This window comes from Urocitellus parryii, chromosome 4, assembly GCF_045843805.1.
Source record: "Urocitellus parryii isolate mUroPar1 chromosome 4, mUroPar1.hap1, whole genome shotgun sequence".
Lineage (NCBI taxonomy): Eukaryota > Metazoa > Chordata > Mammalia > Rodentia > Sciuridae > Urocitellus > Urocitellus parryii.
Window position 1 is genome coordinate 65,549,542 of NC_135534.1, and position 64,982 is coordinate 65,614,523.

The window sequence follows — 64,982 nt, forward strand, 5'->3', positions numbered from 1 at the left end:
GTTTTTTTAAAGACAGAGAGAGAGAGAGAATTTTTTAATATTTATTTTTTAGTTTTTCGGTCGACACGACATCTTTATTTTTATGTGGTGCTGAGGATGGAACCCAGCACCTTGTGCATGCCAGGCGAGCTAGCTACCTACCACTTGAGCCACATCCTCAGCTCCTAAAAGCCAGTTTTTTTAAAAAAAAAATTTAATTTTTTTAGTTGTAGGTCGACACAATGCCTTTATTTTTATTTATTTATTTTTATGTGGTGCTGAGGATCGAACCCAGTGCCTTACCCACACTAGATGAGCGCTCTACCACTGAGCCATAACCCCAGCCCCATAAGCCAGTTTTTCAAATGGCAGTTGGCCCTTTTATGCCAGATGCAACTTATAAAAGATAACACTTAATGGTTAAGCCTATATAAACTTTCACATTATAAACTTTTACAGAACATTTAGATAAGGCTCAGACAAACATATTTCATTTCAGATGTATATATATATATATATATGTTTAGGTTATTCATGAAAATCAAGCCTGGTCAAAATTTTCAGTTATCTGTTTCTCTGACAAAGAAAAATCCTAAAAGCAATGGATATCACACTTTAATAAATATTTTATAGCTCTACTACACAGAAGATATATGGCAAAGCTGACTCAATTCACATTTTAAATAACTGTCCAGAAGAGAATTAATGCCTTTTTCTTAATGTGCACCCACTCGCCCCAAGGGCAAGCTATTTCCTCTTAAAACAATCTTGGTTAAGATAACATCACTTTTCTCAAGGTCCCTTTGGCCTAAAAGGACTTTACTCACTTCTAGAAGGCTTCTGACAGAGCAGGTTCTGTTTTCTTTTCCTGAGAGGCACTTGCAAATGAAGTTGTTGCTTTTTGGGTGAGAACATTATCTATACATTTAATTTACCCAACAAATTTTATCCCAGAAGAGGGATCACAGTCTGGCATATAATAAAAACTGAGCCTTAATCTTTTTTTTCCTTTCATTTTGCACTCAAAGGGTTGGAGCATAGGGTATTGTTGTTTGGCCAGTCTCCCTTATCATCATCAACTTTAAGTGGGTCCCCCACTGTCAGTTGTACCCAAGGGCTCTCTCTTTAAATAAGTATGTATCTAGAGCCCTCTGTCCAATGAAGTTCACATTGACCATATAGAGATTATTAGAGACTTCTCTCTGCAGATATCAGCAGGGCCAAGACACAGGCATTTGCATATGTGTGGACTCTTGGAGGCCCCTGTCTTTTAGCTCTGTGTGCAACAGGCAGGGCTATACCCAGAAGTATCCCCTGTCTGAATGGGAAATCCTGTCAGGTCTTAAAAAGGGAGAGAATTATTTTTCCACTGGGTCGTAATTTAATAGTATTAGAACCCATTGACCTGTTCTTTGTGTCTGGCAGCTTTCATCTCCCACCTCCATTAAGATAACCTAGTTAGGGTTGGGTTGTGGTTCAATGGTAGAGCGCTTGCCTAGCATGTGTGAAGCATTGGGTTCGATTCTCAGCATCACATAAAAATAAATAAAGGTCCATCAACAACTATAAATAAATAAATAAATAAATAAATAAAGGCTATTAATCATCAGACAATGAGTGTGATGGGCCCAGATACATTTGTTTGTTTGTTTTTTCAAACGTAAAGGCAACTCTGTGAGGTTAAGCATTCCAGTTCACTCCTCTGTCCCAAAGTGGTGGGAAAATGGAAATGGGGATGAATCCAAATGGAAGTTACAAAAAATCAGACTTAAGGACTAAAAGCACACAGCCAAATAGAAAGTCATGAGCCAATACAATAGCTTTGGTACCTTCTCAACATTTGTACAGCATAGATTCCAACAATTAGCCCCCCATGTTTTTTCTTTGTACAAGATTTTATTAAATGTCTTTAAAGAGTGTGGGAGGCCATCCTCACATGTGATTTGAGTTACCTCCCTGGCTGGGTGAGAGGCGCTTAGGCACAGCTGTGTCAGAGCTTTCCCCACCTTTTTCAGGTCCGAGGGCTTGTCCGTGCAGAGGCGTGTCTGGCCACTGCCCCGAAGACCCAGTCGTCACCCCTGACCTTGGGATGCTGCCCCCCTTAATCTTCATTGGATGGGATTTTCCCCAGAATTTTTTTTTTCTCCAATAAAAGTCCACTCCCTGGTGTATTCTCTCTCACTCACGGGCCTCTTCAGTAAACCTCACTACTGTAATAGGTGGCTGGCAGCTGGAGCTAGGAGGAGCCGTCCTGGAGCTGGTTTAAAGGTAATTAGAATGTCTCTTTAATTCAAAACCCCTAGCGGTTTCTCACGTCTCGAACCTTCATTCATGAAGCCGAAGTGGTCGTGGGCTAAAAAAAGAGCAACATCCAAACTCCAGATACAGCTGCCAAGGAGACCCTCTTATGCTCTCATATCATGAACTGCAAAATGACCCTGAGGATAGTCAGAGAAGCTCTCAACACACATGGGCTTTCCTGGAACCATATTAACAATGACAGCATCACCATATTTCAAGAATTTAGGACCATCTTCTATCTTCTTACCAGAAGGGCAATCAATCTTTTCTTTCAGCTTAGCAAACTTGCAAGCAATGTGAGCTATGTGACAATCCAGTATGGGGGCATAACCAGCACTGGTTTGGCCTGGATGGTTCAGGATAATTACCTGAACAGTGAAACCAGATGTTTCCATTGATGGATTATTTTTGCTGTCACTAGCAACATTGCCACGGGAACATCTTTGACAGACACGCTCTTGACATTGAAGCCCACATTGTCTCCAGAAAGAGCTTCACTCAGAGCTTCATGGACCATTTCAATGAACCGTACTTCAGTTGTGACATTGACTAGAGCAAAGGTGACCACCATGTGGGGCTTGAAAACACCAGTCTCCAATCAGCCCACAGGGACAGTACCAATATAAACAATTTTGTAGACATCCTGGAGGCTTGTCAATTGGACCACTTGGTGGCAGGATGCAATCTAAAGCTTCAAGCTGTGTGGATCTACTGACACTACCATCTTTACGGGTGACTTTCCATCTCTTGAACCAAGGCATATTAGATCTTGGCTCCAACATGTTGTCACCATTCCAACCAGAAATTGGCACAAATGCTACTGTGTCAGGGTTATAGCCAATTTTCTTAATGTAGGTGCTAACTTCCTTAATGATTTCCTTGTATCTCTTCTGACAGTAGGATGGCTCGATGGAATCCATTTTGTTAACACCAACAATTAGTTGTTTCACACCTAGTGTGTAGGCCAGAAGGGCATGCTCACAGGTCTGCCCATTCTTGGAGATAGATACCAGGTCAAATTCATCAACACAAGTGGCAATAATCAGTACAGCACAGTCAGCCTGAGATGTGCCTCTAATCATGTATTTGATAAAGTCTCTGTGTCCTGGGGCATCAATGATAGTCACTTAATACTTGCTAGTTTCAAATTTCTATAGGGAGATGTCAATGGTGATACCACACTCACACTCAGACTTCAGTTTATCCAAGACCCCAGCATTCTTGAAGAAACCCTTTCCCATCTCAGCAGCTTCTGCCTGTGTTCTGGCAGCAAACCCATTGCAAAAAAAAAAAAAAAAAAAAGGCAGCCCCAACACTTTTAAATGTCTTTTTGCATGGACTATGATCAATGCCTTTATCCAGAAGCCTTAAGTGCCTACACTAGTATCCTCAAATGGAAAAGCTTTCTGGCAGTTTTCTTCTCCCATAATGGGGAGTTTCATCTTATTTTCTTCTCATTCAAATCAAATTTTATTTATTTTGTCCTTTGTTGTCACCTATGGATTTCATTCTTTGAACCCATGAGACAAAAACCCAGACAGAAAATCAGTGAGGCCTACAGCCCACAGAAATTTCATTTTGTCTCCAGAAGTGGCGAACTGAGCCCTGTTCTCAAACTTCAATTTTATTCTCATGGGCAGAGTGGCTGGAAAGCAGGGTACAGGCCAGATCCCCTAAAGCTTCTCTACAGACCAAGCAGTTTTCTTGGGATTTTGTTTTTCTTTTCCTTTATCCCAGGGCTGGTGTCTCTGACCCACAGCAGGATGATTTGCAGCTGCCTTGGGCCAGGCTGAGAAGCAATACTCAGTCAGCATTGGATTGAAATGATTAAAAAAATTTTTTTAAATCCTTTTTTGGTGAGGATTTTATACTTGCACATTAGAGGCAGCAACTTTTTGCATCCAATTTAGTGTTTGGCTGTTTAGACTCATAATGTAATTGCATACATGCCTGTACATGCAGAATCTTTCACTTATTTTATCTGACAGATCAACTCCAACTGCAAGATTGTACAACAATTCAGAAAGCCATTCAAAGACCAGATTGTTACAGTAAAACATCATCGTTTTCTTAGACGGGTTTATATCCATAGGTATCCCATTCTACCAGGATCTTCACCAAGAAACAATCTATAGGATCAACACAGAATTGCCCACATCTGTTGAGAGCCACAGCCAAAGGGGCCCCAGCAAACTTCCAGCTGCCGGCTGATGATTGGCTCACAGCGGCCCCAGCAACATCTAGCTGCCCTGCCCTTCAGACTGCCAGCTGATGATTGGCTCACAGCGGCCCCAGCAACATCTAGCTGATTGGCTCCTCCACGGAGCTGGTCATTGGGCTGTTTCCCTGTCCTTTCAGACCACGGAGCTGCTCATTGGGGGACTTCTTTGGCTCCGCCCACACTACCCAGCCAATCGGCCTCAAGAGCAGGAGGATTGTGGGAGGTGGTGAGGTTGGTGTGGGGGAGAGGCTTGTGGAAGCCGGTGGTGGCAGTTGGGCTCTGAGGGTTTCTTTTCCTGAGGAGCTGTTTTGCTTGGCGTTTGTAGTTCTAAAAATAAAGTTAGTTTCTTTTGACAAGTGGCTCCTGAATTGTGCCCAGCCAGACTGCTGCATTTGGTGGCTCGCACGGGGAGCGACTGAGGGTAAGTAAACTGCTCGCCCCTAAGGGCAGGGCGAGAGGATGGGTAGCCATTCTAAGATTCCTCTTTTGTTTTGCTTCATTTTTGTTTTAAGTTGCCTGTCCCTGGAGATGAGTGAGACGGAAGAAAAACCGCTCACAACTGAGGAAAAACTATTTGCGTGTGAGGAACAGATAGGGAGAAAGGACGGATGCACATGTCAGGAGGATAGAAAGGCTGATATAATGAATTATTGTTCCAAATTTATTTCATTCTGTCTCGGTTTGGTTTGGTGTTATCTTGCTGGGTTGTATTATAGTAGAAATACGGGATCAGCAATTAGTAAAAAACAAACCGAAAGAGTGTTAAGTAAATTGTTAGAGCAAGGAGGCTTCCCAATAAAATCAAGAGCAGTCAGGGCATACGTTGATATAATACAAAAATATAGCCCATGGCTTTTTAAGGAGGAGTTGTTAGATATATCACAATGGAACCATCATGGTGAGGATTTAAAAAGAATAGAAAAGAACAACCCAGGGACTCTGCCAGTTGGCACATTGCCATTGTGGACGAAAGTATCTGGTTTGCTTAGTCCAAAGCCTTCAGATCAGACAAAGGTAGAGGAAGGAGAAGACATATTGATTCAAGTAAAAGAGGTCTCTCAAGTTAGTCAGAAAGAGGAAAAGATTCAAGTACAAGAGAAGGTCTTTCGAGCTAGTGAGACAGAGGAAGGAAGTTTAGAGCAGAAAAAGCCATCAGGGGAAAAGTTACAACAGGAGACTGCTAATAACACCTTTCTATCAGAGAGCGAAAGTCTCCAACCAACAGCACCACCTCTACAGGAGACTGCTACTAACAGCATTCTATCACCAGAGGGCATAAGTGTCCAATCAACAGCACCACCTCCATATGCTAAGAGACTCCCAACCCCCGCAGTTGATAGTTGGGATCCTGAGACAGGATCTCAAGTATGCCCTGTATTGAGGTAGGAGGGCAGCGAATTTACCAGGGTTTAAATTTCAAAACAGTGAAGGAGCTAAAAGAGGCTGTAACAACTTATGGTCCTCAAGCACCCTTCACTGTAAGCTTGGTCGAATCCATTACCAACTTAAACATGACACCAGTAGATTGGGCTAATATTTGTAAAGCTGTGCTAAATGGAGGACAATACCTGTTATGGAAGGTTGCCAATGAGGAATTTTGCAAGGAGACGGCTAGGCGAAATGCAGCAGCTGGTTATCCTCAGAGAAATCTAGATATGTTGTTAGGAAAGGGACCTTATGAGGATCGGCAGCAACAACTTGCATATGATCCTGGCGTATACTCACAAATTGCTGTAGAGGCGATTAGGGCATGGAAGACTTTACAAGGACATGGAGGTTTACAAGGTCAATTATCTAAGATAATACAAGGAGCTAATGAACCTTATGCTGAATTTGTAGATAGGCTTATTCAAACAGCTACCAGAGTTTTTGGGAATACAGAACAAGCAATGCCATTAATAAAACAACTGGCTTATGACCAAGCGAATTGTTGGTGCAGAGATATCATTAGACCATGGAAACAGGAAGATTTAAACACATATATTAAATTATGTAGAGACATTAATGAACAAGAGCAAGTCATGGCAGCTGCAGTAAAACAGGCTTTAGATGCCAGAGACATTAATGAACAAGGGCAAATTGTGGCAGCTGCAGTAAAACAGGCTTTAGATGCCAGAGACATTAATGAACAAGGGCAAATTGTGGCAGCTGCAGTAAAACAGGCTTTAGATTCCAGGCCAAGAACATGCTACAATTGTGAACAAACAGGACATTTTAAAAGGAATTGCCCCATAGGAGGAGGGTTTAACAAAACTAGGTATCAAAGGAGTAGAATACCGGGTATTTGCCCACGATGCCGTAGAGGGAGACATTGGGCTAATGAATGCCGTTCTCAAACCACCATAGAGGGTACTCCATTATATTGGGCTAATGAATGCCGGTATCAAACCACCATAGAGGGTACTCCATTATCAAAAAACGAACAAGGACAAGATGTTTATCCACAATATCGTGGACAAAGGCATCGGGCTCCGTTGCCAAAAAATGGACAGGGGGCCCCAATGCTCCGGGGCCCCAAACCACAAATATACGGAGCACTGGAGGAAACCAGCAACCCCAGCAACCCCATCAGGGTAGTGCCCAGGACATCAGATCCCTCATCAGACAAACCAGAGGGAGCGCAGGGTTGGACATCTGCGCCTCCGCCAAATCAGTACTAACTCCAGAGATGGGAGTTCAAATCATTCCCACAGGGGTGAAAGGACCTCTTCCCAAAGGAACAGTAGGCTTATTATTGGGACGCAGCTCTTCTACTCTAAAAGGACTTTTGATAAGTCCTGGGGTAATTGATCCCGATTATGAAGGTGAAATAAAAATTATAGCCAGTTCTCCAAAGGGTATATCAGTAATTTCACCAGGAGATAGAATAGCACAGTTACTAATAATACCAAGCCTACATGATAAATTTTCCAGTCATGCTGTAGAAAGAGGTTCCAAGGGATTAGGCTCCACAGGTGTAGATTGGGCTATGCTTTCTTTAAATTTAGATTCTCACCCCATGCTAAAACTAAATATTCAAGGACATGAATTTAATGGGCTACTGGATACAGGTGCAGACCTTAGCATTATCTCTCGTCAAGAATGGCCAAAACATTGGCCATTACAACAAGCCACTCAAACGCTTCGAGGCCTAGGAGTGGCGAATAATCCCGATAAAAGTGCAATGGTATTAGATTGGAAGGATCCTGAAGGATGTGAAGGAACTATACAGCCATATGTATTGGATCATCTTCCTGTAAATTTATGGGGACGAGATGTCTTAGATCAATTAGGTTTGACATTAACAAATAATATCAATCAAAATGCACCCACTATTATGGCTATATAAGGTTTTAGGAAAGGAAAACGATTAGAAAAAAAAGAACAAGGTATAGCAGCACCAATACAAATAAATCAAGGAACAGACAGACATGGGTTGGATTTTCACAAAGGGCCACTGAGACAATAAAAATTACCTGGAAATCAGAAAGACCAGTATGGGTTCCTCAGTGGCCCTTGACTAAAGAAAAGATACAAGTAGCCCATGATCTGGTCAAACAACAATTAGCGGAAGGACATATACAACCTTCTGTATCTCCCCATAATATTCCCATTTTTGTCATCAAAAAGAAATCTGGTAAATGGAGATTATTGCAAGATTTAAGAGCCATTAATAATGAAATGGTCATTATGGGACCTGCTCAATCGGGGATTCCTCAATTGTCTGCTTTGCCAAAAACTTGGTATGTTTTAGTTATAGATATTAAAGATTGTTTTTTTTCAATTCCAATTCATCCTGAGGATAGTCCACATTTTGCATTTACTATCCCTGCACTAAATCATGAAGGTCCTGATCAGAGATATGAATGGAAAATACTCCCTCAAGGGATGGCTAACAGCCCAACTATGTGTCAAATTTATGTTAACAAAGTAATCCAGCCACTTAGAAATCAAAATTCTGAGCTACAAATATTTCACTATATGGATGATATATTATTAGCACACAAAGCTAAAAACACATTGCTAGAATGTTATGCCACACTTACAAACTTATTAAAAAATTATAATCTAGAGATAGCAATAGATAAAGTACAATTAAATTTTCCAATTAATTATTTGGGAGTTCTATTATCCTCAACCATGGTCCGTCCACCAAAAATTCAAATACGAGTAGATCAACTCAAATCACTTAATGACTTTCAAAAGTTATTAGGAGACATAAATTGGATAAGGACTTATCTAGGTATTCCAACAGGAGAATTGGGACCTTTATTTGATATCCTAAAAGGTTCATCAGATCCAAATTCACCCCGAATGTTAACGCCTGAAGCAAGAAAGGCATTAAAAATCATTGAAACATATATGGAAAATATGCATTTGGATAGAATTGATATAAGTTTGCCTTTATTATTTATTGTACTACCAACAAAAAATATTCCTACAGGAGTATTTTGGCAAGAAGGTCCATTATTATGGATACATTTATCTTATTCTCCTAACACTATTCTTACTAGGTATCCTGAGGCTGTAGGACAATTGATACTCAAAGGAATAAAAACAGCAAAGGCAGTGTTTGGAATTTCTCCTAATAAAATTATTACTCCATATACTATGAATCAAATTGATGAATTAGCTAATGAGTTAAATACTTGGGCAATAATCATGTGCAAATCTAATGTTTCATTTGATAACCACTTACCATCTAATCCTTTATTGTCTTTTTGGTCATTGCATCCTGTAATTTTTCCAAAAATGACAAGAAAAACACCTATCATGAATGCTCCAAATATATTCACTGATGGGTCAAATAATGGTACAGCAGCAATAGTTACACCTGATCGAACTTTTACATTTTTAGTACCCAAACAATCAGCTCAAAAGGTAGAGCTTAATGCAGTATTACAAACTTTTGTGATGTTTAAAGATTCTGTATTTAATTTATTTTCTGATAGTCAGTATATAGTTAATGCTATAGTATCCCTTGAAGATGCTGGTAGGATTTCCCCTTCTTCTACTGTTTTCTCTTTGTTTTCCACTATACAAAGTTTAATCTGGGACAGAAAAGATCCATTCTTTATAGGACATATCAGGGCACATACAGGATTGCCTGGAGCCCTTAGTTTGGGCAATGATGTAGCAGATAAAACTACACATGACATACATATTTTCTCTACACTAGAAGAAGCTATAAATTTTCATAAAAGGTTCCATGTCAATGCTAATACTTTACAAAAGCGTTTTAAAATAACTAAGGAACAAGCTAGACAAATAATAAAACAATGTCAAAATTGTGTGACCTTTTTACCACAAGTTAATCTTGGAGTCAATCCTAGAGGATTGATACCTAACCATATTTGGCAGATGGACGTCACACACTTGCCAGAATTTGGAAAATTAAAATATTTGCATGTTACAGTTGATACTTCTTCTGGATTTTTGATGGGCTCCCTTCATGCCGGAGAAAAAACTAAAGATGTTATAGCTCATTGCTTACAAAATTTTGCCACTGTGGGCATTCCAAAACAGTTAAAAACAGATAATGCCCCTGGTTTTTTACGTTTACTTCTTTTAAACAATTTTGCTCATCATTTGGCATTACTCATATAACAGGAATCCCATACAATCCACAGGGACAAGGCATAGTTGAAAGAGCTCATCAAACTATTAAAATGTACTTATTAAAGCAAAAAGATGGAATTGGGAAGGGGTATATATTCCCCAAAGATAAACTTAAAATAACCCTTTTTACTCTAAACTTTTTAAATTTGGATTCATTAGGACTTAGTGCTGCAGAAAGGCATATGTGTCCAAAAAATGTACATAAGCCCAAGGTACTTTGGAAAGATATTCTAACAGGACAATGGAAAGGTCCTGACCCAGTAATTGTCTGGAGTCGGGGGTCTGTTTGTGTGTTTCCACAGGAAGAACAGCAGCCGATTTGGATTCCAGAGAGATTAACCAAGGTCCTGACCCAGTGATTGTCTGGAGTCGGGGGCCTGTTTGTATGTTTCCACAGGAAGAACAGCAGCCGATTTGGATTCCGGAGAGATTAACTAAAATCCTGACCCAGTGATTGTCTGGAGTCGGGGGTCTGTTTGTGTGTTTTCACAGGGAGAACAGCAGCCAATTTGGATTCCAGAGAGATTAACTAAAGCGAATTCTACAGACCAAAAAGAAGATGATTTGGCTCAAATCAATAACAGCTGATATCCAAAACTCCAATTTGGCTATCCTTACATCTGCGACAGAACCAGGATGCTTTTTTCAATATCTGTTTTATTATTGCCCTTTCCCATATCATGAAGTTCTATTTTGTTTTTTGAGCTCATACAGACCTAGGTTAATGTTTTGCTGATCAGTTCTATTTTTTTTTTTTGACTATAGAGTTTTTAAACATTGCAATGGAGATTTCACCTGTAAAAAGTTATAAGGCCTTTACTATTATGTTATGTGTTGCATGTATTATATTATGTGTGCACACTTGTGTTTTGTGTTATATGTTTGAATGTACGTATGTCCATATATCATATATGATGTGCGCTCATGAAAAAATGGATCCAAAATTTTTTTTTTATTTACGTGATTTAAATGGTTTAATTTAAATTGGGTAAATAACTGTTAAGAATTGTTTTAAGGGCTGGGGATGTGGCTCAAACGGTAGCGCGTTCGCCTGGCATGCGTGCGGCCCGGGTTCAATCCTCAGCACCACATACCAACAAAGATGTTGTGTCCGCCGAGAACTAAAAAATAAATATTAAAAAAAATTCTCTCTCTCTCTCTCTCTCTCTCTCTCTCTCTCTCTCTCTCTCTCCTCTCTCACTCTCTCTTTAAAAAAAAAAAGAATTGTTTTAATATGTAAACAAAAAAGGAGGTTAACAGATCTGTTTGTTTACTTTCACCTATCCTTTTCATTATATTTAATAATTCTTTTCAAGATAATGTAAATTGTTAAGAAAATTGTTTTCTTTTAGTGCCTTCTGGAATGTTACACAATTATTAATATTAACCATTATTGCCAAAATTCCTATCTTCATCCCAGTGCCGGTGAAGATAATGTAAATTGTTAAGAAAATTGTTTTCTTTTAGTGCCTTCTGGAATGTTACACAATGTTTTCTTTAGCCATTATTGCCAGAATTTCTATCTTCATCCCAGTGCCAGTGAAGACAATGTAAATTGTTAAGAAAATTGTTTTATTTTAGTATGTTCTGGAATGTTATATAATTTTTTCTTTAGCCATTATTGCCAGAATTCCTATCTTCATCCCTGTGCCGGTGAAGACAAAGATAAAACTAATCTACAGTTTTTGCAATAGCCATCACTGAACCGCTTACAGAACTTGCCTAAACTATGTGTCACTTGTATGCATTGTGAACTCACTTGTATGCATTGTGAACTATCTGTTGGTGCAGCGACTTGTGGTAGTGTTGGGGTATTTTTGCTGATGATGTCATAAGTGGTACAATTTTTCCAACAAGAGCTGTCAATTAGCTTGGTATATCTTCCTCCCTTCTGCTTGTCATGATCGTTCAGCTAAAATTTGGGGGCCAACAGAGGTGAGGCAAAGGACCTCACCCCCCGTGCTGGTACCTCTCCACAGGTGTGGCTGTATACTGGACCCGTAGTCAATGACGGGTAAGATCCAATTACAATGGTACCAACCTAAGACAGGAGGCTGACGCCCTGAGGTCAGCTCATCCGAAGACGGGTAAGGACCATATGTAGTATTGGACAACCTAAGGCAGGCACGGTCCCTAAGCCACATGCTTGTTTTTTAAACAGAGAGGGGGAGATGTTGAGAGCCACAGCCAAAGGGGCCCCAGCAAACTTCCAGCTGCCAGCAAACTTCCAGCTGCCGGCTGATGATTGGCTCACAGTGGCCCCAGCAACATCTAGCTGATTGGCTCCTCTGCGGTGATGTTCATTGGGCTGTTTCCCTGCCCTTCAGACTGCCAGCTGATGATTGGCTCACAGCGGCCCCAGCAACATCTAGCTGCCCTGCCCTTCAGACTGCCAGCTGATGATTGGCTCACAGCAGCCCCAGCAACATCTAGCTGATTGGCTCCTCCACAGAGCTGCTCATTGGGCTGTTTCCCTGCCCTTTCAGACCACGGAGCTGCTCATTGGGGGACTTCTTTGGCTCCGCCCACGCGACCCAGCCAATCGGCCTCAAGAGCAGGAGGATTGTGGGAGGTGGTGAGGTTGGTGTGGGGGAGAGGCTTGTGGAAGCCAGTGGTGGCAGTTGGGCTCTGAGGGTTTCTTTTCCTGAGGAGCTGTTGCATTGACTTTCCATTTTCTCAAAGTAGACCAAGATGGAGCAATCCATATGGTGCAGGGAAGGAAGGTGGGAATTCCCTGAAGCAAAAGGGATTTTGGCGTTTGTAGTTCTAAAAATAAAGTTAGTTTCTTTTGACAAGTGGCTCCTGAATTGTGCCCAGCCAGACTGCGGCACACATCTTAAAAGGACAGAAACAGATACAAATTAAAACAAAAACAAAAACATAGAGGCAGACAAACAGAGAGGATTCCCCACATTATGGCTGACAGACAGGAACCTTTAAAACAGACCACATAGGGGAAAATCTCCCCAAGTTCCCAACTCCCATTTAACAGCAATGCCACAGATATCTTCGGAGAGGGACCACATGATCCTACAAGGGGAACCAGATGTGTAAAATCAACCGTCTCGGTGTGCACATCTGGGGAGCTTATAGACTGGCCAAGGTATTGTGACTTCACTGCATTGACTTTCCATTTTCTCAAAGTAGACCAAGATGGAGCAATCCATATGGTGCAGGGAAGGAAGGTGGGAATTCCCTGAAGCAAAAGGGATTTTGGCAGCTGCTGGGACAGTCCATCAGTCCCTCTCTTTACTCACAGGGATAGCTCTGCTGGTTTGACCCAAGGCAACACTGTCTTCTAACTTTCCTGCAGTCAGCTTTCAAAAATTTTGCCTTGGGGTGGGGAGGGGGAAGGTGGGGGGCTGGGTTGTGGCTCAGCGGTAGAGCGCTCACTTTGCGTGAGGTACTGGGTTTGATTCTCAGCACCACATAAAAATAGAGAAATAAAGGTATTGTGTCCAACTATAACTAAAAATATTTTTTAAAAATTTGCCTTATGTCCTCAGCAGAGAAGTGCAGTTGCTTGCCCAAGAAAGCCAGAGTGGGGGCTGCTCTCAGGTCCCATCTGGGTGCCAATTTTGTTACTGAATGCTTGGCTCTTGTCCCCAGTGCCAAGTCATGCCAATTTAATAATGAAGACATGGTTTTGAGAAAAAAGGAAAACGAAGGTTTATTGCTTTGCTGGCAAAGGAGAAACACAGGGGGCTCCAGTCCCAGATGCTGTGGTTTGGTCCATCAGGGAAAACAGAGGGCTTTTAAAGAAGCTCTTCAAGGGCTGCATTCCAGGTGTGCTCTGGTAGGGGGTCACAGGGTGCCCTGATGGCGTGTTAGATATTCACTTCTTAGATCCTCTGGCAAATATCTCCTTCCTGTGGTGGGTGTGTTCAAGAAAAAGATAACTAAGGGAAGAAAACACCACCTCCCTAATCTTCTTGGGGAGATGTTGAGGGGAGAAGAGAGAGAAAAAAAAACATGTCTTTTTAAAAATAAGCCTCAGAGCAACTAAGTCTGTATTCAAAAGGCGAACCACTGCTTTGGCCCCTTCTGATGATGGGAAAAGGCCAATATAGTCTATCTGCCATTGCTGAAGAGGAACATCATCTGCCCCTTGGTGGCCATCCATTTGTCACGGGTAGTGCTGAGAGCAGGCAAGACAGTTCTGGTAGACAGCAGCAACATCAGATATATTTATGGGCCACCCTCAGCGTGTCACAGTTATCCACATAGTCTTTTGACCTAAGTGCTTTAATTTACAACGTAGTCAACTGGCAATTTTTTCTGCTGGGGTCTCCTAGCAGCTTACCTTTGCAGTTGGTCAGCTTCATCATATCCTGGAAATTGGAAAGGGCAACAAACAGTCACATGGTACATTGTGACAAATTTGGTTTGACTACAACACCATATATTCTCCCATAACAGTGTTCCCTACAGAGGCCTGCCATCAGTCATCTGCCATTGTCACCACGTTGTGCGTTCTCTAAGTATGGCCCAGCTGTCAGTGCAGAGAGTTAATGGCCCACTTTCCTGAGCAAGAACCATCCATACTGTTCACAATTCATCCCACTGGCTGCTGTGTCCTTGTCCCTTGTCAATTAGAGCCTCAGTCCCTGGGTGATAGGTTACAGCTCTCCACTCTGGGGGGTTCCATTTTCCTGATCCATCAGTATACCAGGCTGACTCTGGGAGTATTGAAGGATGGCCTTCTTGTACAGGTGAAGGGAGTAAAGGTATGTTTTCTGGCATGTCATCTTTTTTTGCTACATAGGTAACCGGTCCCAGGAACTGTCAAAGTTCTAAGCTGAGAGGTGAAGTACTGTCTATTCCTTACTGTTGAAGGTATTCAGCCCATTTCATAATGGGTGCTACCTGAGCTATCCCTGATTGTAGGGCCTTGACCACTGTTGTGGTAACAACCTTGAATTCTGCTTCTCTGGTGATGGACTCTATGGAAAGAAGGAGAACATAAGTGGCACACAGTTGTTTTCTAAGCTTTAACATTCCTCTGTCCCCTTCCATAACTGTGACCAAAATCCAATGGGGTCTTATGTACCTTAATCCATAAAAGCTATCTGGAGTTACATAAATGGTAAGCTCAGTAGGTTTTGATGTGTCTAGTGTCCCAAGGGCTTGTGCCTGTTTTATTGTTCATTTGGCTTGATTAAATGCCTCAGTATGCTGGTAAGTCCAGTTCCATACTGTACCCGCTACACAAATTATATATAGGTGTTGAGAGCAGGCCAGGCTCTGCTCCGAATTACTCTTTGATGTGTAGAATAAAGCAGTTTTCAGGCTATGCCAAAACCTGAGTTACTCCCTTTTAGTACATGTGCCAAGGTAGAACTGTTTGTACAGTAAACAGCCACCATCTGCCTGGCACTACCATAAGGCATAAACTAATAACTTACACATGCCAATGTATCAAACTAAATCAAGGAGCACCCTGACACGTGGACCTCCCAAATCATATCAGGAACACTAGACACGGGAGCTTATAAAACCTCACCAGATGAGAACCGTTCACTCAAGACCCATAAAAGGAGGATCCCCTTGAGACTGAATATGGTGGCATCTTGAGCCCCATCTTAATCACCTGATCACTCATCATGAGCCTTGCTCAGTAAAATCACCACAGTGACAAATCTCTGATTTCCTATCCTCATCAATCTTCATTCTCCTCCCTGTGATGACCACACATAGCCATTCCCAGCTGACGCACCAAACTGACACTATGAAACTGTCATCCATCTAAACCCTTTGCTTTGGACAACTCTGTGAAACTGGATTATTAAAATCCTTATCTGACCACGTATAGTGACTCTTTGTATTTCTCTCTCTCTCTTTTTACCTGTGCTCTGTAACCTTGTGGTTGCTTGAACCCTTTCTTAAACTTCCTGTGACCTATTTAAATCACTGTGTGAAGTATGTGTGTCTTGAATGTTATAGATATTAGAAAGATTAGAACAAAAGGACTTGGGTTTTCCCAGTTTATGATTACCAGGTTACCCACAAGTATTCAGTGAACCGCTGCTGATGAAAGTGGGATAGATAGCCTGTGAGCTTACTGTTATTTAGTAAACTCTGACATTGTGGAAAGACAAAAGTGTTTGGTTGTTATGTTAATGACATAGCAGGTTCACGACAATAGGGGTTGTAATAACTGAGCCAAATGAAGGATCAAAGCCCTCCAGTAACCCAGTAGTCCCACAAATTCTTTTATTTTTTTAATTTGTTTTAATTAGTTACATATGACAGTACAATGATCTTGACATATCATACATTTGAATCAGATGGGATATAATTTCTCATTTTTCTGAGTGTACAGGTTGCAGAATTACATTGGTCATGCAGTCACGTATGTTTGCTTTACTGTATTGGGAAGTGGAAATGCTTGAACTTTATTACAACCTGAGGTATATAACTTTTGTCTTACTTGACCAGTCAATATCCAAGAATTTTTTTTTCCTTTTGTATCAGGGATAGAACCTAGGGACTCTTAACCACTGAGCCATATCCCCAGCCTTTTTTTGTATTTTATAGAGAGACAGGGTCTTGCTGAGTTGCTTAGGGCTTCACCAATTAGCTATGGCCCTGAACTTTGTCAAGGTTTATGGTCCGTCTTTGCAAATGAGTCAAAGAATGGGGGTAGCCTTGGTGAGCACTGAAAAAGGATCAGATATGATCATTATGTGAACATTTTCACTAGTGAAGGTTTGTTATCATACCAGGACACAAGATGGGACAATGGAAATATCCTGAAGTAACACTGAAAACATCCATTGTGGGCCTTCCTATATGAAGGCAAATGAGGTTTTACTCTCAAGGACTTTATCTATGATAAAGAAGGGTAGCAAGATCCAGCACGCAGTGATATGTTCCCAATTGTGTACTACCTCTTCTAGAATATTGACTATATTAGGAACAGCTGCATAAGTGGAGGGATCACCTTATTTAATTTTCTATACCCTGCCGTCATAAAGCTAAGTTCTATCCTACTTTAAAAAAAAATTTTTTTGTAGTTGTAGACGGACATCATGCCTTTATTTTGTTACATTTTTATGTGGTGCTAAGAAACTAACCAAATGCCTTACACATGGCTAGGCAACTGCTACAGCCCCAACCCCCATCCTACTTTCTTATTGGCCACAGAGGAGAGTTAAAAGAGCTGTGGATTGGGTAAATTATGTTTACTTTAGCCAATTTGTATATGGGCTCTGATGTCTCTGATAGTTACCAGCCAGTGGATATTGATTGTTTAGTGGCGACAATTTGGCAGGATCACAGATAAAACCTCGAGGGCTGACATATGCTTAAATGGAACTTCCCTATGGTAGCTTGCAGGCATTTACCCCACAAGCTATCAACACCTATTATATTCAGGAACACTGGTAGAGGGTGGGTGACCGGTGTCCAAGCTACAGAGACAGCATTTTGGCTTGGACTCTCTTTGTCTTGGACTCTCACTGTTTACCACTTGTATCCATCAACAGCAGTTAACCTGCCTGAGAATTTATCAGGATTACCATATGTCAGTGTTCACTTAGCTCCCATGTTCACTGATGCTCTCTAATTTTTTTTTAAGAGAGAGAGAGAGAATTTTTTTAATATTTATTTTTTAATTTTCGGCGGACACAACATCTTTCTTTGTATGTGGTGCTGAGGATCGAACCTGGACCGAACGCATGCCAGGCGAGCACGCTACCGCTTGAGCCACATCCTCAGCCCCGCTCTCTAAATTTTTGGAAGACCAAAGTATTGCCAGTTTTATATATAGCCTCTAGTCCAAAGACATGGCTTGGGTCCCTGAATCTTGACCTTTTCCATAGTCATTCATACCCAAGGACTCAAAGACTTCTCAGGAGTAGTCATGGGCTCTGCTTTCATTACATCTCCTAATAGGAGAAGCTTGTTTCTGACTCTTTTTTACAGTAGGAATCCATTCTACCTTTCTGATTGCCTCCCCTTTTGTCTCCTTATTGAGAGGTAATGGCTGGAACCTTATCCTTTGGCAATTGTTTTTACAACTGTACCAAGGTGGGATTAGGTTATCTATTTTCCTTTCATCTACTCCTGCTGATACTAATTCTACCCACATCTGTTTATTGGAGACTCCGTGAGGTGCCAACTTGGGCTGGGTTTTATGGACTCCTACTTTCTGTCACAATCTTTCTGTCTTTCCTAGATCTGCTTTATCACATGCTACTTGCTGGAGGGCTGCCCTACTAACAGGGATAGATAATATTGACATGAGGGCACTATAACTGGATGGCAGGGCTGCATGTGACACTGTATCCTTCACTCTGGCAGTAAAAGCCACACTGTCTGGTCCTGGGAAAGGCTGCACATAGATAGCATATTTCATTCCCAGTTCTCACAAATAGCTCTGTGATTCTTCCATTGAGGCCCATAAAGCATAGAAATAGCTCCTGAATTTGGCCACATATTGTGAGTGGCAAGAAGAAGCCAAGCTAGTAATGACCCCTACTCTTCAATCAGTGTCCCTGATGTGCCACTGACATAAAGCAGAGTGAGCAGTTACTTAAGCCATCTTAGACAATTCTGTACCATTCAACATTATGCCATCTGCTCCAGTGTCCCACAGGTGGAGCAGCCATGCAGATACACTTCCTTTCATTTTTTGCCTGAACTTGGACCCCAGTTCTACCAGCTCTGCAGGAGTATATGGTCTCATGGGGGAATGTAAATCTCTCTGTGGAGCCAGGAGCAGATCTGGATTCAAACCTCAGCCTGCTTCTGCTGGGTCTTTAACTTTTGAACCATTACAGGTCTAGCTTCCACTATTGTTTTGTCCTCTACTGCCACTTCTGAATGACTGGCAATACTGGATTTCCTGAGTGGGTTCCACTGAAGGTCCCAGTTTTCACTAGTCACCAATGCCCTTCCCTGGACTCTGGGCCTGTGATTTCCCTCAGTTTAGCCTAATGGCAAGCCATGACCTGTAGACAGGTGTCTGTTCTAAATGCCTTGACAGAACATCCTTGCTGTCAACCTGTACAAAATGAGCCTCCTTCTAGTTCCTAACTCTTCCTATACTCCCTGGAGCTGAGCCTAAGTGGCTCCCAGAGTTTTCTCGCAGACTCCATGAGCTTTCACAACTCTGAAGTCAACTTGACAAGTTTCTCTTTGGCATCCTGTCCATTATGCCAATTTTTCAATCCCAGGGCTGCAAATGTCCCAGTGTATTGCTTTTCAATTCCAAAGAAAGAACTTGGAGGACTCAGCAGAAAAGATTTGGACATTTTATTACGTACCCATTCATTGGTGGTAGTGGGCCAGGATATCATTTGTGGAAGTGAGGCAAGCAAGGTAGTATAGAGGGACAGAGGGAATTGAGATATGCTGGCCTAATGACAATTTGTGTGTGTGTGTATGTGTGTGTGTGTTGTGGTGGGGATTGAATCCAGGAGTGCTCTACCACTGAGATACACTCCCATTCCTTTTTATTTAACTTAAATTTTTTAAATTCCCCAGAGTTCCTCTTTTATTTTTAAACTTTAGTTATTTTTTTATGTGGTGCTGAGGATCAAACCCAGTGCCTCACAGGTACTAGGCAAGAACTCTACATTGAGCCACAACCCCAGCCCTTTAATTTTGTTTTTGAGACAGGGTCTTACTAAGTTGCACAGGCTAGTCTCAAACTTGCAATCCTCCTGCCTCAGCCTTCTGAGGGGCTGTAATTACAGGCATGTACCACCACACCTGGCCCCAATGACAATCTTAACTGACTTCATGGGTTGCTCTGGAGCTAACTTGGGCCAGAAAAACCAGACCTTCATGCCCCAGCGTTGATTATGCAATGTTGGGATTGGGCCCACCTGGAAAAGGACATGAACTTGGATGAAGCAGCTGTAAGCAGATCCCTGGAAGATGTGACAGCTGATGATTCTGACAACACTCCTAACAGCATGTCAACACTCCTAACAGCATATCTCAGGTGTGGTGGCCACAGACCTTCATTGAGGAAGGATTTGGGAAATGTGTCCCCACGTCCATCACACAAAGGAAAGTAGAATCAACCCATCCTGGTGGCAGAGCCTCAGACTCAGAATGAAGCACTGAAAAATGTCTGAGTTATTTTGGTATTTTATAAATGCAATTATATTTTCTGTGTCATCTTGTTAGGGCAAATAAAGTCTTCTTGAAAGCCTTTAGAGGGAACCTAATGATAATTTTCTATTTTTATTATTTGAAATTCTACTATAAGAAAGAGCAAAGCTTTCTCCCAAATTTATTTATTCTATTATTCATATCGTTATAAAATCAGCTTTTATTTTAGTCTATGGGTTATAATCTAATACTGCCAATATTTTCTCACCTAACTGGTTCTAGCTTTGGCCATTAGGAGATCCTTTGAGTTGGCTCCTGTGTGAGAAAGTCATGTCCTTTTTGAGTTCTTTCATACTTTATGGAATCATGTAATGTTCCACACTTAAGTCTTTTTCCCTGTTCCAGCTTGGAATCAATTATTTCCCCAAGGTAACCTGGTTCCTTTTAAAAAAGAACAATGTTAGAAATTAAGATCTGGAAACTGGGGACTTGTTGGTACTTGGGAAGATTTTCTTAAAACATCACTATGTTACCATTATTACTCCTAAAAATATTAGCAATTCCTGAATATATCCTAAAGTCTGGTCAATGGTAAAATTGTCTCAATTGTTTCAATGTCTTTTTAGAGTTGATTTAATCAAATCAGGATCCAAACAAGGTTCAGTTTTTCTTTTAGTTGGTTTCTATTTTAGTCAATTTTTCATTGCTGTGAACAAAAACAAAACAGAACAAAACAAACAAACAAACAAAAAACTGAAAAGAACAACATAGAAGAGAAAAAGTTTATTTTGACTGACAGTTTCAGAGGTTTAATCCATGGTTGGCTGATTCCATAGCTCTGGGCCCAAAGTGAGACAGAACATCATGGCAGGAAGGTATGGTAGAGGAAAGCAGGTCTGGACATGGCAACCAGGAGCAGAGAGAGAGCTCTGTTCACCAGGGACCAAATATAAACCCTAAAGTTACACCCCCAGTGACCTTCCTCCTTCAGCCACATCCTACTTGCTTACAGTTAACTGCCCAGTTAATCTATATCAGTGGATTAATCCACTATGTTAAGACTCTCATAACCCAATCATTTTTACCTCTGAAAATTCTAGCATCATATCATATGTGAGCTTTTGGAGGACACCTCATATCTAAATCATAACATTTTAAATTTTAACCTATAACAGTCCCCTCCTTTTTCCCTTGTCGTTTGTTGAGAAACAATGTCATTTTTCCTGTAGAAATTACCAGGTGGTAGATCTGATTACTTGCATCAGGATGGCATCATTTGTTTTTCACACAATTCATTGATTTTTTTGGCAAGAAGATTTCAGAGGAGGTTGTGCAGTTTTTACTGTCATATAATATCTTCTTGCCTTTCATTGTGATGTTATAATTATTCAATGTGTTCTGGTGTTTTTGACCTGATCTATTATAAAATTTTGTACCAAACTTTTCATCTAATGATGTTAACATCCACTGATAATTATTGTCTAGATTCATTATTTCATTAGAGGCTGCAAAGTGAAAGAGTTCTATCATTTTTTTTGGCACTCATCAGTTGTTTGTTTTATTAAAAAAATTCCCTATCAACTGAAATATGGTTTGTATAAGAAAGGGCTTGGAATAAACGCTCGACTCTTTCCTTAGCAACCTTTGAGGTGACCAGAGACTTTATTCTCCATGTCAAGATGAACTCATGAAATTTAACATTTAATATTATCCAGTCATCCTTTTAGATGCTCAATTTTTTCAGTATTTAGCCAGTGGGATCACTTTCAGGTTGACTCTTGTGAAACGATCTCAGTAGCAGTTTATGGCTTCTTTGCTTTCTGGCAAGACAAAAGGTAGGTTAATCTAGTGCATTTTCGTCCCCAAATCTGAACCAGCCATTTCTCCCAATGGAATCCCAGTTCCTTTTATGTGGAAATAGTATTTTGGAGCTCAATGGTACTGACTGGGTTGGTCTCTGATTCTAGTGCCCCCCACCCCACCCCTTTTAAAAGAAAAATACATCAGATTGGCTCTTGTGTTCTTTTGAGAAAACCCCACCCTTTTGTGCGTTCTTTATGGCACCAGAGGAAATTCCAGGCACATGCTGTATTTTCTCTGCATCATGAATTCAAACTTATAGAAGTTTAAAATTTTGACATCCTCTAAGTTAGCAGTCTATCCCTTTTTTAGCATTTGCCATTATGTTTTTCTTGGCTCCAACTAAAACTGACCTTGGAGGGGTCTTTTTCATCTTAGGGGAGGGTGTCCTTAGTTTCCATGACTGAAACAATGAGAATCAACTTAGTGTTCCATGTCAAATACAAGTATGCAAATGTATTTATACAGACACGTATATATTGTATTATTGTATCTTTTTACATGTATTTTTTGCAAGGAGTGCCCAACGCTTTGGTCCCCCGTCCTTGTTGCAGTTCCCGCTGAAGCCTGGAACCTTTGCTCCACTTTCAGGCTGTCCAGGGAAGTTTTAAGCGGTGAGACCTCCCAAACGTCCAACCAATAGACACTAGCGTGGGAATGCGGGACTGAAAGGAGGAGGGACGACCGAGACTGCGCGGTGAGGGGGTGGAGAAGAGGGGCGTGGCCGAGGCTGGGGCCGCCCCGCGGGGGCTGATGCCAACTGCCAATCCAACCGCCAGCAGTCTGGCTGGGGATTGCGGCGGCCAGCTCCGCGGAGCGTCTTTCAGTCCCGGGTCTGTGTGTGTCTCCGGTGTCCTCTTTCCGGCCGGCACCTCACTCTTCGCTTCTCGGGTTCGTCTCCAGGTTCTCACTTTCTCCTTCTCTTTCACCGTCTCCCCATCCCTGGTGCCAGCCATTTTCCCGGGCTTCGGTGTCCAGACCTGAGGACCTGCCCTGCGCCCCATGGAAGAGCCCCTCGCGCCTAGCTCAGCCTCCAGAGCCACCGAGGAGCCTGGGTCCCGCGCAGGTGAGCGAGGTTGGGAGACAGGAAAGCCACCCCATCCCGCAGGAAAATGGGGCCCTGTCACTGTAGGGTCAGATGCCAAGGCACCATCTGCGCTTTGGAAATCCAGCCTTTGGGAAATGTTGGGTTAGAGCCATGCGGTTGGCTAGGACCTGACAATCAGAGAGCATACTTGGCTATTTTTGTTTTCTTCCCACTGAAGCCAAACTTCAACCTTAGATGAGCTTTGTGGAGATGAAGAAGAACTGAGACAAGGAAAATCCCTCTTACTACGGAGGTATCTGTGGGCGGCACAAACAGTGAGCTGGAATTTAGGAGATCTGGAGCTTGGTCCATGTTTTGCTACTGAATGTCCTTATATAAGCTCCCCCCACCCCCAAAGCCAGGTCAGACTTTATTGTTGTTCCTCATTGTACTCTTTCTGGGTAAGAGAGCAGGGAGCATTTCATAGGAAGAGGATTCTATGGCAGACATTAATTTGAATTCTTTGCTAAAATGAACAGTTGCAAAGCATTCCTGTGTCAGATTCTTCTCCATCCTTAGTTCCAAGCACATTGTATGAAATACTTTAGATGTCCATGCCAGAGTCACTATCTGTATTAACACTGCTAACGTGATCAATATAATAATAAATAAAAAATTATTGATAATAACTAATTGTTATAGTGATAGACCCACAAGTGAAATTGTAAAGACATCTAAATTTGTAGTAAGACTTCTATTTGTATAGTGCTTTAAAATTTGAAAGTCACTTTTGAGTGGTTCTTTATATGGGTTGTCTTAAGTAGGTACTATCCACATCTTACAAACAAGGAATCTAAGGCCTAGAGAGATTCAGTAACCAGCACTAGGTCACAGTACCAAGTGGAGGTGGGACATGAATCCAGCCACATGACAAATGCTTTTCCTTTGGTCATCTCTCCACTTCCTCTCCCTTTCCTTTTCCTAGTTCTTCTATCATACTCCATGCTCATCCAGTGCTTCATTTTTATCACCTTGAGAATTCCTTTTTAGATGTTAATAGTCTTGTTGGCTAAATGATTACTACTTAAATATACCTCATTATTAAAGAATTAACTTCTAAGAGTTTGAAGTATCTCTCCCAGAGATGAAGAAGGATTTAAATGCTCTTAAGAGGAGGAATTATAATTGTTGTTATTGCAGTCATGCATCATGGAATGATGACAATACCTACGAAGGAATGCATCATTAGGCAGTTTTGTTGTGTGAACATCATGACTATATATACACAAACCTAGATGGAATAGCAGTAGGCTATATGGTACCTATATTTGAATGACCTATATGGGATATGGAGATAGATACACACACACACACACACACACACAAGCCTATTGTTCCTAGAGCTATGATGAACAAAACATGAGATTAAATCAAGTATAAAAGAAAATGGTATAAATCAGAAGACTCAGTAGGCATGAGATTTGTGAGACTGCTGACAGGTAACATGGATTCTGAAGCAAAGGGAAGCATAGAAATTAAGTAACATGCCCAAGGGTATGTAGTCCTCTTGGTTCAAATAGTTTTTTAACCATTACACCAGCCTGGCTCAGGGACAGATGTGTACTTAGAAGAAAGCTTGACGCTCCCTGGCAGGAGGGCCTGAACTGGGGGAGAGAGGCACATAAAGAAGACACTCTACCTTGGCCTGTTTTTTGATTATGCTGTTGAAAGTCCAAGATTGGAGGGGGGGTAGATTTTCTTTTGACTCAATAAGGCCATCTCCCCTACTCCCCATGATAGTGACCCATAGTTCCTAAGTTAAAATCAAGTGACTAAATGAATCATTCATGCACTATTGGAAATTTTTCCTAATTGACTAGAGGACTGTAGCTAAAAGCAGTACTACTTTGCCTTACAGTTCATTGCTCAGAAAGCTGCCTGAGAGATTGGTTTAAAATAATCACACCATTCCTTTGCCAAAAGCTCTAGAGTGGCTCCCTATCTGTGGGATAAATACCTTAATAGGTATCAGAGCCTCCCAGGATCAGGAGTCTGCTGACCTCTTCAGCCCCATCACTGCTCATAGCATTTGCATTCTGTCTTTATATCCTACTGTACTACTGAAAGTCTCTTTGCTGTTTTCTGTTGCCTATAGGCTTTTCAGGTCCACTCGTTCTGCCCTTCTCCTTCTCTTCTAACATCCACTTCACTCATTTGTTCATTCAACATATATTTGAGTTCCTTTAATGTACCAGGGCTGGTTCTAGGTATGAAAGTATAACAGTGAATAAAATAGATATATCCTTGCTCTTTTTTGGATCTTCTCTTCTGTAGTATGTACTGAACAACTGTAATATATGAGCTATCAGAGGGTAAGAAATGGAGAAAAGAGCAGGAAAAAGGGACAGAGAAGACAAGGAAGTTGTCAGGGCAGTCCTCACTGGTTGGATGATGTTTAAATAGAGCTGAAGGAGATAAGAGAATGAGCTCTGTGGCTATCAGAAAAAGAGCTCCAGGCAGAGCATGTTAACCATATGAGGTAGGAGGTTACTTGGACCACACTGTTGGGTGTACACCCTCTGATAGGGTGAACTAGGGGAAAATCTCCCGGCTTCTTTGATGACAAAGAAGATTGCCATTTACCTCTTAAATACAGTCGAAAATCAATATGGAGATTCCTCAAAAGACTAGGAATAGAACCACTGTGTGACCCAGCTTTACCTCTCTTTGGTGTTTATTCAAAGAATTAAAGTCAGCATATTATAGAGACACATGCATACATATGTTTATAGCAACACAATTCACAATTGGAATCAGCCTAGGTATCTGTCAACAGATGGACAAAGAAAATGAGGTATATGTACCAAATGAAGTTCTATTCAGCCATAAAGAAAAACAAATTATGTCATTCACAGAAAAATGGATGGAGCTGGAGAGCATCTTGTTAAGTGAAATAAACCAGACTCAAAGTCAAGGATTGTATTGTTACTGGCAGCCAAACCAAGGAAACCGCCTGGATCCCTGTTGGCCACCTGCCTGCATAAGAAATAGGCAATGGATGTACAAAGAAAAAATGAATTTTATGCAGTTTGATCAAAATGGGGAAAATCAGCTAGAATGTTGCTCTCTGGATTCTACAGCTAACGAGGTAAATCCACTACAGAAATGAATACAATTTATAGAAACAAAAGCTAAGTGATTGGCTTATTTTGCTTAGCAAGATATTCTCCACCTCCAACCATTTACTTGCAAATGCCATAATTTCACTCTTCTTTAAAGCTGAGTAATATTCCATTGAGTATGTATACCACATTTTCTTTATTTATTCATCTATTGAGGCACACCTAGATTGGTTCCATAGTCTAGCTATTGTGAATTAAGCTGCTATAAACATTGATGTGGTGTGTCACTATAGTATGCTGATTTTAAGTCCTTTGAGTATAAACCAAGAAGTGGGATAGCTGGATCAAATGATGGTTCCATTCCCAGTTTCTGAAGAATCTCCATACTGCTTTCCATAGTGGTTACACCAATTTGCAGTCCCAACAGCAATGTATGAGTGTACCTTTTTCACCACATCCTTGCTAACATTTATTGTTGCCTGTATTCTTGATGATTGCCATTCTGACAAGAGTGAGATGAAATCTTAGAGTAGTTTTGATTTGCATTTCTCTAATTGTTAGAGATGTTTAACACTTTTTCATATATTTCTTGACCAATTGTATTTCTTCTTCTGTGAAGTGTCTGTTCAGTTCCTAAGCCCATTTATTGATTGGGTTATTTATATTTTTTTTGGTGTAAAGTTTTTTGAGTTCTTTATATATCCTAGAGATTAATGTTTTATTGGAGGTGCATGTGGTAAAGATTTTCTCCCAGTCTGTAGGCTCTCTAACCAAAGGCCGAATGTTTTCTCCAGTATGCGGATGCTAATTCACATGGGGATAGGAGAGATAATAGAATGAAACAGACATTATTACTGTATGTATATATGTGACTATATGACCAATATGAGTCTGTAACATATACACTCAGAAAAATGAAATTATATCCCATCTATGTATGATATATCAAAGTGCATAAACTCATTCTGCTGTCATGTATAACTAAATAAAACAAATTAAAGAATAAAAGCTAAGTGATATGCATATGTAGATTTTAGCTAGTCTATGCTTAGCTAGATATTTTATCAGTGATAGTTTTCTTGGCCTCTGTTCTTTGTATGAGGAAGTTTTTATCCTCAGCATGAAGAATTCAGGAGCTCTCTGTTTTAATATGTTGTCTCTCATATGTGGGAGCTAGAGGAAAAAAAAGGAAAAAATGGATCTTGTGAAAATAGAAGGTATATCTATAAAGGACAAATTAAAAAAATAAAAATTAAAAAAAGAAAAAAGAAGAGAGACCAAGAATGGAATTGGGAAGAAGGAGGTTAGAGTAAGGGGAGGTATGAGGGAATGAAACTGATCAAATTATGTGCATACATGAATATGTCACAGTGCATCCTGCTATTATATATAATTACAATGTGCCAATAAAAAATGAGAAGGGAAAAAAGGGTAAGAGAAGATTGCCTTTTATCTTAGGCTCCAGTACAGGGAGAAAGTTTCTCAGTAGAATTATTAATCACAGACATTCACTCAAATGGATTTGGGTTTATATTTATGTTACCCAATACTCTAGAAACTCTGCACCAAGAAATTGACATTAAAAACCATCCCAGGCTCTTAAGACCCCTGGATTCTGAGCAGAACAAATGCAGAATGTCTCTGGGGAGAGACACTCTTGACATAGGCTACATAGGATTCCTACAGAGTTTTGAGAACAGAAACGTCAGAGCAAGCATATTGCTTATTTTCAGTTCATCTGTGTGAATGAAAGAAAACTTGTATATAGGCCAGCATCTATGTATGGACACACACATTGAGCTGCTTCCTGTCCTTACAGAGATCATGGAAGAAGTGACATCATCCTCCTTCAACAATCCTCTGTTCCAGCAGGAAGACAAGAAAGGGATTACCTACCGGATCCCGGCCCTGCTCTATGTGCCCCCCACCTGCACGTTCCTGGCCTTTGCAGAGAGGCGTTCAACAAGCAGGGATGTGGATGCACTCTACCTGGTGCTGAGGCGAGGGTTGAGGACTGGGCACTCAGTACAGGTGACTCATCCCAGATCTAGGCCTGGGCCTTATTTTCTCTCCACAGATCTCAGTGCACTTTGGGATTTGTGCCTTTTCCCATCAATGCTAGAAAAACCCGAGCCGAGGAGGGAGAAACAGTAAAAATAGTGTCTCTCAACTGAGTGCTTTTTGTGTGCCAGGGACACATTTGATCTTCACAGCTATTCTGTGTCCTAGGTACTGTTGTCAGTCATGGTTCACCTATAAGGAAACTGAGCCTCAGAGAGGTTGCCTTTTGCTGAAGGCCAAGCAGCTATAATACAGTGGTAGGAGGAGGCTTCAAAGTGAGTCTCAACTCCAGAGGCCTCCATGGCTCATTCAGATTCAGCTAACATATGGTGAGCTTTTCATTTCTATTTCCAGTAATTTGTATAAATCACCCAAGGAAGTAAACAGTATTAGTCCAATTTTGCTATTCCCTAAAATAAGCGACTTAAACTTGAGACCACAGTTAGTAAATAACAATATTAGCCATATTATTACTTTTACTAAATGCTTAATGTGAGGTATGTATTATTCTTCTCATTTCATTGGAGGAAACTGGGCCTAAGAATTAAAGCAACTTGCTTTGGGCACACATGTAATAAGTGGTATAATTGAAGCTGGAACCCTTGCCCTTAAGTAGCACATTTTTACCAAAAATATAGGGAATAAAGAATAATTGCTGTTCTTAGGCATGGAAGCTCCAAAGTTATTTCAGACCCCATATTTCTTCTTGTTGCCTTCCTTACTCCCAGAGTGGCTGAAGTGAGGATCAGAGGAGACAATGGCTTTGAGAGTCTTGTTTAAAAAAATGTATGGCTGTGTCTCTGCCCATAATAGGTACTTTAATCTCTCTAACCTACCCTACTTTTCTACCTATAGATATCTGAAATCTTACCATTAAACCTTCAGATTTATAGCAGATATCTTCTTCTGTTACAGTGCAAATGTTATTGTGTTTAAAATGGGCCTTGCCAATAACCATATTCTTGCTTTTGGTGTCATTGGCTCACATTTCCAATCCCTGAAACCTTGAGTTGTCTTCATGGCTCCCCAGGATAAGGCTCCTTTCTTGAATAACTGGCCTCCAAAGAGGCCTACTTCTGCATCCCAGCAGAATGTGGATATCTAGCTATTTAATTTTTTTTCGGACAGCCATGAGCCGTGGTCATGTTGTCTGCTTTCTTATCAAAGCCAGAGAACTGTTAAGCATTTTTTGTAATCAAACCATATCTGTTATATAACCTCACTGCCCAGTAGTCAAATACATTCACAAAATTTGTCCATTTTAACTCTTCTCTCTTATTTTATTTACTTTCATCTTCTGTTTTACTTAACCAAAGAGTTTTGAAGTTAGAAAAATCATTATCTCAATGTCTTTTCCAATCTGGAAATATGTATTCCACTGATAACTATAATAGCTCAGTGGGTAAAGTTGTTTCTTTGGAGTCAGTAAAGACCTACATTTATTGGCTCTCTGACCTTAAATACTTGACTCTTAGCTGTTTCATCATCTGTAGGATGTAACTGATGATACAAATTATACAACAAGAACAACATTAGTTATTTCCCAGAAAGGGCCTGCTTGCATAACTCTTCAAATGAAGACTCTAATCCTATGGCAACTTAAATTTTCTTTTAAATGAGGTAATGTCTACCTTTCTATAATTATTCATCGATCTTGTTCTGCCTTCTAGAGCGGTCAGTATCTATACATAATATAGATAAAGTCCCTTTGGCAGAGAGCTTACTCTTTGAAGTACCTGGAAGCTGTGTTCATTCCCTTTGAGTCTTCTGTTTTCTGGGATAAGCAGCTTTCTTTCTTTTAGTGGCTCTTTAGGCAGTGGTCCTAGTTTGATTTCTAATCTCTTACTGACTTTGGGATCTGGTCTGAGATGTCAGTGTCTTTTTTTAAAAGTGTAGTATTCAGAATTGAAGTTAAACTTCAAGTATAGACTGATCAGCTCAGCAATGAGGTAGGCTATCTACCTCATATCTGTCTTACCTTGAATCCTTTAATGCAGCCTAAGGTAAAATAGCATCTACTGTTTTGGCAGCTGCATGACACAGTTGACTAATATTGAATAGATGGTCAGCTGAAACTTCTTAAGTCTTTTTCTTTTCTTTTTTTCATTTTTTAAATTGTGGTAAGAGATATCTAATATAAAACTTACATCTTAACCATTTTAGTGTTAATTTTATTTACACTGTACAGCTAATCTCTAGAACTTTTTTTATCTTTCGAAACTGAGACTCTGTATCTATTAAACACTCCCCATTTCTCCTTCTCCCCAGCCACTGGCAACCACTACTGTACTTTCTATTTCTAAAAATTAGGCTATTAAAAATACCCCCACATAAGTGGAATCATACAATGTTCATTTTTTGTGTGTGTGATGGCTTATTTCATTTAGTATAATAATATCCTCAGAGTTCATCCATGTCAGAATTTTCTTTGTATTTAAGGCTGAATAAAATACCATTGTAGTATAATTTTGCTTATCCATTCATTTGTTGAAGGACATTGAGTTGTTTCCACCTATTGGCTGTTATAAATAATATTACATTGAGTAAAGGTGTGCGGATAGCCCTTTGAGACTCTTTTTTTTTGGGAGGGGGGATATATTTCCATAAGGGAATTGCTAGAACATAAAATAATCCTATATTTAATTTTCTGAGGAAGTAACTACTGTTTTTCATATTGGCCACAATATTGTATATTCCCACCAATGGTGTAAAAGTGTTTTGGTTTCTTCACACCCTTGCCCAAACTTATTTTTTTATAGTAGCCATTCTTATGGGTGTGAGATGAGATCTCATTGGTTTTTTTTTTGTTGTTGTTTGTTTTGTGTCAGGGCCTCGTGCTTTCTAGGCAAATGCTTTACTACTATGCCACAACCCCATAGTGTGGATGTAATTTGTTTCCCTAATGGTTAGTGATGTGAGCATCTTTTTTCCCCCACTTTTTTATTGGTGCATTATAGTTGTACATAATGAGGTACACAATATAACAATATAATTTGGCCAATGTCATTCCCCAATATTCCCCCTTTTCCATCCCTCCTCCCTCCCCATCCCTTTCTTCCCTTCTACTCTTCCTTCAATTTTTATAGGTTCCCCCCATCTTTCTTTTCCTTTTTCCAGTTTTTCCAGTAAGTATCTTTTTATATGCTTTTTAGCCTTTACATCTATTCTTTTTTTTTAAAGAGAGAGAGAGAGAAAAGAGAGAGAGAGAGAGAGAGAGAGAGAGAGAGAGAGAGAGAGAGAGAGAGAGAATTTAATATTTATTTTTTAGTTTTCGGCGGACACAACGTCTTTGTTTGTATGTGGTGCTGAGGATCGAATCCGGGCCGCACGCATGCCAGGAGAGCACGCTACCACTTGAGCCACATCCCCAGCCCCTACATCTATTCTTTAATCAGGTTTCTTATCCCAGTCCTTGAGCTCACAACCTGTTTTATCTGTCAAGCCTTAGCTTGTTTGTTATGTCTTCATTGCTCCAGTTGGTTTAGATCATTTTGGATTCTAAAGTTTCAGTGCTTTGTTTCTACTTTTGTAACAACTGTGCATTAGACGTATCTGGCCCAAATCATTTTCTTTTCTTAGCCAACAAGGATGACTGAGCTTCTTTGACTCCCCAGCTACTCAATGATTAAGTTGACTTTATCCCTTACCTTTGAGTTGGTTAGAGTGTGCAAGGTATTCTGATAACAGAAGGGGCTGCCCAAGAAATCCTGGGTTTTCTGTCTCTAACCTAGTTCAAGGAAGGGTTTTTAATCCAGGAGTCTTAGAGTAGATCCCTCTGCGGGATGGGAGTAGCACTAGAAAACTCTTATGGTCCAGTATGACTGAGATTCTGAGCTGAACTTTCCCCATTCATGAGGGTGCCTGTTTCTTCATATTCTTACCAATAGAATATTATCAAACTGTATGGTTTTTGCCATATGATTTTGTGTTATGAAAATATTGTGTCAGTTTAATTTTAATTTATATTTCTTTTTTGTGTGTGAGCTTGAATATTCTTTAGTTTTTTCCCTCTTTCTTTCAGTTGTATTATCTTGTTCTTAGCCCATTTTTATTAGGGTTCTGAAAAATTTCCTACAAACTTCCAGTTTTATTTTTTAAATATATTAAGGAGATTAGGCCTTTCTTTATGATATGTCTGATTAGGCATTATCTCATTGTATCCTTATAATACTCCTCTGCATAGATGTTTTTAAATTCTTCATTTAGTTGGTAAAGAGATTGAGGGAAAATAAGACTGAGCAGCTCACCCAATGTCTCACAATGGCAATGCAAGCAGGGTTAGAATGAGATATCTCTGATTTTGTGCTTGAGCTTTTAATAAAGCTGTTGTGAATTGCCTCCCCAGGGTAGCACAGGAAGGAAAAAAAATTTTTTGTCTTAAATTTCCCCATATTCACTTAAAATTTCTCTGTTTTCCTGCCTGGCCTTGCTTTGCTTTCTTTCTTTTCTTCTTCCTTCTTTCCTTCCTTCCTTTCTTATTTACTTTTATTATTTTTTAATTATACTTTTTTATGTTAGAGTATATTTTTTCAAATATATTTACTTTATTTTCATGTGGTGCTGAGGATCGAACCCAGTGCCTCACATACGTGAAGCAAGCGCTCTACTGCTAGGTTATAACCCCAGCCCCCTTATTTATTTATTTGTTTGTTTGTTTATTTATGGTACTGAGGATTGAACCCAGGAACTCTACCACTGAGCTATATCCTCAGCCCTTTTATTTATTTATTTTTATTTTGAGATAGAATTTGCTATATTAATTGAGGGATCCTACTGCTCAACCTCCCAGGTAGCTAGGATTATAGGTGTGTGCCACTATACCTAGCCTTGCTTTTCTTCCTTTTCTCTTTTTTTCTTTCTTTTCTTTTTCTCTCCCCTCTTCTTTCCTTCTCTTTGCAATTCTCCTTCCTTTTTTGCCTTTTTTGAAAATTTTATTTAGTTACTGCCATGTGCCGGGCACTAGACTTAACAAAATTAGTACAGTTTGGATTCTACCCTCACATGTCTCATAATCTAGGCAGGGAGACAGTTACAAAAAATTTGCAATGTTTTATAATTTCTGTAACTTATAAGGAATGCTTCACAAAGGAGGTGACTTTTGAGTTGGGTATTAGAGGATGATTTGGAAGTCCAAAGAAAGCAAGGAACAGCATTTTAGACAGAAGGGACCACATTTATGATATATAGCCATGTCTTTTTCCAACTTTATAGGTCATCCTTCAATACTTGAGAATTTGGGGACTGCTTGGGCCTTTAGAATTTTGTAGATGTAGGGCTGGGGATGTGGCTCGGTGGTAGAGCATTTTCCTGGCATGCATGAGACTATGAATTCAATGTTTGGTACTACAAAAAAAGAATAATTTTGTATATTTCAATATTATTTATTTTTCTGTTTATGAAAAGTACCAATGCTTTTAATGAGCCTCATATCTTACATTTTACTCCCCCTGTCTCTCCTTTCCTCTTGACTAGTGGGGACCCCTGAAGCCACTGGTGGAAGCCAGTTTACCTGGGCATCGGACCATGAACCCCTGTCCTGTGTGGGAGCAAAAGAGTGGCTGTGTGTATCTGTTCTTCATCTGCGTGCGGAACCAGGTCACCGAATGTCGACAGATTTTTTTAGGCAAGAATGCTGCTCGCCTCTGCTTTGTCTGCAGTCAGGATGCTGGATGCTCGTGGAGTGAGGTGAGGGACTTGACTGAAGATGTCATCGGCTCAGAGTTGAAGCACTGGGCCACATTTGCTGTGGGCCCAGGGCATGGCATCCAGCTGCAATCAGGGAGGCTGGTCATCCCTGCATATGCCTACTATTTCCCTTATCGGTGCCTTTGCTTCGCACTACCATGTAAAACAAAGCCTCATTCCCTGATGATCTACAGTGATGACTTTGGGGTGACATGGCATCATGGTAAGCTCATTAGACCTTTGGTGACAGTGGAGTGCCAAGTGGCAGAGGTGACCAGGAAGGCTGCTCATCCTGTACTCTATTGCAGTGCCCGGACACCAAACAGGTACCGAGCAGAGGCTCTCAGCACTGATCATGGTGAATGTTTTCAGAGACAGACCCTGAACCCACAGCTCTGTGAGCCCCCACATGGCTGCCAAGGCAGTGTAGTGAGTTTTCGGCCCCTGGAGAACACACGTAGATACCAGTACACAGGTGGCAAAGATGCTCCTACCATTCAGGAGAGCCCTCTGCTGGACAATTCACTGAGGCTGGAGGAAGGAGCTGGAACAGCATCAGAAACATGGCTCTTATACTCACACCCAACTAGTAAGAAACGAAGAGTTGACCTGGGCATCTACCTCAACCAGAACCCCTTGGAGATTGCCCACTGGTCTCACCCTTGGATCTTGCATTGTGGGCCCTGTGGCTATTCTGATCTGGCTGCTGTGGAGGAGGAGGGCTTGTTTGGATGTTTGTTTGAGTGTGGGACTGAGTGTGAGTGTGAGCAAATAGCCTTCCGTCTGTTTTCAGACCAAGAGATCCTGAGCTGCATATAGGGGATCTGCACCATTCCTGGTAGGAACCTGAGCCAATTCACGACAAATAATTTACTGACTTTTCCATAGAAGAGAATGGCAGCCACAGCCAGGATAACAGAGGTTACTGAGGTATACAGAGAATCAAACCCTTAATATTCTACTCTTGGCCTTTTTTTCATTTCTTCGCCAAAGAGCAAAATGAAAAATTTTCCATAGCTCCTTCAGTCAAAGATCACTGAATTGGCCGGTTTTAGAACATTGGACTTGTTACCTGAACTTCCTGGGCCTCAGGTGTCCATCTGTAAAATGAGAGAATTGATTCTGTGATCTCTTGTCTTCCCATTACTAGGAGAAGCAGAGAACCTATATGTTCCATGATTAGCAAGTCCTGGCTGCATAAGGATTCTGCTCAGAATGGGCATCAGAGTACTTTCTTTTCAAATGACTCTTCCCTAATAATCCTATAAGGTTACACACAGGGGTCGAGGCAAGAAGAAAGACCTGGATTTGTTTTTCATATTTAATAACAAAACACCCTTACCCTTCTAATCATGCTCCAAGCTTTGCAGGCTGTCCATCCTAGAGGAATTGAGCAAGACAGCAGAATCATGAGGTCCCCTACTTTCTCCAGCTTTGCAGCTCTGCTCAACCTTCCCTTCCTTATCCAGAAAACATTTCCTGGGAGAAAAATGAGAAACCAGCAGCCCCTGATGATGGTGCTTTCTGCTTCTGATATCATTATCTTGATGAAAATGAGCCTGATGTTCATTTTCCCATCAGAGTGATTCCTGTTGGGAAAAGGACATAGGTTTAGGATATTAGAACACTGGACAAACCAGGCATGTTGGTATACATCTACAGTCCCAGCTACTCAGGAGGCTGAGACAGGAGAATCCCTTGAACTCAGGAGTTCAAGGCCAATTTGAGCACTATAGAGAGACCATGTCTCTAAAAACAAAACAAAAAAATGGACAAAACTTCCTATGGTCCCTTCATGGAGCTCACAGTTTATGGAGCTAGAAAAGGAATTAGATTTGAGAAAAAAAATGCTGATGGTGGATAGTTGGTAGATATTGGGTTCTAAATTGGGATGATGGTAACTCCTGATGTCATTGTTTTAATTGCATCTTCAGTATACCTGGAGTCCTCTGTCCAAGGGCTTGTCCAGGCTGCTGGGTTTTCCCCAAGTTGGTTTTATTCAGAATGTTTTTGTGGCACAGCCTCTCCTTTATCATTGGGGAAGGTCTTCACTCATTAGGAAGGTCATGGGCTGTAAACCTCTAAATCAGGCCTATTTGTTGGGATCTATTGGAATCACTACTTTTGAAGTGGGGATGACTCTCCATCTAAGACTTTTGGGGCTGAACTTACTTAGTCAGTCATGGGTATCTCACATGATATTCCAATAGTTGCTTCTATCTTAGATTGTTTCCCTAATAGGCTGTTATTATGACAGAAATTTTAACATTAGATTTATTTTTTGTCTCTTTCTCCCTATTTAAGGAGGATAGTGCCTTAAACTCAGCTAAATATTTTTTGGTGCTAGGTAATGACCATGAAGAGTAAGCCTAGTTATGGGATGCAGCCTAGGAGGCTAGAGTTGTAGTTATACGAGGCAGGTAAAGAATGTCATACTTGAGCATATTACTTAAGACTGTAACTTTGAATGGATTTTAAAAATCCACTTAGCCTTTCATACATTTGCCAAAGTAATCTTCTTAGTACAGTTATGATCTTCATCCATTTGTGTGTACATTTATTTAAATATTTCTTGAGTGGCTCTGCATAATGCAAGGTACTTCTGTTGTCATTTCTTGGTTCAAAATCATTTGTGGCTCCCATTGCTTACTAAAGTTTAGACAGCCTGACATGCAGGACCTTCCAGTTTGGGGATAAAAATAATACATTAATACTTCCCTTTATTTCCTTATATGAAGCCCACTATCAGGGAAGACTTTTGTGAAGCTGGCCAAGTGAAGGGCGGCAGGGGCCTAGGGGTGGGCAGAGTTGGTGGTATAGGGAGGAATTGAGGAAGAGGAGAGTTAAAAAAGCATTTCTACCTCCTCCTAAGAGGTAGAAATGCCTTGCTCAGCAAAGCTTTCCTGAGCACTAACCCCAACTAAATAGGAACTGGAAGGATGGCTAATTCTAAACCAGGAATAAAGGAACATCCAGACTTCTTTAGGATTGTCTAAAGGAGTCAAGGAAGGGATCTTGGTCATGTGCCAGCATGGGCCAAAGCTGTGTAATATCAGTATTCCTAAGATATCCATCTCTTAATTGCCCCTCACCCTGTACTCCTCCCTTACCTCAAGTTTGTTCTCCTTAATGGCTAGCAGTGAAACTTTTAACTGGAAAAGGGCTTAGGTGCTTACTTAAGGAATGAGGAAATCCAGAATGAGGCCTAGAGTGGGTGATGGCAGCTGTGAAGAAAAAGATCAGCAGATATGAGTCTGTCACCTTTAGGAAGAGAGAGAGAATGTGGCCCAGTTGTGAAGCCTGGGCTGGAGAGATGGTGTAGGTGGTAGCTGCTGTGAAGAAGAAATGACAAAAGGCTGGGGATGTTTCCTGAAACCCATGGGAAGGGAGAGAACCCTGCACAGGCCTGCAGCTTGGCCTGAGAGGAGGGCCAACCCAGCCCTATACCAAGCTAGCTTAACTTGGCCATGCTAAGTGAACAATAAATACAGCTATAGGCACTCCAGTGCTGGTGCCAATCACCCAAGGCCTTCAGGGCCCTGGGACCTACCCTAAGTAAGCCCATTTCAGCCACACTTTGGATGGTAGAGTGGAAAAGATAGGGAAAGTGGTGACAGCTGTGAAGAAAAGAGGAAAGCAGAAGTGTACCTCTTGGGACCAAATTATCCTTTGCCCTCCAAAGCCCACCATCCTGTTCCTTGGAGAATGGATGATCCAGCACACATGACCCACCACTAGGTGTGCACCCAGATCAACTGCCCACCCATTCAAACTGTTGATCCTACTCATGTTCCTTAACTCCTCAGCTCTTTAATATTTATCTCAGGTCCTTGTTGTTTTGTGCTTTGTTTGTACCTGTTTTTCCTGGTGACCAGTTTCCCCTCAGGTGGCCAAAGATATTTGTGACTATAGCCAGAGATAAGAAACTTTTCATTTTGCCTGTTGGGTAATCCAAAGGACCCATAGGGGTCAACCCAAGGCTGTAGGATTGATATCTCCACCTGGATCTGGCTGCTCTCTTCCCCAGTAGGCTATAAGTTTCCCTACTGCATTATTGGAAGAGATGTCATGTCATTCATCTCTGTGCTGTCAGAGGCTGTACTCTTGAGTTTCTTTTCGATTCTTCCACAGGCTGCTCATATGTATATACCTCTCTAGGCCTCTGCTAGGCTGGAGACTTCTGAGATCCAAGTCTGACTACTCTCTGTCCTTTTTACCTTGAAAAAATATATGTGAAATGACTTATCTATAAATACATACTTTTTCTACTACATTTGGAATTCCTTGAAAGTAAGGACTGTTTGATTGCTATCTTTGTCCTCTGAACCCAGTATAGGGTCTGGAAAAGAGTAGACAGTAGAAAAGACAGGCTAAGTGAATGAATGAGTCGGCCTTCTGGAACTAACTAAGGAGGCCCAGAGGGAGTTCTGCTACAAGGAGGATATTATGTCTCTCTATAGTTGCACAATATTCAAAACCTGCTGAATGCTCACCCTAAATAAGTGTTCTCTTCCCTGGCCTGCTTCCATGTTAGTCATAGTATTTCCTGGGAATGGGCTTTTCTTTGGCTTGGTCCTGCCAGATGTTCTCCAAATTATAGCCCAAGCCTAAACCCAAGCTATGATTCAGGGTTCTCATTTCACAGGTATTTCCCGTCTGTCCCTGATTAGATTTTCTGAATTGCCACTTTTCTAGGACTCCAAGGAAGATGCTGAAACTCAGCATGTTCTGAGTGGTCTTAGCTTTATGATGCCAAGTACCAAAAATACTCCTTGTATCATAAAACTACCACCACTCTTGGAAGCAAGAAGAGTAAAAAACTTAATTTTGTTGACCACTGTTGTTTGGTTAAGGAAACTGAGATGATCACCTACTATCTATTCCCAACTTAAAAAATAAATTTGAGGCAGTTCTTTTCACAGGAACTTTTACTTTTAGAAAACTTTAATAATAACAATCCATTGTGCCTTTACACATTGCCATTTGAACATAGTTGACTGTGAAGGGAAGCAGGGCAGGGGCTATCAAGACTAACTCAATAGCAGGCTATTTAAATAGAGGATTCAGGGTGTACAGGGTCACAGTGACCCCAGCTCCAATGCTCATCACTGCATGTCTTATGTATTTCAAAACACTTTAAAGTTATTATCAAGCTGTAGCTGAAAAGCCCACAAATATTTACCTAAATGTAATGAATGGGCTTTAGTTTTAACTTCTGATCTTAACCCGACTTTCTGTTAGTTCCATTGGGATGCTTATAAGGCACTACTGGATTTGGCTGTATATTTTAGCACAACTTCTTATATTCTGTCAGATCAATCTATTAAATTCACTTTTGAAAAGGCTTCAAATGGGCAAATCTTTTGCCATAATACTGAGAGTCTCATACGATCAAACAAATAAAGTTTGGAGAACTACTAATTTACCTCTTAATTACTTATATGATCATTTAAAAATTACAGCAATTACAGCAATTACTTATATGATCATTTAAAAATCTGGTGCTCTGTTTTATTTTTACATGTTTTATTAGATGGCTTAATCTCTGAAGGGCTTTGGGGCGTGAGAGGAATACTCAAGTCTTTAATATTTAAAGATGTAAACTTTAGTAATGAACATTATTAAACTCATATCAAAATATTAAAACCTTTAAAATATTGATACAGTAACAAATTTGATTAAAACTGCCTTAAACAAATACCAATTATAAATTAAGTAGACCTGATCCTTCTTTTTTTTTTTGATACTGGGGATTGAATTCAGGGGCATTCAACCACTGAGCCACATCCCTAGTCCTATTTTATATTTTAGAGTCAGGGTCTCACTGAGTTGTTTAGTGCCTCACCATTGCTGAGGATGGCTTTGAACTTGCAACCGTCCTGTCTCAGCTTTCTGAGTTGTTGGGATTACAGGTGTGCACCATTGCACCTGGCTTAGAGCTGATCCTTTTGAAAAGTTCAAGCACTATAAAAATAGGTAAAATATAACTAATCCAGTTATCATAAAATATACCCTTATACCAAAATGGTGTACAAGGAGTTGATGCCATGGATTTACTTTTACATTTAGGGAGTTCGAATTTTTAAACCTCCCCAGGTTTTTAGTAACTTTATTAGGGTCTCTCTACTCTCACCTTCCTAGGGATTTAGTAATAGCAGTACCATAGAAAAAAAATACTGCCATTTTAGATAAGCTGTCCAGTAGGCACATTGAACTGGTAAGTTGGTGGCCTAGAACCACAGACAAATATCCTTGACCAGTGGAAAAATGCCTGCATGCATTAGAAACAGAATAGAGTCAGGAAGCATCCTGATGCCATCCACTTGGGCCCTTCACTGTTGTGGGAACCAATGACCCCCTGACCTTTATTTTATTTTTTAAGCTACTGTGAGTTGGATATATATAACTTGCAACCCAAAGAATTTAAATATCCATCCTCACTGAAAATTTGATTACTTGGTACCATGACCTGTTAGTCACTACCTGAAGATGAAATATAAGCCATAAGTAATTAGCTGTCAATACAGTCTACTGAAGTTTGACAGTATTATGTAAAAGGTACGTTACCAAGAGAGACATTGGGGTAGACTACAGAGGACCTTACTTGGAGGAACAGGGAGCTCAGGATCCTTGTTCTAGAATTAGCCACTAACCTGCTGTATGGCTTTGTGTGAGTTACTGGCTCTCTCTAGAAAGCAGTTTATTCAACTATAGCATGAGCACATCCATGTCCTCCTGCCTCACCAGGGATTGTGTGCACTTGCTAGGCCAGTAAATTCTGAAATTTATGTTATATAAACAAAGATAAATTGCCTTTATCCGACCTTTGGTCTCCATGACCCTCAGCACTGGCAGCATGTGTTGTTTGAGTGCTAAGAATGATTTACAGAGGAGAGAGGGTGACGGGGCCCACTGAGGAGGGCACTGAAAAGCAAACTGCAGGCCTGATGGTTTTGACCAACCTGACTTTTCCCCGTATTTTTTGCTTCCTTACTATGAGGAATTACCTAATCTAGGTATGGAAGAGGCCACAAGTAGTCAGAAAGGGACTTGGTCTGCCTCATCTGTCCTGTGTGCCTATTAGAAGGCCAGCATATTATAGGAAAGAAAGGTGCAAGGAGAATAACATTTGTAAAGTGCCTACTGCATGCTTTGAGTTATATATTCTCTTGTTAATTCTTTTAGAGATAGATAGAAATGTATAACACCCAGTAAGTGGTGAAGACAGAACTGATTCCAAACCTCTGTCTTGGTCATTCAGCAAAGAAGAGGCAGAAGTGGGATGATGCTTACTTCGCAGGTTGATATGAGGCAGAGTGGTGTTGCCTAAATCCTTGGAGCATGGTGGGCATTTAGCAGCTGGTAAGAAGCTGAAGGTGATGGTCCCTGGAGCAGTGGGTCTCACTGTGTGCTCAAACCAAAGTCATCTTTTTCTGTTTATCTAAGAGAAATGCATTTATTTTTCTCCTTGGAAGCCCAGACCTACTGGAATCATATCCCAGTGCCCCCAACCTTTAGAGCAGTTGCCTTTTCAAAATCCAGAGTCATTCTAAACATAGATTTTGTTGTCATCAACTAGGAATAGAATCAGAAATGAGAGCATGGATTCCCTGAAGGGGTAAACATAGAACTTGATAACAGGTGAAGCCGACTTAGTGCCAATGGGAAGCCCAGGGGCCTGCAGGCACTGGGCAGCTCTCTGAGCCACAATTTGGAAATAGATTTTTGTGTTTGGCTTTAGCTAGCAGTGCTGCCTCAGTCTTTCCCTTCTGTGGGCCAGTCTCTTGACCTGTACCCGGTAGCTAGATCTGAGCTCCCAAACAATGTGAATGGTCCTCCACATTCTCTCCTCTTTGTAACAACCAAAAAAGCAAGGCATCATTGTCCCTAAGCTACAAATGAGGAAACTGAGCATTGAAAAGGTTAAATGGGCAAGTATCTTTATAGTTTCTTCATCTATAAAAACCAGGGTAATAAAAGTCCCTCATAGTGTTATGAGGGTGAAGTGATATAATATTAAAACTTAGATAAAAGTTTAAAAGTGTCTGGTACATAGTAGGTGTCCAGAGAATGGAAGCTTCTGGGACTTTTGTTTTTTCCTGTAGTAATTATATTAGCCCATCACATGTGCACATTGGGTGCTAGAGCTTAAATTCTTGTATCTCCCTTAATTCATATGTTGAAATTTAACAAGGTGATGATATTAAGAAAATGGGCCTTTGGGGAGTAATTAAGTCATGAGGGCTTGCCCTCATGAATGGGACTGGGGCCCTCATAAAAAGCCTAAAGCAGGGCTGGGGATGTGGCTCAAGCGGTAGCGCGCTCGCCTGGCATGCGTGCGGCCCGGGTTCGATCCTCAGCACCACATACCAACAAAGATGTTGTGTCCGCCGAGAACTAAAAAATAAATATTAAAAAAAAAAAAAAAGCCTAAAGCAGCTTATTAGCCCCTTTATCCAACAGCCATGTGAGGATGCAGTTACAGGGTGCAGGCTGTGAGGCAGAAAGCAAGCCTTCGCTAAACCTTCAGACACCAAATCTTCTGGCTTTGATCTTGAACTTTCTAGCCTTTAGAACTGTGAGAAATAAACTTCTATTATTTATGAATTATCTAGCCTAAGACATTTTTGTTATAGCAGCCTGAACTAAGTGTAATTAGCAGTACTTTTCAAACTTATGCTTGCTTATGAATCACCTGGGTGGATTAAAAAAAAAAAGATTCTCAGCCCCTCATCCTCAAGTTTCCTTCCCCAAGAATCTAATTCAGTAGATCTGGGGTAGGCCCTGAGGATTAGCATTAATAATGAGCTATCAAGGAATGCTGATGCTGCATGTCTGTGGACCACACTTTGAATAGAATTCAGTTGCAGTGCTTACCTCTCCATCTATTCCCTCACCTACCTTCTACTCATACTCCCCATGAGGTAGGAGGAATAGTGTCTGTTACTTGAATATTCATGTGAAACCAAGCTCCATTTCCCAAATAGGTGTCTAACTTGAGTCCCTAGCCTGCCAGTTAGCTGTATTCTTGCTGGGTTAGAAAGTCAGCTTTCCCATGACTTGGCAATTGCCTGGGTTTCCTACTAATATTCCTACCTAATCTCGTGGAGATTATAAAAGTGATACTATAGTTTGGACACAGACTTGGGCCTGTTGGGTACAAGGTGCTTTTCCATGTATAAGACAGGTTTACATGGCCCCAGGACTCAGCCAAGGACTGTGTAGGTGGTAGACAAAGAGACCTTGAGTTAGTTGAGCTGCTGAGGACTCAGTTCTGTGAAAATGGGTTTTATATGCCTGCAAAAAGGGAGAATAAGGGTCAGGGCATGTGAGTTCTCTAGAGAATTGCCAAGCTAAAGATTGCTGAACTCCCCATGGATTTGTGGGTCAAGTCAGACCCAGGAATCAAGAGGATGGGTTACAAGATTCCTATCAGTAGACAATAACTTGACACTATGTAAGGTCTGGACTGTTATATTCTGCCCTCAGTGGTTACATTGTGTCTGGCCACAAGGCAGAGGTCCTCCTGACTGTCTTTTGATACTAGCTCTCTCCACCCAGGGACTCTAGACTCAAGTTTCTCTGGGGTCAAGGCATTGGGAACTTGTCAAAAGGGAATGGTGCCCTTCCTGCTACTCTGTGTGCCTGTTTTAAAAGCTTAAAATTGAAGGATGGTTTTAGGACATGGAGTTTGGCCTGTTGGCTGGTATGAGCTTTAAGGAGAAGAGACCAAGTCCATTTGTTCATCATCTTATTCTGCTAATGTACTAGGACTCAATAAATATTTGTTGAATGGCTGTTGCATTTTCAATCATTTGGAGAAGTAGAGATCCTACAAAATTCAGAACTCAAAGGTAGGTCTTAGACAGGATGGGACACTCCTGCCCTTTTGGACTCACTTGTTTTGATTTGAGACTTCCTGGAATCACAGTGATCCAGAGGATGATCCCCAGCATCTCAAGTTAAAATGAACCCTGGATTCAGGTAGGTACCACTAAGAGGACCCCAGGCTGGAACTGAGGAAGATCTACTTTGCATTTCAGTAACCCTTGCACTTACCATTCTCTTTACTGTTACTCAGAAACCCTGCCTGAAAGCCTGATTTAAACACTGCAGCCACATCTACTATGTAGCTGACATTAAGGAATGGTTGCTGAGCTCATCTGGAACCCTGAAAATGAACAGTGGGGTTTCCAAAGGCCAGTTGGTGATGGCAATAATTATCAGTGAGAGAAGACCTAAAGGGGAAGATGACCCTGGAGGTCAGAGCTTTATGTGAGAAAGAGAAGAACTTGAGGGTAGGGATCCTTGTTTGCTTTCTAGGCCAGTGGGTGTGCCAGTGCTCCAAGAGCACACGTCCAGAATCAGGAGTTGCAACAAATCCTCATAGACCTCCTGGGCTCCGTGGGCCTGATAAGGATCTATCCAGAGACAAAAGCTAATGCATCCCTACTGTGGGGCTAGGGCTGATCCTGCCAGCTAGGAACAGATAGATTCTAGATTCAGGATCTCAGGTCAGTGGCTGTGTTAGGGGAAGGCTGCTGCTTTTGGTGGCATTCAAAAGTGCCTGGCCAAGGGGCAAGAAGAGCCTGAAATCCAGCCAAGAGTAGAGCGCTTGTAAGGCTGCTGCTGTCTAGAGGTTGATCATTTTCTGTGTAGCACCGAGTGGGCCATAGAAACCCTGGTCTTGAGTAAGTTAAGACTAATCACAGCTGCCTGAGAACTCTGGGCTGGGAAGTCCATGATGTCTAGCTTCTTTGGAGAATTCTGGGCCCAAAGCCTGGCTTCCCTCCTTGTGATATCTAAGAGAAGTTGACCTGGGCCTGTGAGTCAGGCTGTTACCCTCACTCGGGGCCACAATACACCTGCCCTGCATTTAAATATGGATCCTTTTGAATGAGGACTCTGGATCTCTTTAAAAGAAACTATGGGACTTTGGGTTAGAGGGCAGACGTTAATAAAATATATTTTCTATGACAAAAATGGGAGGGAAGAGGGAAAACAAATGGCATTTAGGAAAATGTTATTGAAGTATTGAGTTGAACATTACTAGATAGAAAAAATTATGCTGGGAATGAAGAAGCCTGGGGCAGAGGTAAAGGGTCTTAGTTCTAATTCTAGGTTTAGACTTTTTTTCTCTCCCTTCCTTGCTTTTCTCACCCTCCCAGCACTGCTTTTTGAAACCAGCTGAGTGAGAATTGGGCAATTTAGTGAATTCTGAGCCTGCTTTTTCTCCTCTGTAAGGTGGGCACAGCAGCACTAACCTCATTGTTGCCGTGAGAACTTGTAATGCATCTATGTGATGCGCATGGGTGAGTGTCCAGGAGAGCTTGTTCTCCCTCCCTGCCTTTCCCACTCTCATAGCCAAGTGAGGCTAAGGGTCTTGGAAGCAGAGTCTGTAACTGAGTGTGGGGCTAAGAGGGATCTCTTCTGTATCTGAGGGAACCACAGTGACCCACTGAGAAAACCTGGCTTCTGGCCAAGGGGGGACCTGAAGATGTGAAGATTATGGCCCTGTCACATCATGTTTGGACTTTCAGATCAGTTACCTCATGGCCTCTCCAGCTTCCTGTTCCTTCCAGTCCATTCTCCATACTTAATGCCTTCTTTAACAATAGGATAAAGCCTTTAGCTTAGTGTTTAGGATCCAATCTAGCTACCCCATCTCCACAACAGTCCTCCATATGTGTAGTCAGATATTCCTTAACAAGCCATATTATTTATACCTCTGTGTGCCTCCCTTTGCCTGAAAAGCCATTTCTCTTCTCTGAAACAAAACAACAAACACACACTAAACAACAAAACCCTCTGTTTTTCTCTCATGTAGACACTTTAAGGTCCCATTCACTGAAGAGCCTGCTGTATACCCAGATTGAGATAGGCTCTTCTCTGATCTCCCATGTTCCCTTTAACACAGTACTGACCAACAACACTGACCATGCTGTGTGAAATGTGTCTGTTTTATGTCTCCAAGACAAACCTAGAACCTAGCACAGAGTATGAACACTGTGTGGCTTGTTGGATGCAGGTGCCTATGTGAAAAAGTGATAGGAATGATGGGGAGTTGCTGGTAAGTGGCAAGTGGCAGGTAACCCTGCTCTTAGGCTTCAAAGGGTCATCTGGACTGGGTACAGAGTAAAGAACTTATAATATTCATCTTTTTTGCTAAAGGATATTAGGTCTGAATTTGTTTCTAAAAATCAGATGATGTTATCTGTAAGACCATCTGGGTACAGCAGGACAAAAGTCTAAAATTTAAGTCATCTGTATGAGCTCTGTACTGCTCTGTCCAGGAGACTGTCAATATTAACCACTAGGTGGCAATCTTTCCCTAAATCCCTTCAGGCCACAGGCAATGGAATCTGTGCCTGTGGATGGTGGGTAAAAGAAGAGCGATCTCTGCCTAGGTTTTCAAAACTGCCTGGAGGCATCGTGGAGGCATCCCAAGAAGAACACTGGCTTTCCAGAGAAGTTCTGTGTGTGCGCATGAGCATGGGATCTACTTTTGCTGCCATCTGAGACTAGTGGGTCTATTGAGCTTCGGATGGCCCAGAGCTAATTTTCCTGGCACAGTGTTCAGTTTCCCCTCTGCCCACTCTGTTGCCAAGTCCCTGCTCAGAGTATGGCAGCTGAGTTTTCATTTGATTCTGCTAGACACCCAAGGCCCAACCCCTCATTCAGGTAGAGTCACCCTTAGCTTGTCTGGGCCACCGAAGAGCCGCATTGATCCTTCCCCTCTTACCTATGTGCCTCTTTGTATAGAGGCATGGGATTTGCTGTGGTGTTCCATGCCTGCCTATGGCCAGGAAGAACTGGGAAGAGAGTCATCTAAATTCTTGGAATTCCTTACCTTGTTCCCTTTGATCACTGCTGGATGAAATGGAGCCACTCATTGAATTCCTCCTCTCATATCTCTTTACTAGAAATTTCTATACAGTCTCTGTTATACCCCAGGGTGACCTGTGAGTTCCTGGTTCAGCAAACTTTCTGCCTGGGTATGGGAACAAGGACCCCCTTCTGGCAGGTATGCCCAATTTCTGTGAGGAATGCTTCCCACTCTCCAACATGGCAATAACTTCAGGATTTGAACCAGCACTCCTCACAAGGCACTGCTGACTTCTCCCCTTCCCTCCTAAGTGTACTACGTGTACACATTGACACTTCTTCATGCCTCTCTCTGGATGGAGTCTTAAGGCCTTTTGTCCTCAGCTTTGGGTCCTCACTGCAATTCCACAAATAGAAGACCTCCTGTCAATCTTACTTGACATCCTATCAAGCAAACATCAGGACAGGTACCTTGCTTAAGGTTTAATTCAGAAGGGAGAAGATGGGGCTCCTGAAGGTAGGCACTGCCATTGGAGCTCCTTGTCCCCAGCACCAAGCATGGGGCCTGCCTGTAACAAGTATGGGGCTAGTTACAAAGGGCCCTGAGGTGACCCCAACAAATCAGTGTGCCTGCTTGCAGCAGGAGGGCCCCTTCTATCTGAAGTGACCCATATTCTCCTCTATAGAAAGTGGAGGAGGGTGAGCACAGAACAAATATTCCTGAAGGCAAGCATTGTGTGGCCATTATTGCAGAGGTTCTCAAGCTTCTCTCATTCACATGCCTCCTCCATGATTTTAAATCTGTATATCATTTTTTTTTTTTTTTGGTACCGAGGATTGAAACCAGGGGTACTTAACCACTGAGCCATATCCCCATCCCTTTTTAATATTTTATTTGCAGACAGGATCTTGCTGAGTAGCTTACAGTCTTGCTAAGTTGCTGAGGCTGGCTTTCAACTCACCATCCTCCTGCCTCAGTCTCCTGAGCTGCTTAAATCAGGTGTGCACCACCATGCCTGGCTTCATTCTTTTTTTTTTTTAATGTTTTTTGTATTTGTAGATGGACAGCCTGCCTTTATTTAATTTGTTTCATTTTTATGTGGTACTAAGGATCAAACCCAGTGCCTCACATATGTTAGGCAAGTGCTCCACCATTGAGGTATAGCTCCAGCCCCTGGCTTCATTATTAATATTTTTCTTTAGCATACTGTTTGTAAATATTTAATTTCATGGTCTCTTAAGCATTGATACTCATAGGTTTGATATATTTTTTCTAAGACACTTTAAAATAAAATATATTGCTATATTTTTAAATATAGCAAAGACCACTCCCAAATATCCTAGATACTGCCAGTGAGGTGTATACCACACCTGAGTTATTTAATTTTCACAAAAACTTATGAGGTCATTGATGTCATTTCTGCTTTACCAGGGGAAGAAACTGAGGCTCTGAGAGGTGCATTGACTTGGCCAAGGTCACCAAGTCTTCTGATCCTGGCCCTGCAGCCTAAAGAAGGGCAAGAGGAAGGAAGGAACATGTGCTTAAGGGATGATGAGGTGGAGGGGGGACAAGGACAGCTGCCAATGAGAAATGAAAGAAGGCAGGGAAGATGGGGGTGGGGGATAAGACTCCATATCAGAAAGGCAAATGACCTGAGTTCCAATGTCCTATGCACAGTAATGGCCATGAAAATAGCTGCAGATTTGCCTGCATTTGGGTGACCAAGATTTATTGTGCCAGCAACTCCGGTAATTGGATGATGAAAGCCGTGCAGCTGGGACTGTGGCTGGAGATTAATTATTAGGGAGAGGAGTGGAGTGGGGAGTGGCCTGCACGACACCTGGCATGGACAGACTGCAGTCTGCTGGAGAGCAGGAAACAGGCCTGGGAAATCTAGTGGACCCCTCCCCACTCATCAGAGACCCAGAGAGGGAAGCAATTGGCTCAGTGCCACAGCCACTCAGTAGAGCTGGATGAAGGCTGTTTCCTTCCCAGAAAAGATACACAGCTATAGCAGCAGGAGGTGCCTGGACTTGGAGTCTGAGACAAGAGAGGGAATCCTGGTTTCTTTATCCCTTACTGTTATGTGGCCTTGGGAAGCTCGTTTTGTTCATCTCTTTTGAGTCTCAGTTTCCCCAGCTCTACAATGGGGATGGTGTCAACTAGGTTCCGAGGAGATTATTTGATCCCATTTAGACCTGGGATCCACTCTGGGGAAGCCTTCATTCTCACCCTGTCTGCTTAGGTCTGGCCCTAGTCCCTTCTTCCAGAGTCCTGTGAACCCCTCAGCCCCTCTTCAGAGCCCTAAAACTGGATGCTTAGCTACCATGGGTCCTTTCTGTGTGAATGTCAAGACTCTTTAATAGGATGGGGAAACCTAAAGGAGTCTAGGGGTGGGGCATCCCAGGAAGACCATCCCTCTCCCCAGAAGGCTAGGAGAGCCTCTGGCTTGTGTTCAACTTGACGGGACACTTTCTCAGGGGCAACAGGGTCTAAGAGTAAGAGCTGGAAATGTAGAGAAGGAGCCTTGGCTTACTGGCTATGGAAAGAGCAAGAGTGGATTGGGGAGAAAGGAGTCTCTTGAATTCCAGTTCCAACTCTGCCACTTAGCCAGCTAACTGTATGACTTCACACACCATTTCCCCCTCTCAGCCATCTGCAAAATGGGGAGAGGCCTTGTTTGGATTTCTTTAGTTGCAAAGAACAGAAAGTTACTTGAGCTCATTTGGACAAAGTAGAGTTGAGTTAGGAGCGAGTTGTGGGAACTAGAACATAAACATTGGGGGTTGGGGAAGCCACCTGGGGATCAGTTCTTCTTTCGATCTCCGTCAATGGGTCTGTTGCCATCTGCTCCCCTCTACTGTTCATAGAATGATTCCTCCCCTGCACTTTCCTCTCTGTCGTAGAGCTTCTCCCTGCTCAGAATCATGACTCTAGTGCTTATGAGGGACTCCTTATGGTGCCATTCCATGGTCCCTTACTTTGGGACTCTTGTGATTTCCCTTTCTTACTACCAGTGCTCCCCATCCTTCCCAGTTCTATTGCATTCAGAGGGAATCTGATTGGCCCTGCTCATTTTTCCCGTCCAACCTTGACAGACATTGTGGAACTATTTATGATTTGCACCTGATCAGGGGCCACAAAGTCTTCATTAATCTGTGGGAGGGACAGACCCCTGGATTGATATGCCTAGTACTGGATGGCGTGGGGGTTGAGTTGGAATAGCTCACACTTATAAAGTGCCACACACAGCACCTGACACCAAAGTACTTAGGTTTGACTGGGCGAAATCCAGAAATTCTCTCTTCTACCATATGATTCTGGTCCCTTCTTCTTCCCTCCAGCCTGCTGCTTTTCTTGGCCTCCCTTCCTTCTCTGGCTGGCCTGGACTTGAGGTGGGATGGTCTTTTCATCCAGACTCTCCAGAGCACCCTGCACCTCAGCAAACCTTGTGCTTAAAGCTCCCAACCTCAGCTCTGCTTTCCCTCTTGGCAGACCTCCTGCCAAGGTCTGTGTCACTGGGAAGGGTGTAGGTGGGGATTGTAAGTAGCTACCATTCACTGAGCACCTCAGGTGTCTGGCCCTGTGCTCAGTGCTTTACCCATTTATGTTATGAGCTACAATCCCCTCTTGAGAGGAAGATTTTCCAGATGGGAAAACAGATTTAAGATGGTGAAGTGATGTGAACCCAGCTCTGTCTAACTCGAAATCTTTGGCTGGAGAGCAGAGCTGTTAGTACGGGCTCTCCCACATTCTCCCTTCCAAGTGTAATTTCCATACACTGTGCCAAAACTTTCCTCTTCTCTCTAGCTTTATAAGATAAATTAGCTAAGAGATAATTTTTATTGACTATTAACAGCTAACTTTTATCAAGTATTTAATACATTCCAGGCACTGGCCTTAGCACTGTGCACATATCAACTCATTTAATCTTCATAACTGTATAGATTGGGCACCTTTGGTGTCCCCATTTTACAAACCTCTGCCTTAGGTTGATCAAAGTCACACTGTGCTAGTGGAGAAGGATTCAGGGCCAGCCCATCTGGCTGCACTCTGAGCTCTTACTGAAGGTCAGAGAGCTGCCCTCATTCCAGTTCAAGGCTCTGGAGCCCATTTTCTCTCTACTTCCTCCAGGAATCGCTTCCATCAATCACTCCCCCACCTCTACTCCCTCTCTTCCTACTGGTTCCTTAGCATTCAATGTGATTACAACTTTCCCATCCCTAAAGAGTCCTCAATTCCATTTTACTCTGCGGTCACGGCTCTTTCTTTGCTCACTCTTTCCTCACTATCACATCCCAATTTCTTGAGATTCTCTACTGACTGTCCATATGTCCTCACCCCTCTCCAAACTGACCCCCAATCCTGCCCCTCCACTTAAACTGCCCTAAGCATATAGAGATTGCACCCCACATTTCCAGAGGGAAAACACGAATTCCCTTCAACAGTCCTAAAATACAGACAATCAAGCATGAAATAAACTTTGTAAATTGTAAAACATGATACAGCTCTAGTACTTCTGCAAGATCTTTCCAGATTAAAAGGATGAACAAAGATAAACAGTGCTTTTATAACTTAATTGGCAATGACAGTCGAGCCTTTTCCACCCAGCTGGAGTTGTGCTTGTCTGCTCATATGTACTATAATATCATACCCAGCCCAGGGGCCATTCAAGTGTAAATACATCTGCCAAAGTGTCCTTCAAGAAAACAGACTGATCCCTGCACATTCCATCTCACTTGGTACACACAGTTCTTACCCTTCCTTGCTCAGTTGTCATTTCAGCTATGGGGGGTTATAACTTTTTTCTTGGTAATACCTGAAAAAGCATCAAAATAAGTCTGCTTTTTTTTTGCGGTTTTTCAGTTATCATTTCTGCTTAGCAGTCTTTGCCTCCTATCAGTTTTCTTTCTTCTTCTTTCCCCATCTCTTCTCTGTCTTCATTCTTAATGTGCTGCTTCTCTCACATAGCTCAGGAACTGGGGGAAAGGTTGGATGGGAGTCACTACTGTGTTAGGGCCAAAAGACTGCCCCAGGCCTACTGCATAGAGAGAGGATTCAGGGCCATGACCCCTCCAACTGTTTGGCAACACTGTGCCCATGAAGACTACTTGTTACAGACCCCAGTGACTGCTGCACAGAACATTTCTGCTCCAGCACTGCCTGCTGTTCCCTAAACCTAGGCAAAGTCTTCAGCCTTCACTGTACTGTCCCTTTGGCAGCACTGGGGACCATTATTCCTTGACCTGCCTGAAGCAATCCCATTCCTCCTGGGCTAACTTCAGATTGCACTGCTCTGGTTCTCAATGCGAGAACCCTTTGAGAATTCACCCTTTGAGAATTGAAGTTCTCCAGGGTTCTAGCCTTGACCTTCCATCTACTATATACACTCCCTCCAAAGACCACATCCACTCCCACAACTGGGACTATCGTTTCTTGCCAAATTTTAAATCTCTACCTCCAGGCTCAGTTTTGGTTCCACACCTAGGTATTCAACTGATCAAGACCAAACCCATGTGCTCCTCCCAAGCCCCTGCTCTTCCTGTGCTATCCCTATCTACCCACTCTTCCTGGCCAGAAGCCTACACATCATCCGTCTCTCCTGTCTTTTGCTTTCTGTGTCCAAACAATGACAAAAATCCCAAATCACCTATGTACCCACATATTCTTGGGAAGCTGTTCCTTCCTTTCAGAAGTAGAACACTAGATAGACCTGGGTTGGACAGGTACAGGCCTTAGAGAAGGACAGAGCTGTGTTGAAATCCTGCCTCTACTTCTTGTTGACTATGTGACTTTGGACAGCTCTCTTAATTCACCTTATCTCAAAATGGAGATTATACTCTACTTTGAAGAATAATTGTGAAAATCAGCAATGATGAGAACACTTAGTACTTAATGATAGTATTCATTATAATATAATAATTATTATTTCTGGATCTACTGTTATTGCTGTAGTCTAGGACAGTGTCTTCTCTCTGCTGGATCATGGCATCAGCTTCTGTACTGGACTCCCTAACTTCACTTCCTATCCATACTGTCAAATCTGCTTTTCAGAAAGTAGTCAGATATTTTTCAAAAATGCAGATCTGATCATGACACTTACCTGCCTGGAACTCTCCCCACGCATTGGTCACTTGCTCCCATGCTTTATTCAAGCAGTTCCCTCTGCCTCTGCCCGGATGTCCACTCTCCCCCCGCCCCCTCATATCCTATCTGACAAATCTGCATCCTTCCCACCCAGTGACAGTGTCAGCCACCCTGCCATGGGGATGTCTGTTTTTCTGGAGTTAAGTTAGCTCCTTAAGTCAGGAGCAGGTCTGATTGTGTGTGTCCCCTGCCTCGATGTTCAGAGGTTGGCCTGGAACATTTTCAGGCACTTGCCCAAGGTCATACAGTGGATTTGCTGCAGGGTCCAGGCTCAAACCCAGGCCTGTTGTCTTCCAGCTCAAGACCCTTCCTCCACAGATGCCAATCTGCCCCAGAGCCAACGGCTGGTGGTCTGGGAGTGGAGGAGCTTCCCTAGGACAGGGCGGTAGGCAACCTGAGGACATCACACCTCTCATCTTGGTGTTGCACCAGATAAGTGGAGGAGGATAAAATTATCCACTGCCCATGTCCTGTATCTCCCCATCCGACATGGACTAGAGATAAAAAATGAACGACACAAAATCCAATCTTCTTGGTGCAGAGGCTGGCAGAGGTGGGGGTGGGGCTGGCTGCTCATCGCAGCACATTTCATATTTATTGCCTCATAATTGAAGGCAGCCTGGAGATGTCTCAGCACTAGTCCCGACAAGACAGATGGAGGCACAATGACTGCTGAGGGAGGGAGTCAGGACACAGGCTTTCTTATAGGACTATAGTGATGGAGGACAGGCAGCTAGCTGACTACTGTATTGGCCCCTGGGGTTTGACTTGGGTTTAAGACCCTGCTGTGCACACAATTGAGATGAGCATGGGCCCAACCCTCTCCTCTCCAGGGCATGGGAAAACTGGTCTGGGATCTGGGAAAATTTGGACTACTAACTTGCTGTGTGGCTTTAGATGAATCTCTATGTCTCTGGGCTCTTCTATTTAATGAAGATAAAGGAGATTGGTTTGAGATAGAAGCAGTTAGGTTGTATAGTTTAGCAATAGCACTGGAGAGCTTCCTGCTGGGGGAAGGCAACAAAACAAGAAATGCTGCCAAATAATAAGAACGGGCCATAGCTCCCAATTGCTCATGGAAATGGTCCAAATTCCCAGGTTAGGTATTCAAGGTTTGGTGAAACCTGCATAGTCCTGTTTATACTATTCATGCCATTGTGGGGAAAGGGCTTGTGACGGGAGCCAGGAAGCCTGCATTCTGGACCAGTCTCTAAATACTGTGTGACCTTGGTCCTTGATCATCCCCAGGTCTCAGTTACCCTATCTGTAAGATCTGCATATGGAGTCTGTGAAGCAATTAAGATTCCTAACCCCAAGCCAGTCATTGCCAAGTTCTGACCCCTCTCCATCTAAGCATCTCCTAAATTCAGTCCTTTTCCACTCTATTCATACTATGGCCAGTGCCTCAACTCAGCCCTCATTTCTCTCTTCCAGACCAGTGCAGTAGCCTCTTCTGTTGTCTTCCAACCTCTGCCCACCTTTCTCCACACTCCGTTGGAGTGATTCAGGGTTAGCCTTGGGCTGTGTGAACACTTGAAGTTAGTAGTTTGGAGCCAGGCTGGACAGGGACTTGAGTGCAAGACCAAGGAGTTCGGATTTTAAATCCCACAAAATATGGGGATGCAATGGTTTTCAGGCAGGGAACGGTATGGCACTTGTGTTCTGGAAACATCTCTGATATAGAGCAAGGAAAGTGGATTACAGGGAACCACAGAAGACAAGAGAAGACTGGGGCCATGACACCAGAGAAGGAAAATAAGGCTCCATGTGGACACTGCTCATGAGAATGAATTTTAGAGATCTTCTGACAGTGGACCTTGTTTTCTGTGAGCTTCAGAGGACTGCTCAGGAGAATATAGGATTCTCTGTAGGGTATGTACTCGGCCTACCATTACATCGCAGAAATTGGGATGGATACGGTGTCCCCTGGCATTGCTTTTCTCCAGGCCCAATGGATTATAGGTGGTGTGGTTTCTGGCCCCTCCCAGTGTACAGGATTCTTTATCAGAGCTTGGCGTCTATTGAATTCAGTCTTTGGAGAATGCAGATGGGAAGACTGAGGCCCAGGGAAGGATAGCGTATGCCCAGCTGCCCCAGTGTGTTAGAGGTTGGCCTGTGTCCAGAATCCAAGGCTGTGGGTCCTAGCTGAGAGTCCTTCTCTCATGCTACATTCCCTCTCTGTGGCACGGGGCATTGAACGAGGCACTGGCAAGAGGTTTCTAGAGAGAAGAGCAACTGCTCACAAGAGCTTGTCCTCCACGAAGAGAAGCCTGCCCTGCAGGAGCTCAGAATCCAGAAAGAAGGCTTGGGCTAGGGAAGACTTCCCAGGCCTTCCTTACAGACAGCACATGCCCCTCCTGGGCCAAATGCAAAGGCACCATCCAGCCCTCATTCCGCTCAGTCACGGGTGCACATATGTGTGCATATGCACATGAGTGAATGTGCGCATGCCCACTCAGAAGCACAAGCTCCTCTGTTGGGTCCCAGGGACACTTGGTTCTTGCCCTCTCACAACTTATAGACCTGGATATGGGAGATAGGGACCCCTGTAGGGAGAGCCCATGAGGCTACATCATTGCAGCAGTGTTGGATGGAGAGGAAGGGAAGAATATAGGAGAGGTAGAATTAGCAGGAATCAGAGGCCAACTAAATGTCCAAGGCTCCTTGGTGCCCAGGAGTGAGGGCAGCCAGGTGGAGCTTAGGATGCATCTGCCATCACAGGTTGTTTCTCGGGTCCAGGCCACGGGGCCCTTCAAGAGGATGAATCCTGGTTAGAAAGACTGGCTCCTGCTGGGGGATGGCCTTGCTGAGATTTCCTAGGTCATGGGGTGGGGGATGAGGAATAAAGGGGTGACTTAAGTTCCGTCTGGTGGACTTTTCCGACCACCAACAGACCATCAGTGCAGGTGGAAATCACTGCTGTGAATGAAAGACCAGTTTATGCCTCAGCAGTGGGGAACAGCCTAATGGGATGGTTGCATTAAGTGGCCCCTTTAGGGAGCTTTTCCAACCATGAAGTTACGCGTTTCTTAGATGTAACTTCCTAGGAAGGTTGGAGAGGAAGAGGAAGAAGGAACATGGACAAATGGAAGCTTATCAGTCTAATAGCAGAAGAAGTGTATTTAAAAAGTAAAATTGAGAGCGGGTGCCATGCTGTGGGCTTGGAATTCCAGTTACCTTCAGGAGGCTGAAGCAGAAGGATCGAGAGTTTCAGGACAGCTCAGCAACCTGTCTCAAATTTAAAAAAAAAAAAAGAATTTTACCTTCATAACATGTCTTTTAGTGATGTTACAAACCCTGTGTTCATTCCATGAATAAATATAGAACACCGTGGGCGAGGTGAGGTCTGGCACCCTCTTGCAGGGAGGGGCCCAAAGGCATTGCCTGTATTTTCTTTTTGTTTAGTTTAGTGTTATAGTTTCATTTTCACGTTTAATTATTTCACTCATCTTGGGCTCATTTAAGTATATGGAATGAGGTGAAGGTCTGAAATGATTTCCCTCCAGTTAGTCTGGGTACATATGAGTTGTCATTTAGGTCAAAATTTTCCAGAGTGATTCTGAAGAACACTGGTCCCATAAGATACTCAGGAGTAAAAAAGTTTCTGTAGTTGAAAAAGTTTAGGAACAGTTGCATACCCACAACATTCTCATAGATTCGTAGCGTGGGTTACAGTAAAGGACCTGAGGTGTCCTGCGGTAAGGAAAGAGTTATTTTTAAGTTACAGCTGCGAATACAGTGCTAAACACTCCGCTTTGGGGTAAAGAGGACTCCAGGGCAGAACTGAGATTGGGGCCTTCTCTGCCTCAGATCCAGCTTCATTCAGCACATTTATAGATCTGGGCCTGGCCTGGAAGTGTAACACACGCAAGGCCAGTTCTGCCCCTGGCCTGCAGGGCAAAGAGCTCTGCCAGAAGCCATAGCTGTGGGTGTCCCAGCTAGGGCAGGGTGGTTTGCCTGGCACTTTACTAAGACTTTATAAAAGAGCATTTGCCCTGGGCCTCTGAGTGTGAGCAGAGGTGTGTGAGGTGACACACAGGCAGGACCTCTGAGGGTGATACCATTCCGGGGGAGTGACCCAGACCAGGCTTAGAACAACAAGATGTAAAGAGCTGTATGAACAGACGCCCATGGAGAAGCCAGGCGAGAACACGAGCACCCAGCGTGTGCTGTGGAGGTGGGTGTGGGTTGCAACCCTCTGCAGGCGCTAGGGAAGGGCAACGGCATTAACTTCCAAGCGCTGGGTCTGACTTGATGAGGGAGGGTCTCCTGGGCCTTGTTACCACAGTCAGCATAGACCACATATGTGGCCCTCTCCCGAGGCCTCTCTTTCCCTGGGGATCCTGCAAAGTTTTTTTCTTGTCTAGAACAAATAACTGGGGAGTCAGGCTGGGGTGAGAGGAGAATGTGGGGACCCAGATTCCTAGGGATTAATTAAGGCCCTGCAGTATGATCTGCTTCCCCTTTGGAGGCCAATTAAGGAGCTAGAAGCTTGGGAGGTGGGAAGAGGGTAGGTGAATGTATGGCGTGCTTGAGACAGTCCCTTTGGGTCCTCCACTGAAAATGGGTAGACCTCAGGGACACCCTGTCCATTTACAGCAAAAGTTAAAGATAATCACAGAATTGTTTGCATCATCTAAGAGCAGGACTTGAGTATTGCACCGTATGAAGCTCACTGTCATCATTTCAGAAATCACCCTCATCTCCATAGTAACTGTCTTGTACTGAATATTCATGGGGGGCCAGGCCTCAGGCTGGGTTTTCTCAGTCATGATCTCATTTTTTACAAAAGTTATGTTGAAAGACAATTCATATGCCATATATTTAACCCATTTATCCATTTTAAGTGGTCTTTAGTATATTTCTAGAATTGTGCAACCATTGCCCACATTGCTTTTAGGATACCCTCATCAGTCCCCAAAAGACATCTTTAGCAGTCGCTTCCCTTTTCTCCCTAACCCACCCTGCCCCCCAGCCCTAGATAATCATTTAATGAGGAAAATATAGTCTCTTCAACAAATAGTGCTGGGGCAACTGCGAAAGAATGAATTTGGACCCTTGTACACCACACATAAAATTAAAAGTATAGTGCATAATTTTATTTAAAATACAGTATATAATTATTTAAAAAATGGACCAAAGAATTTAAAACCATTGTGTGTGTGTGTATGTGTGTGCATAAAATACAGCTGTGATTTTAACAGATGCAATTTGTTTTCTATATGCCTTTATCTCTTTCTTTCCTCAGTTCCTTAATTTACTGCCTTCTTTTGTTTTTAGGGGTTTATTTGTTTTTTTATTTTTTATTTTTGTATTGTACTATTTGATTCCCTCCTCATTTCCTTTTCTTTTTACTTTTTGATACTGAGGATTGAACCCAGGGGTCCTTTACCATTGAGCCACATCCTCAGTACTTTTTACTTTTTATTTTAAAATAGGGTCTTACTAAGTTATTTAGGGTCTTGCTAAAATAATGAGGCTGGCCTTGAACTTGTAATCCTCTTATCTAAGCCCCCCCAAGTTGCTGGGATTACAGGTGTGTGTGTGTGTGTGTGTGTGTGTGTGTGCCACTGTGCCTGGCTCTCTCATTTCCTTTTATGAATATTTTAGAGATATTTTCCTAGTGGTTACCCTGAGGGTTAAAATTAACCTTCTAAATTTATAAGTCTAGCTTGAATTGATACCAACTTCGTTTCAATAGCTCCTGTACACTTTGTCCCCTCCTGCTTTATGTAATTATCACAAATTTTATGTTTTAAAATTTTGTGCCCCTTAGTATAGATGAATAATTATTGACTCATTTATTTTTCTTTTAAAATGTAGGAAAAAGATAATTACAAATCAACATATGGTAATTTGAGTACTTAGAAATATTGGGGGTTTGATTCCAGACTACTACAATAAGCAAATATTGTGATAAAGTAAGTATCTCATAAAAGTTTTGGTTTCCCAGTGCACATAAAAGTTATCTGTACACTTTACTATAGTTTATTAAGTGTGCATAGCATTATGTTTCTAAAATACAGCTTAATTTAAAGTACTTTATTGCTTTTTAAGATAATTAAAATACTAATAATTATCTGAGCTTTTAGAAAAATGGTGCCATTAGACTTGCTTGATGAGGGGTTTACACAAACTTTCAATTTGTTAAAAAACACAATATATACAAAATGTCATAAAATGAGACACAATAAAACAATGTATGTCTGTGCTAGATTTTATATTTATGTATGTAATTACCTTCACTAGAGATCTTACCTTTATTTTTACATGTGGCATTGACTTACTGCTTAGTGTCTTTTCATTTCATTCTAAAGGACCCTTTTCAGTATTTCTTATAGGGAAGGTTTGAGCTCAACTTTTGATTATCTTGGAATATCTTAATTTTTATTTATTTATTATTTGCAAAATATAGAATTTGGTTGAGAGACTTTTGATTTCATCACTTTAAATATGTCATTCTATTGCCTACTGGTTTTCATGGTTTCTGATAAGAAGTCAGGTGTAAGTCTTATTTAAGAGCCCTTGCACAGTGGCACACCTATAATATTAGTAATTGAGATAATCAGTTATACCTGCAATTACAGTTGTAATCCCAGGAACTGAGGTAGAAGACTTGCAAGTTTGAGGTCAGACTTCAGAACTTAGCAAGACTCAGTCTCAATTTTTTTTTAATATATATATTTTTAGTTTTAGGTGGACACGATATCTTTATTTTATTTTTATGTGGTGCTAAGGATTGAAACCAGTGCCTCATGCATGCTAGGTGAGCACTGTACCACTGAGCCACAACCCCAGCCCCTCAAATTTTTTTTAAAAAATTAAAGGCCTGAGGATAGAGTTCAATGGCAGAACACCCTTAGGTTCAATCCCTAGCATCACCCCTGCCCCCCCAAAAATCCCTCTGATGTGATCACTTTTTTCTTGCTGCTTTCAAGATTATTTGTCTTTTGATAATTTTATTTTAATGTGAATTTCTTTGAGTTGTTTAGTTTCTTGGGTGTATAGATTCATGTCTTTCATCAAATTTGGGAGATATTTGGCTATTGTTTCTTCAATTATTTATATATGGTACTTTTTTTTCTATTCTTTTAGTACTTTCATGGTGAATATGTTAGATGGTGTCCCACAAGTATTTTAGACTCTGTTTATTTTTCTTCATTTCTTTCTCTTTCTGCTCCTCATATTGGGTTATCTCAATCAATCTATCTTCAAGTCATTGATTTATTCTGCCTGTTCAAATCTACTGTTGAACCCATGTAGCATTTTTTTTCCATTTTAATCTTTAGGCTTTTCAACTCCATAATTTCTAATTAGTTCCTTTTTATAATTTCATTCTCTTTAATGATATTCTCTATTTATTGAAACATGTTTTTTTCTGGTTTCCTTAATTTTTTTCTCAATGTTTCCTTTAGCTTTTTGGTCATATAAGACAGGTAATTTAAACTCTTTCTCTAGAAATTCCAATATCTGGGATTCCTCAAGGATAGTTACTGTTAATTAATTTTTTTTCCTGTGAGTGGGTTACACAAAAACTTTTTTTTGCATGCCTCTTAAGTTTTCTTGGTCAATAATTGGTCATTTTGAGTATTATAATATGGTAATACTAGACACATCTGATTCTCCCTAGAGATTGCTTTTTTTGTTTGTTTATTTATCATGAGCTACTGTTATTTATTTGTGAAGTGACTCTTCCAAACTATTTTTTTGCAAGGATTGTGTTTCTTGTCATATGTGTGCTATACCCTGAAGTGGAATTCCTGGAATCTATAATTCTATTTAGTTTTTTAGGAACTGAAATACTGTTTTCCACAGTGACTGCACTATTTTTTCCACAGTTACTGAACTATTTTACATTCCTGTGGCAATGCACAAGCTTCTCATTTCTCTATATCCTTGCCAATACTTCTGGTTTTGATTTTCATTTCCCTGATGATTGGTGATGTTGAGTGTTGTGTGTGCTTATTGGTTACTTGTGTATCTTTGAAGAAATGGCTACTGAAGTCCTTTTCCCATTTTTTAACTTGAGTTGTTTGATTTTGGCTCTTTTGTTGTTGAATTTTAGGAACACACACACACACAGGACATAAATTTTTTTATCAGTTCTATGATTTGCAAATATTTTCCTCATTATATTAATTATTTTTTTACTTTGTTGATAGTATTCTTTGATGCACTAAAATTTTAAATTTTGCTGAAGTCCAATTCATTTTTTTTTCTTTTCTTGCTTATGCTTTTGGTATCATAGTCAAGAAATCACTGCCACGTCTAGTGTCATAAAGCTTTTCTACAGTTTTCTTCTTGAGGTTTTAGTTATTATGTTTAGGTCTTTGGGGTTATACCTATTTCCGCAGAACTCATCTATTAACTGCCTGTTAGATGATGGGTCCTGAGTCAGGTGCTGAGGAATACAATGATAAACACAGTTGTATAGGTCAGATATGTTATTGATGAAGTATATGAGATGAAGAGAAATGAGATAAACCCACAATCCTACAGCTAATATTTGAGAAAATCATCACTCCAATCTAGGTTTTTGACCCCCAAATCTAATTTCCTATGTAATGTCCTTACCTTGTTTGCACATTTCCTGTAACTCCTAAATGCCCAGGGACCAAGACTATATTCCTTAATGAGGCACTCCAGGCTCTTTACTAGGTCAGTCCACATTTCCAACCTCATCTTTCCTGAACCACCTTTCTGTATCCCTTACTTGAGCCAGCGGTCAGGTCTCATCCAGTGCCTCAAACTCTCTGCCTCTTTCCTCTTCTTTGTCTCAAACCCACTCACCCTCAAAGACCAAGATAAGAATCCACTTTTTCCACTTTCCTAATGTTTCAAACTTGACACATTTTCCCTTTCCTTCCATTTCAAAGAATACAGAGTATCAATATTATACCTATATTTAGCTCATCAAAAAAAAAGTTTAAATATCTGAATCAGCATCAGATTTGGAGTCAGAGAAATCTGATCGTGAAGCCTCTTTTTGCCACTTTATAAAGTCACTTCACTTCTCAAACTCCTAGTTTGCTTCTCTGTAAAATGGGGCAGTAATGCCTTCATGACTAGTTTGCTGTGAGAAACAATAATCTAAAGCTGGTGTCTCCATGCAGGGCTCACAGCAAGTTCTCAGCAATATTGATTATTGGTCTTCTCCTCCCCTCCTCTGGGCCCTGACTTCCATGCCCTAAGTTGAATTTCCTGTCCCCAGCTAGGTCACAAGTGTGTTCCCCTCCAACAATTGAGCTGATTCTCTCGCTATCATGGCAGTGCAGTGCATGGAAACCATCCTATACTCATCCTTTCCTAACCCCACCCAAGATTGTTATTCTCTTTTTACAGGGAAAGAAATAGGAAAGTAACCTATCTGAATTCACATCATGAACTAGGTCTGCCACACATGTGTCTGATAGTTTACTTCATTTATAGCACTACATAAATTGTAATTATCTTGCTTATTTTTCTCTGTTCTTTTATGGAGTGTAGTTTCCACAAAGACAGGAATTTTGTCTTGTTAGGTCTAGCTTATAGTTGTTGTTTTTTTTCATAAATGTATATTGGGTGAATGAATGGTTACCAATTTGCTTCAAATTGGCAGTGGGAAAAATAGTTAATTCAAAATGTTCCCTGAAGACAGGTGCATATCTATCTATCTATTTATCTATATTTTGGTTGTAGATGCACATAATACCTTTATTTTATTTTTATCTGGTGTTAAGGATCAAACTCAGTGCCTCACACATTCGAGGTGAGCATTCTACCACTGAGCTACAACCCCAGCCCAAAGACAGGCCTTTTAAAGAGCATTCAAATCCCTCAATCTATAAGCAGCTTTCAGCATCCTAGTGGTTCATATTAGGAAGAGCCCTTACAGACATTTAGTCTAAGTTTCTCATTTTACAGAGAGAGAGAACTGAAGCTCCAAGGTATGGGAGGGACACATGGCAAGGCTGTGACAAAGCTTGATTGGAGTCCTGGCCTCCTGCTACCCAACAGTAGGAGATATTGTTGTGGAACTTGGTTCACGAATATCATTTAGGATGGAACCATTGTGGAATTGCAAAAGCCAGATGGCAGCACTGTCAGAAACAAGGCTGATAAAATTACGGGATTATGCAGTAACAACATATATTAATTTACCTGCATATTTAACCACTTTTGTTGATATTCACTTCTTGAATCTAAAGGCCTCTATCTGAATTTAGTTTTCTCTTGCCTGAAATACACTTTGGATTAGGTTTGATGATAATGAATTCTTCAGCTTTTGTTTGTCAAAAAATTGTATTTAGTTCTTTTAAAGGATGTATAAATTTTTTGGTTGACAATTATTCTTTTATTACTACTTTGAAAATATTACATTGTCTTTTTTTCATCATTTCTATAAAAAAAATCTATTGCCAGTACATAAAGGTTGTTTACTGAGGGGAATTTGTCTTTTTAAAAAACTATCTTAATTATTTAAGAGTTTTTATTGTTCTTTGTTTTTTAACAACCTTATTATGATATATATACCTATTTATTCTCATTAGAGTTTTAGGGTGTAGTGTTATTTGAATACATGGATTGATGTCTTTAGTTAGAATTTGAAAAATTCTTAATCATTTGCCTTTGGATAGTAAAACTTCTCCATTTTTTTCTACTAGTAGTGATTGAGTTTCGTGTTAGATCCTCTTTCTCCACTGTATATAGTTCTTATTCTCTCTTCTGTATTTGTTATGCTTTTTGTTGTATTATGTCTAATTCTGGATATTTTATTCTGATGTGTATAGCAGATCATTTACATTTTTCTTTAGGTATCTAATTTGCTGGTGAGCTTATCCATTCAATTTTATTTTGAATTATTGTATTTTACAATTTTAGAATTTTTATTTGGGTCTTTATCATAGTTTCTCTTTTGAAATTCTTCATATCTCTAAGTGGTTTTAAAAATAGTTAACGTTAAATATACTTCTTTAAAAATTATTTCTCAATCGTAGGCACTTTTTTCAAAGTGGTTTTCCAGTTTCCTATTTATTCTATTGTTAATTTCATGGATTGTATTCTCTATTTTGACTATTGACTTTTTCATCTTTAATATTTCTGCTTGAATCTTTTTTGTTTCCTCAATTGTATTATAAATTGCTAGTGTCTTAACTCATAATTGTAATTTTTTGGGGGGAGGTATTAGAGATTTAACCCAGGAGCACTTTACTACTGAGCCACATCCCCAGCCTTTCTTTTTTTGTTCTTTCTTTTTTGGGTGGGGAGTGTACCGGGGATGGAACTCAGGGGCACTGGACCACTGAGCCGCATCCCCAGCCCTATTTTGTATTTTATTTAGAGACACGGTCTCACTGAGTTGCTTAGCGTCTCACTTTTGCTGAGGCAGGCTTTGAACTCTCAATCCTCCTGTCTCAGTCTCCTGAGCCACTGGGATTACAGGCATGAGCCACCATGCCCATATATATATATATATATATATATATATATATATAATATTCATTAATTTAATTAGATTTATTAGAGTGGGAAGGTTTTAGTAGGTAGGTTAGGCAGGAGGTTTTTTTGGGGGGTGACTTTTTTTGTTTATTCTTTTTAGATATACATGACAATAGAGTATATTTTGACATATTATACATACATAGAGCATAACTTCCCATTCTTGTGGTTGTAGATGATATGGAGTTATACAGGTCAAGTATTCGTGTATGAACATAGGAAAGTTATGTCCATGTAAAATATTTTAAAGCCAAACTTGATTCTTGATCTTTCTGCTTCAATATTTTTTGCTACTATGGAAACCTGTAATCCTGTGTATGTTGTTTTTCCTTAATATTGATCGTGCTCCTCAAAGAGGAGTTTTGTCCCTGCAAAGACATTGGCTCACTGGGATCTGTCACTTCATACAAGGAAAGGTCAAACTGTGTAAGTTCCAATTAGCTCAGGATGTGGATAGCAGAGGAACTCCAGGTTGGAGAATACCATACTCAATCACCTCCTCCCTGAAAAAAATCACCCCTCAGGAGGTCAAGTTATCACCTCTTGCCTTACAGGGAGAAGCTGCATTAGGATCAGACTGTGCTTAGATGGCAATTACCCATTTCCAGGCCT

At 41.3% G+C, this 64,982-nt stretch overlaps 1 protein-coding gene and 1 pseudogene across 3 annotated transcripts; one reads left to right on the plus strand and one right to left on the minus strand.

Moving 5' to 3' along the window:
- Positions 1-2,384: 2,384 nt before the first annotated feature.
- On the minus strand, positions 2,385-22,980 carry LOC113181702 (elongation factor 1-alpha 1 pseudogene; annotated as a pseudogene).
- On the plus strand, positions 22,829-42,347 carry Neu3 (neuraminidase 3). Of its 3 annotated transcripts, none has more exons than XM_026387260.2 (4): positions 22,829-23,090; positions 27,993-28,204; positions 33,707-34,508; positions 34,713-42,347. In XM_026387260.2, the coding sequence occupies exons 1-4, from the start codon at positions 23,027-23,029 to the stop codon at positions 34,736-34,738; spliced, it is 1,104 nt and encodes a 367-aa protein (XP_026243045.1). In that variant the 5' UTR covers positions 22,829-23,026; the 3' UTR covers positions 34,739-42,347. The 3 variants fall into 3 exon arrangements, with proteins under 3 accessions (XP_026243045.1, XP_026243043.1, XP_026243044.1); XM_026387259.2 differs by adding an exon at positions 25,967-26,199 and having other exon boundaries at positions 23,006-23,090; positions 33,707-42,347; XM_026387258.2 differs by having other exon boundaries at positions 33,707-42,347.
- The last annotated feature ends 22,635 nt before the right edge of the window (positions 42,348-64,982 follow it).

Bases quoted from the DNA above. Each gene is read 5' to 3' on its own strand.
- Neu3 (XM_026387258.2), top strand. From the start codon at position 23,027: ATGGAAGAGCCCCTCGCGCCTAGCTCAGCCTCCAGAGCCACCGAGGAG. The intron at 23,091-27,992 runs GTGAGCGAGGTT...CTGTCCTTACAG, and splicing joins GGAGCCTGGGTCCCGCGCAG to AGATCATGGAAGAAGTGACA. The intron at 28,205-33,706 runs GTGACTCATCCC...CCTCTTGACTAG, and splicing joins GGACTGGGCACTCAGTACAG to TGGGGACCCCTGAAGCCACT.